At 43.4% G+C, this 72,089-nt stretch overlaps 3 protein-coding genes and 1 pseudogene across 5 annotated transcripts; 1 reads left to right on the forward strand and 3 right to left on the reverse strand.

Annotated features, from left to right (window-relative positions):
• Nucleotides 1–15,826: 15,826 nt before the first annotated feature.
• On the reverse strand, nt 15,827–20,017 carry LOC133928886 (probable mediator of RNA polymerase II transcription subunit 26a). Of its 3 annotated transcripts, none has more exons than XR_009911538.1 (10): nt 18,654–20,017; nt 18,502–18,570; nt 18,329–18,411; nt 18,051–18,106; nt 17,825–17,949; nt 17,696–17,723; nt 17,225–17,613; nt 17,003–17,147; nt 16,448–16,893; nt 15,827–16,315 (listed from the first exon to the last, which is right to left on the reverse strand). XR_009911538.1 is itself a non-coding variant. In XM_062375396.1 (9 exons), the coding sequence occupies exons 1-9, from the start codon at nt 19,233–19,235 to the stop codon at nt 16,769–16,771; spliced, it is 1,602 nt and encodes a 533-aa protein (XP_062231380.1). In that variant the 5' UTR covers nt 19,236–20,017; the 3' UTR covers nt 16,421–16,768. The 3 variants fall into 3 exon arrangements, 1 of the variants encoding a protein (XP_062231380.1); XR_009911537.1 differs by having other exon boundaries at nt 15,827–16,375; XM_062375396.1 differs by lacking the exon at nt 15,827–16,315 and having other exon boundaries at nt 16,421–16,893.
• Nucleotides 20,018–41,525: 21,508 nt separating this feature from the next.
• Nucleotides 41,526–48,019, reverse strand: LOC133928091 (F-box/FBD/LRR-repeat protein At1g13570-like). Its single transcript, XM_062374367.1, is given in 3 exon segments — nt 41,526–41,783; nt 41,860–42,015; nt 47,201–48,019. Coding segments are annotated over 3 exon segments (1,233 nt in total).
• Nucleotides 48,020–59,864: 11,845 nt separating this feature from the next.
• Nucleotides 59,865–63,521, forward strand: LOC133928092 (putative disease resistance RPP13-like protein 1; annotated as a pseudogene).
• A 2,060-nt stretch (nt 63,522–65,581) lies between these two features.
• LOC133928093 (putative disease resistance protein RGA3) lies at nt 65,582–66,145 on the reverse strand. The gene is made up of 2 exons (XM_062374368.1): nt 66,071–66,145; nt 65,582–65,953 (listed from the first exon to the last, which is right to left on the reverse strand). The coding sequence occupies exons 1-2, from the start codon at nt 66,143–66,145 to the stop codon at nt 65,582–65,584; spliced, it is 447 nt and encodes a 148-aa protein (XP_062230352.1).
• Between the last annotated feature and the right edge of the window lie 5,944 nt (nt 66,146–72,089).

Raw genomic sequence — 72,089 nt, forward strand, 5'->3', positions numbered from 1 at the left:
GACCAGCAATCCGCCACGTGGCGCCCTCCCGCAGAGGTCATCTCCGCGAGGTAAAAAAGACTAAGTCCCGGGAGAGGGTGCTCGGGGCCACAGTCAGTAGTCCCCGAGTGCCCGAGTTCTCCGATGATCTGCGAAGACTAAGTGATCGGGAAGAAAGTGCTCGGGGAGGTGAACAGTGACCCCCGAGCACCCAAGTCCCCTGACGACCAGGAGAACCAAGTTCCGGGAGAGGCGTGTCCGGGGCTGCTAGCAGTGGCCCCTCGGGCACCCGAGTATCCCGAGGACCCAATGAAGGAAGTTCCGGGAGAGAGTGCTCGGGGCTACGAGCAGTGGCCCCCGAGCACTCGGTTCCCCAAGGATCCGTACAGTCAAGACCGGGAGAGAGTGCTCGGGCCGTGAACAGTGGCCCCCAAGCACTCGGTTCCTCGAGGACCGAGAAAAGGGCATTTTTGGGAGAGAGTGCTCGGGGAGGTGAACAGTGACCCCCGAGCACTCGGTTCCCCGACGACCCAGGAAGCCCCTCCGTCAGTGGCCCCCACAGGGGTCCAGCGATGAGGTGTCAGTCGGTGAAAGGCCCGAGGCCGCATTTAAGAGCGCGCGTGGCTTGTCACCTCCAACTGCTCCCGCCACGCTCGGTGTCAGTTCCTGCCATATTCTGGCAGAAGGGCATGGGGACATTAAATGCATGGGTCCCATCCCGCACTATCCGGCGCGCCTCGGGATAGCATCGCGAGGCCCGAGATGTTCCGTCTGCCGCGCTGCTGTGGCAGGCAAACAAGACGGGGCGGGCATACCGGGCCGCTCTGCGGCTGCCCGGTGGGCCCTCTCCACAGTGCCCGTTGCCAGTGCCATCATGACGACGGAAGACCGGGCGCGGGACGCGTTTTCAACCCCAGTCACTTCACGCAGAGGCTATGATGATGCCCTTTCCATTTATGGTGCCTTGGAACTCGTGCCCTCCCATTCGGGGCACGCTACCGCCGACGAGTATTTAAAGCGGCCGGCAGCACGGACAAAGACAAAGGTGAAAAAAGCTCGGCAAGCTCTGCAAGGTTGAAGAAGTTAAGGAAGTAGAGAAGATCGAGAAGTCCAAGCGCACCCAGAGCCAACAGGCACACACAGATCGAAGAACACCTTCGTACGAGCATAGAAACCGAAGAACAAGGAGCCCCAGGCTCTAGGATAGACAGACATTCTTGTAACTAGCACATTCCTGAGAAACATTCTCAGGCATTTATAGTATCCACATAGGAGTAGGGTGTTACGCCTCCGTACGGCCCGAACCTGTCTAAACCCCCAGTACATTTACTTCGTTCCGCACTAGATCATCCACCCCACCAGCCATCGCATTTACATCCATTTATTTCTCCAGCAAACTAATTCAGAATCATCCCCCCGGCCGAATCTCTAAGAAAGGGTCCCTCAGGATCCCTGCGACAGGAGCTAACCCTCCGACACGCATAAATAGACTTAATCATGCGATTATGAATTTAGGACGTGACAAACCTCCCCCCATTAAAAGAATCTCGTCCTGAGATTTGGTACGAGTTGAGGAGAGTACGGTGAATCTAGGAACCATGCTATGAGAAAAACCACGCTGTGAGCATGCTGATAGAAATTGAAATGACTACAACACTCACAGGTCAGCGAAGAACTTAGGATAATCGACACGAAGCCGATCTTCATGTTCCCACATTGCTTCATCTTCGGAGTGATTACTCCATTGAACCTTGAGGAACTTAATAGACTTGCACTGTGTCTTCCGTTCAGCTTCATCAAGAATGTGAATTGGATGCTCACAATAAGAAAGATTTGGCTGCAATTCTTGGGTTGCGACCTCAATGACTTTGGTTGGGACTCGAAGGTATTTCTTCAATTGCGAGACGTGGAACACATCATGTATGATGGAGAGGGATGGAGGTAACTCCAGCTGATAAGCCACCTCACCACGCCGGCCAATAATCCGGAAAGGGCCAACGTAATGGGGGGCTAACTATCCCTTCATTTGAAAATGTTGCGTTCCTCTGAGGGGAGAGACCTTAAGATAGACAAAATCTCCAATTTTGAACTCTAGCTCACGTCGACGACAATCGGCATAGATTTTCTGACAAGACTGAGCTGTGAGGAGATGCCAGCGAATGGTTGGGACATGCTCTTTTGCCTCTGTTTACCAAATCTGGGCCTAGAAAAGCTCTTTTGCTGGACTCGGACCAATTCAATGGCGTTCGACATTTTCTGTTGTATAGAGCTTCAAATGGTGACATCTTAATGCTTGACTGATAACTGTTGTTGTAGGAGAATTCTGTAAATGGCAAGTATATCCCCCACTTTTTTCCATACGTGAGAACACAAGCATGTAGCATGTCTTCGAGGATTTGATAACTCTCTCAATTTCACCGTCAGTTTGGGGGTGATATGCGGTGCTATGGAAGAGCTCTTTCCCATGGTTTCATGAAGACTCCTCCAAAAAAAAAGTGAACTGAGTGCCTCGATCGGAGATGATCTTCTTCGGAATTCCATGAAGGCAAACAATCCGAGTGAGATACAACTCCGCATATTGCTTGATTGAGTATGTGGTCTTGATGGGTAAGAAATGAGCTGACTTGGTCAACCGGTCCACAATGACCCAAATCGAGTCGTTCCCGTAGGATGTTTTAGGCAATCCAGTAATGAATTCCATACCGATCTCCTCCCACTTCCAGGAGGGAATGGGTAAAGGCTAGAGTATACCGGCCAGCTTAAGTTGCTCGGCCTTCACCCTTTGGCAGACATCACACTCGACAACATATCGAGCGATTTCTCGTTTCATGCGGGTCCACCAGAATCTGGACTTGAGGTAATGGAACATTTTAGCACTCCCAAAATGAATGGACAACAGCGGATCATGAGCTTCATCCAGAATCTTCTTCCTTAACTCCAGAATTTTAGGGACCACTAGCCTTTTCTCGAACCACAAGACAAGTTCATCGTCCAGGGCAAAAAATTTGGCTTGCCCCTCCTTGATCTTGTCACGGATCTTCTTCATGTCCGTGTCTATCTTCTGAGCGTTCTTAATTTGGTTGAAGCGGGAGAATTTGATCTCCAAGTTATCAAGAAATCCCTCCGAAACCATTTTGAGTCCAAACCTCCTGAAATCATCACAAAATTGTGTGACTCTAGGCTGGAGCGAGAGAAAATTGCATTGATCCCTTCGACTCAGTGCATCGGTGACAAAGTTCACCCTGTTGGGATGATAATGGGCTTCCAATTCATAATCTTTGATCAGCTTGAGCCATCTTCGCTGTTTCATGTTCATCATCCTGAGTGAAAATGTATTTGAGACTCTTGCGATCCATGTAAATACGGCAAGGGTTACCCAATAGGTAATGATGCCAAATTTTTAGAGCATGCCAACTGCTGCAAGCTCTAGATCATGAGTGGGATAATTTTCCTCATGTGACTTCAGTTGGCTTGAAGTGTAGGCGACCACACGTCCTTCTTGCATGAGAACACAACATAGTCCAAAGCGAGAGGCATCGCAATAGACATCGAAGATCTAGTGAATGTCCAGTTGTGCTAGAACTGGCGTTGTGGTGAGACAAGACTTCAAAGTCTAGAAAGCCACTTCACACTCCTCGAACCATTCGAACTTGACATTCTTCTTCAAAAATTCGTTCATAGGCTTAGCTATCTTGGAGAAATTCTCGGTGAACCGGCGGTAATAACCCATGAGTCCGAGAAAATTCTGGATGTCAGTGACACTTCTGGGCTGCACCCAATTGAGCACATCCTACACCTTGCTCGAGTCAACTGCAACCCCATTTTCTGACAAGACATGACCTAGAAAGGCAACCTCTTTAAGCCAGAGCTCATATTTACTGAACTTGGCATAGATTTGGTGATCTCGAAGGTAGCTAAAAACAATACGGGGATACTCACAATGTTCTTCTTTAATCTTGGAGTAGATGAGAATATCATCAATGAACACTATGATAAACTTATCGAGTTCCTCCATGAAGACCATGTTCATCAGATACATAAAGAAGGTCAGTGTATTTGTCAAGCCAAAAGACATGACGGTGAACTCATACAGCCCATAACGGATAGAGAAAGCCATCTTTAGAATATCCTTTGGTCGGATCTTGATTTGGTGGTAACCTAGCCTCAAGTCAATCTTAGAGAAAATCCGGGCACCGGTCAATTGATCGAACAAGATATCAATCCGAGGAAGTGGATACTTGTTCTTGATTGTGACAACATTCAACGGACGGTAATCAACACACATCCGCAGAGTACAATCCTTCTTGTTGACAAAGAGTGCCAAGCATCTCCAAGGTGAGGAGCTCGGACAAATGAAACCGTTCACAAGCAGTTCCTGAATTTGCTTCTTCAATTTCGCTAACTCGTTCAGTGCCATCCGATAGGACCTCTTTGAAATTGGGTCATACTGGTCACAATATATGCTACAATATGCCTAAGAACAAGCTAAAGGTGTAAGACATAGGGAGTAATAATGAAACTTGCGATCTAAATAACATCAAAAAAGTAACAGGAGGCCACATACTCTGGGTTGAACTCAGAGTATCCGGGTTCCAGAACCTTCGGGCGAACCTCCGGGTGAGGGCTCTCGGTTAGCCATTTTTGAAATAACCTGGAACCTCCGGGTGAGTTTGGATACTTTGGGTTGGGCCAGACATTTCGGGTGAGGCTCCGAGTGGGGCTCTCGGCTATTTACCTGGACCCTCCGGGTCGAGTCCGGATACTCCAAATTGGGCAAGACACTCTGGGTTGGTCCGGACTATCCGGGTTCTGGTTGAGTTGAGTTCTAAAGTGTTTTCCATTGCCTATTCAACTTGCATGCTAAATCTATTCTACCAAAACATGGATATACACTATATAAAGGGTTCTAGATTGGATTGCACCCTAAATCACCATAGTTCCCAAGGACAATTCAATGGGGTTTCTCCAGGTTTACCCGGAGTATCTAGATCAATCCAGATTATCCGGGTTGTCCAGAGAGGTTGCACCAAGGGGGAAATCTCAGCCGATTTGATTTGCGAGCTTCTCCAAACCAAATGAAAACATGTTTGAGAGAGTTTATAGAGTCTAGAACTTACTCACGAACCTAGAAACTCACCCAAATCCATATTTTACCTCCAAAGCTCAATAACTCAAGAACTTTGTAACCGAAGCTTCAAACTCGGGATTCATCCAGTCAAAACATGCATCTATGTCATAGGAGCCTAGGAGACTCACCCAAAATGCTTTGCAGAGCTTGGGGGCTATCGGTTGAAGGAGGAAAAGCTTGGAAAGAGGAAGAACACTGGTGCTACTTGTGCTTCAACCAAGAACATCAAAAGACATCAAAACCGGCTTAAATCCTTCGGGAAAACGAAAATGATTTGGATGGATGGATAGCTCATAAGTTCATGATCGTGTGAGTAACACATGCATACCTCGGTTCCTTCTCTTGAGGTGGAATTTTGGGGGAGAAGGAGAGAGGGAGCTTGAGAGGGGAGTGAGAGCCCTTGCTTGGCCGGTTGAGGAGAGAGGGAGCACGGGAGTGGATTGAGGGGGAGAGAGGAGTGGTTGGGTTGCTGCCATAGAGAGGGAGGGATGGGTGGTGGGGCCACATGTGGGGCCCATATGTTAGAGAAAAGGGTCTATTTTAACTGTGAATTCTATTCTTTTCTCTCTCGAAATTCTTTCTCTTGCCCGATTGACTTTAAATGAATTACACTATCGTTCCAAAATAAATTGCCTTAAAATAAATCATGATGCTAATGACACATAAATAGACTTGATAATGCAATTATGAATTTTGGACGTGACACATAGATAGTACGTTTGAACTACCTATTGATCTAGATGGCTTTTGCGTTTGAACTAGCAGTCACATACTATTTTCCTGGAGGGTTTGTGGCCACAATTTCTTCCAAATAGCTCGGTCATTGTCTAGACATTGTTCGAGATGAGAAGAAACAACACATAGGCTTTGTACTCACACAAGGAATTAGAATAGAGCTTTGAAATGAGGGTGTACGTAAATACAGTGTCATGACTGGTGCAAAGTGATGAAGTAACTGAGGGAGGGAGAGCATATCACGGAGGGCAGTTTCGGTATAGCGGGAGCCGGAGTGGACCGTTCTGAGGTAAATATAAGATGCATGTATGATGAAACCAGTGGTAGCGGGGATGAATAAGCTGCTGACAACGATGATCTGGTGCCGGCAATCTAGTACTTTCGTGGTGCTAGGCTGCTGGATTGTGCCATCGTTGATTAGAACACCTTATCTAGCTGGGAATACCAGAATAACGACATCTAGGTCGGACAATGGCTTCATAACAGGGTTGAGGTCATTCACTTTATTAGCAACTTTGTTGTAATGATAAGAAGGGACCACAAGTGCGTCCGGTGTAACCCTACGGAGCATGAGGTCAGGTGCATCGAACACCCAAATTGTTCCTTCTTCATACGAGCACATAACCCGAAATAGGAGAACTATTTTGTGATAAATAGACACACCCCCACATACATGCAGGGAAGAGTCTGTTAGAACTGTGAGCCACGCCGTTGATGCGAGGTTCATAGCCCAACTCCTCATCACCCTTATTGGCATAGACATATGTTTGTTGCCAAAATTGATTATGCAGAAAGTACAGACTAAGACAGGTATGCTGATCAATTACCATACCGTGTGGCGAGCGAAGCAGAAAGCATTGAAGATGTTGTTTGAAAGCTTCAAAGAGTATTACAACAATGCTCTGAGGCTACTATAGAAGATTATCACAACGAATCCCAGGGCATAGTGGGGCATGTCGGATGAGTCGATAAAGCTATAGGATGGGTCTTACATCACCACTGACCGATACCTCATTAGGCTATTCTGGTTCTTCAGACAATGCATCATAGCTTTCAGACATTACATGCTAGTTGTATGCGTGGATGACACTTTTAAGAGCAGCAAGTACCATGGTACCCTTATGATAGCGATGGCAGCAGATGCAAATAATCAGATCATTCTTCTTGCCTTTGAAATGGTTAAGAGTGTGAACAATGATACTGGTTGTGGTTCCTCACCTTGGTGAGGACACATATCGTTAGCAATAGGGAACGAGTTTGTATAATCTCAGACCACAACAAGGGCCTTCTGGATATGTTGGACATGCTGCATAATAGCACAAATAACTCCATTACATGGCCTGATGTGGAGAGAAGGTGGTGCATGCGACACTTGGGCGCGAACCTATACACAAGGTACTGCAACATGTCTCTTGTAAAGAGACTAAAGGGTTATATCTTCAGAACCAACAGACAAAGTTCAACGAGATATAGAGAGAGTTAAATGAGACTACTCGCAAGATGATGGCAGAGCAGCAAGCACAGGAGGATCATCTGCAGACGCAAATAGTGGGGGGGGCAAACTATCGTTAGCCGTTCACGTAAAAGTCGGCAGAACGTTGGGCCCTAATCCATGACACTGATGGAGCCATGTTAGCACATAGCAGTTGAATGATCATATATTACCATATCAAATGCGAATAACCCATCTAAAATTTTTTTATGGCATGTTAGGTATATCATCATGACAACGAACATAGCAAATGCATTCAACAATGTCCTAAAGGGTGTACGAGGCATCCCGTTGTGTGCCATAATAAGCTCACATTCTATAGAATGACGGATTACTTTCGAGATCGTGGTAAGGTTGCTATGGAGTGCAGCATGCGCTTTGCACCTAATGTGGTGGAGATCATATCCAGGAGGAGCAACAAGACACGTTTTCATCACATCAGGATCTATGACCTAGCCAACAATCATTTCGAGGTCATGTGCTACCGTAGGTATGCTTCAGTGTATATCGCAGGGGACACCATGCGGCAATGTGAACTTGGGCCTCACGAGATGAAGTGCACATATAACAAGCCTAAATTGCACCATATCACGTGCTCCCATGTCTTGGCCACTTGCAGAGACATGGACGGTAATGACGGATCACAATACATATCACCATACTTCACGATCGATGCATTGAGGATCATATGGCTTTAAAAGATGCATTCATTCAACATCGGAAGAAGCTACAAATTGATCGAGAGGCTTAAGTAGTACCTTATCCACAAGCACGATGCACAGATCCTGGAAGGCCAAGAACCACTAGGCTGCAAGGTGATATGGATGCAGCAGATGCTGTTGATTGACTACGCAAGTGCAAACTATGCAAACAACCTAGCCATGATAGGAGGACTTGCCCGACCTGGAAGTGAACTATCAGGGCACTTCGTACTATATTGTATTAGAGTTGTTGCAATGGAGTTTGTTTTATGAAGTTATTCATATGCATGGTATGTACTTTAAATTGTTATTCACCTATTAGTTGTACTACCTATTTTATAATATATTGCATGTACTGGCATCACAGATGATACTTTTTTATGAACTATGATGCTTGAAATCATTGTCATGGCTCATGATACTCTTCCCGAGCTTCTTCATCAGCGGTACAATGAGAACGGTATGGGAAGGATGATTTTCATAGGGCAGCAGGTACCATGATTATATGTACTTTTTAATTACCACAATAATTTGTTACTTACTTACTCGGTACATGTTTTGGATACCTTTTGTAGTTGGTTCCGTTACGGGCCTGGAGTGTGCACACGCTTAAGGAGTTAGACCCTCAATTCCACAAGCCACTCACGTATGCATGACTACTACCTTTCGCTCTTGTGATGGCCAGAGCTCCCATGGAGGGCAGTGGCTAGACACCTCTCCTGCTGATTAAGGTGGCACTGCTCACAGGTCTCGTGAATCGATGGCATCCTGAGACGCACACGTTCCACTTTACTTTCGACGAGATGGCCATAACATTGAGGGGTGTGGCTCTGCTGACCAGGCTGTCGATCAGGGGTGCCCCATTAGCAGTTTCGTGACCAAAAAGGAGTGGAAGGGTTACGTTGAGGCAGGTAATTATTTGTAATGTAATGCACTTCAAATGTTCTAGTGCTATTTAAGCTTCATTGAGCCTCTACATGTTATAGGTTTAGTGTGCAATATACCATGAAGGATGTTGGACTCTACATGTCATGAATTCATGGGTTGCCACAGTTTGGTCCATTCCCACATAATGCGGATGATGCTACAATTATACAATATTATGAGGTGTACTTATATATCCTGCTTGGAGGCATCATGTTCTGCAACCCGATAGACGATTATGTCCTCTCCCATCTTATATGATTAGCGGGTCGGCTCACGTCACATCTTTATGAGCTGACATCATATATTTGGGGATTTGTTGTGCTTGTTGCAACCTACAAAGGCTTATATTCTGCATCCCAGAGGTTAAAGAAGGGATCTATTACAGGGTGTCTACATCTCTTACAGTTATAGAGCTGAGAGTACCTCTCGATATGTCGGCCTTGGGTGAGCAAGATGTACTATCTAGTCCCCACCTCCGATGGCGTTGCAGATGACATGAGGCCTATAATGGGGTATTGATGGATTCATGCTAGGTTGAGATGGATTCGGCAGCAAGACCATGGTAATTACTTCCAGGTGATCAGTGATCTGGACCTCCTTAGCGCCGATCTCGTGGAGTGGGATCCATGGGGTATGTCACGAGTGGTCAAAATTGCGACCGGAGGTCGGATTATATCCTCTTGTTTGTGTGACTCAAACTTGTGGATGACCAGATGCTACTTGGTGTATATGAACAACGTAGAAGTATATTCTCTTGAGCTTGTGCTGAGGTAGTTCGATTATCGATAAGTGGTGCTAGTACCTCCACCACGAGATGCCAGACGGGCGCACGGGTAAGTGTGTTATTATACATAGCATTAGTATCCTGGTTGTTCCATGTTACAAGGTTCTAACTATTTATGTCACATACAGGAGGAGTGCATAGGGGGGCGAAGCCTTGCAGGATTGGGCATCCATGAATGCCGAGCACATACACAAGTGGACGGAGTTAGGCATGGTGGATGTCGCCATTCTTGATGGACAATATGATGACACCATGTGCTCGAACTACCTTACATGGTAACATCCATGCACACGTGCCACCTCACTTAGTGAACTTATAGAGGTAGCCTTCAGACCCTTCCCCAAGGAACGTGTCCGTCTTCTTCATATTGTGATAAGTGATGCAGTGCTTCTAAAGATTTTCATTGGTTTAACCTCTGTATTACTCACATCATCCTCTATTATATAGACCGAAGAGGCATACAAGGTGCATGCGCGCGTGGAGCAAGCTTGTGGGGAAGCAAGCGGTTCGTCAACGTAGAGGATCAGAACTCTCTCCTGGACTATATGAGGACGAGAGGGTCCCTCTTGTTGTCCACTTTATGTGGTCTAGGTGGTTTTGCCCCGCGTTGGAGGGGGTACGACCTACCAGCCATGGACCCATCATGTGATAGCAGGCGCTCGTCCAGTGCCCGTGAGGAACCCATTCGGTCACAGCTATGAGAGACACCTTTAGCTCTAATGCATCATGTGTCACATTCCAATGCTGAGGCCGATCAGCACACGTAGGCTCCTAAGCCTGAGGAGTGTACATTGGGTTCACAACACGCGTAGTGGACACAACCTCCACAGCCTACCATGACACCTCCACCTGTAGCATCGACACATTAGGAGGACATCATTGACTTCACGCAGCAGACACCTGACTAGAGCGGCACACATGAATTTGATTGGGATCCTGCAATGCAGGCCTTCAGCTTCGCCGAGCTTAGTTCCCGCAATATCCCAATGCACCTGGGGGTTCATAGAGTTGATCTTTCATCTTGGTACATGCAGGGCCAAGTTAGCGGGTCTAAATACACGTTTGGTGGGCATCCCACAGGGCAGGACGACGACGACGATATGCAAGGGCACACATTGTAGGGCCAGCGTAGGCCAGTAAGATGAGGGTCAGACATCTACCAGACACTTATATTCCCAGGGATTGCGTATGGCGTCATCATTGTTGAGTAGCTAGTGCTACAGTGCAATGCAATTATTTTTCATTTATTCCATTTTGTCAAATAATTGTGACACATAACTTTATTTATTAGTTATTTATTAAGCATTGTTTAATGTTTCTTAAGTAATCAGGGATTCGTGCTTTGGTCCATAGCCAAAACGTTGTAGTGAAGGAACAAATGATGATAAACATTACATAGGACATATGAACGGCCTCTACTATAAATAGATAATGACAACTAACCTAACTTAGGGAACAAAAATATGACGGGTTACAATACATGCACTCTACTAAGTGCACATAGGATATTTGTTCTTCCTCAGGGCATTGGGGCCTCTGCCTTTGAGTGACGAGCCCTCTCGCACTTCTGTTCCCTCTCTGCTTCGCATGCTTCAGCTATGGCACACTCCTCCTCTTGCTGCTTCATCGTAAGTTCCTCCTGATGTTGCTCTTACTCGCGGCATTCGTAAGCTTGCCTCCTCCACTGCATGTGCATACCAATGCACTGCTTCTGGTGCTCATTTTCCTCCATATCCACTCATTCCATGAAGTCACAGATAGGTGGAGGAAACTGGACAAATGAAACAAGATGGGAGATTAGTAAGAAGTGGATGAAATCGTATCAAAAGTGTCACATGAGTTATCTATGTCGCTATACCGGTGGATACTCATACGGTCCATGTTTAGACGTGTCATGCTGGTAGTTGGCGCACATGAAGAAACATCTACCATAAGTGTAGGAGATGTCCTGTGACTCACGAAGCCTACAAGGGTCATCACAGAAGCACATTGACGGTTCAACCCCCTGGGGGATGGAAGTCGCCCAATGTTTGTTGGGTAGGCTTGGTGGAGCTGAGGAAGATATTACAATTAAGAGATGTGAGGAATGAGTGGTCTTACCATGGTTCAGGCTAGGGTTATTACAATTAAGCGAGAAAAAGGGATAAGGTCATGAGGGAGTGCCCAACCTAGATGTGTAGGCCGGCTGTAGCTGCAAGTGCTATGGATGTGATGCATTACGCGCTCGAGCATCTTCTATGACAACATGGAGTGGTTCCTTCTACAAATAGAGTGGTGAATTAACTTCGCAGGAAGGATAAGGTCTCTGGCCCTTGTTTCATTGCTAAATTTTTTAGGTAAAAAATATTTGTAGAATAGTGGCCAATGATAATTCATTCGAGTATAGTTACATAACACAGTTGCAGTGTCATACAGCACACACATAGAAAAGTTACAATTTTGTGGCGTTAGGTATCATGGTGCATATAAAACGTAATCATAATATGTAGCTACACCTTAGGGAAAGTCAATAGCCGGCCTACGGTGGAGTCACCATAATCAATCATCATCACTTGATGCTTCTTTTTTAAGCGATTGTGCATGGGCATCTTTCTCACGCCTCCAATTAAGCTCGTCCTTGTCCCACTTCTTCCTGATACCCACACCTTCATGGTCGTTGGGGGATATAAAGTCATTGATCCACTGGTGAAATGCACATACCCCGGTTGGTGGCTCGATGCGATTTGTTGCCTGTGGATAAAAAGTGTTAATACATGAAGGGAATGGAGAAATGTGTTTTCTCAAAATGATTATCTGAGAAGATTGACTCTCTTTGGAAAGCGTGTCTATGTTCGAGCAACAAAAGTATCTCCTACTGAAGGTATCCAACTCATGGGAGCACCGAACACTACATATATCTCCACAATGGCATTCGAGCATCGACATACCTTTTGGCACACATGTCCCTGCTTGGACCATTTGATGGAGGACCTTCAAATTGTTGCATGTCCCTTCTCCATCTACCTTTGTCTACCATGCTTGGTGTTAGTTATGTTCAGATCGTTGAGATGGATGTGCCTTATATTGACAAAGGGCATGGGAAACTTTGGTAACCTTATAATCTGCCCATTCAGCGGCAAGTGAAGACCTGTGCATGAGTCAATGCTACAGGGCATAAGACCAGTCATGTGTTAGAATCGAGTCACATGTGCGTAGTCTACCGAATAGACTTTTCAGAGACACTTTTTAGTGCTACCCTAATAGTCCATTGCATTCTAGCAAGTAGATTTTTCGGTGCTACCCCTAATAAGCCAGTGCAATCTAGCGAGTAGACTTTTCAGTGCTACCCCTAATAGGTCAGTGCAGTCTAGCAAGTAGACTTTTCAGTGCTACCTCTAAAAGGCCGGTGCAGTCTAGCGAATATACTTTATTTATTAGTTATGTAGTAAGCATTGTTACATATAATTTTGATGTTCAATACTTTCTTAATGTTTCTTAATTAATCAGAGATTCGTGCTTTGTTGCACAGCAAGAATGTTGCAGTCAAAGATCAATAAATCTATGGCAGGATCTTCTACTAAAGTCTTTACATGGATACCTACAACGATTGATATAACACTTAATGCATCCTTGCAGGTTGTGCATGGGGGAAGGATGATCCCTTCAAGAAGAACAACCTAATCCAAGCGGTGTACAAATTGCATGCACGACTCTTATGTTCTGGTTAACCGCTACGCTCCAATATGTAACCACCAACGACCTTAAGGCCATCTTGCATGAGCGGCGTCCTTAGGGTGTGCGAACTAGCTGACCATCCTTCTGTACTAGGTTTCTTTAGGAGGCAAAGAATGATAGTGATATTGTCCAACCAATATGCATCCCACATTAAGATTTGGCATTTTCTATTTGGTCATCGTAATTATCTTTTTTTTCATTTATTCAAATGCTCCTCTTTTACGTTAGGTGTTCCCGGAAGACGAAGAATTGATCAGCAAAGACATCCTAAACTTCTTGGTGATGTATATGCTCTTTGGTCGGGGGGGGGGGGGGAGGGGTGATGTCTGGTTCGTGTAGAAGACGACAAAGATCAATGAACCTAAGGGGTGCCCTCTACTATTCAACCAGAAAGTAACGGGGATGATGATTTCATACCATCAATGCCTCGATGTTCCAGTAGCAATACAAGAGAATATTCAAGGAACACTGCAAGGGGACGTTTACACACCATATCGAGATGTCGTACAACGAACAATGATATAGGACGTGCTTCTACCGTGATAGCTTAAGATGACGACGACAACAATTTCATGCCACAACGGTCCCTCCCTCCGAGGCCTCCATCTTGGGATGACACTAACGACCTTAGAGATGAAAGTGGATTTTCTTGTACCCATTCTTACAAATTTTCATCACCATCTCAGAGACAACAAACATCTTACCTTAATAGCGTTGACTGGTATAACTATCATCCTACCGTTAAATATATGTCATTTTAGAAAGAAAAAAAGGTTGGATCAAACTTTTAAAATTTTAACTAACAATAGTTTTCAAAATATTAAGTTTGGAATCATTAAAATTATATGTGTAGATTTGTCTTCAAAAAATCTTTCATAATATCACAAATTCAGTGAATTTTATAAATATATTCTAATAAAAAATAATTGTAAAGCTATGTATTAGAAACCGTATCTTCTTTAAGATAATATGTATTTATGATCAAAGTGAGTACTAAAATTTCAGTATGAAACACAACCAAAATACTTCAATTAAAGAGAATTTTGATTTGACTTCAAAGATGCTGTGGATATTTGTTTTGAGAAGACCTTCTTTTTTTTTTTTTCTCCCAAACTATTAGAATATGCGTATGTTTCTCTTTTCAGATCCGCGAAATGCCCCTCCGAAGACTCACGGCGGCGTTGGATGGCGTGACTATTTTTGTTTTGAAGGAACGAATGTTTAAGATTTTGGTTGGCAGATGTTCAGCTTCAAGATCTATATAAAATTTATAGTTTATGAATAAAATAAAGTAGCTTAAATATCTATTTTTAGTTTAAAATAAGAATAAGATATTTAAATTAAAACACTTAAATTTTTTAGTGTTTAAGATCCTGCTTAAGGAACTAAGTGTTTAAAATCATGTTTGACAGAGTTTCAGTTTCAAAATTTATGTAGAATTTGTTGTTTGTAGGATAAAATAAAGTGATTTAAATATCAGTTTCAATTCAAAATAAGAACCAAACATCCACATCAAAGACTCAAAATCTGCTCCTAGTTTTAGCTCTGAAAATTTTTAGAGCTAAAGATAATCAGTTTAAAAACTCTTAAAGATAAAGCTCTGACCCTAACTATTACCACTAATAAACAACTAGAGTAACAATTAAAGCATCATCACAAGATCTTTGGGCAAATCTGAGGAGGTGGAATGTGGGTACGAAAGGACTCCTGTGTGACATGTTTTCTTTTGTGTTTCTTGGAGAACGAGCGAACGGGTCAAAGAAAAGAAAGGGGCTCCCAAGTCCCAACTAAGGCGCTTGCACATGCCACTGCGGAATCCAAAACCAAGACAAGGATTGCCGGGCCATGCCTCTGATGTGTCTGTCACAGATAACTGCAATGCAAATCCTGTGACGACGTTACATGCGGCATGCAAGGACATAATCGACACGTCGATCTCGTCCACGTGGTACGCATCCATGACGCAAAGAAACTGAGGACAGTATGTTTTGAGTTTCCTATTCATAATCACAAATGGAATCCATTTCTCTTACTCTGGTCCAACGCAAGAATTCCGCAGAAATTTCGTCCCGTGAAATTCTCACTGTTCCAAACCGAGCCGAAAACTAGTGAAAATCTCGCAGGAATAATCTAAAGCTGGAGCAGACTGGATCATGAGTCATGACCACCTTGGAAGAATGGATGTGGATAAGGAGGGATGATTGGGTGGGGCCTTCGCCGGTGCTGCTGCGAATTCAATGGTGCTACCATCTTCAACAATTTTCCTGGACAAATCATGTTTTCTTTACAGGAATTCTCGTTCTCTTTTAACACTCTAATTGTTTTCTTTCATGTTCCCTTCTTAAATAATTCTTTCCCACAATCTCTTCACCCTAAGATTCACTCTATTTTTCCTTCATAAATCTTTTTAAAGAGAAACTGCTAAAAACAAGGAAAAATAAAGAGTATAAAAATGAAAAGAAAAATCATAAAAAGAATAAAATAAAGAGAATATAACTGAAGATGGTCTAATGGCTCTGCAACTACTCCGCTGGTGGAATCCACGCTTCTCCCAATCCACTAGACGGATTCATATCTTGGATCACTTTGCTTCGTTCCATTCTCCTTATTTTATGCTTTTGATCGAACAAAAATCTGACAGGGGAATTACAAAATTTCCATGTAGTGACAGTCAGAGTTTACAGCTGACCAAACTGTAAAGATTGCTGATATCGACATTCAACAGCAGGGCAGCCTAAACATTCAACAGCAGCAGCTGAAGTGCCTGCTAGATTCCGGGGTCTGACCATGACTATCATCATACACCAATTGCATCACCGAATTTGGCAGTTGCAAAGGATGACCTGAACCTGACCCTATGCATGCATTCCAAGAGCAAGTAGGTCAAACGCAAGGAACATGGCATGACCACATAGCTGCAAGAGAAACCAGGAATGTTGGTTCCACTAGAAAAATTCCTGTGAAAGTTTAAGGGAGACGGGATGTACCAAATATTGATGATTATTCTATCTGGTATCTACAGCTTCTTTTGAAGAAGAAGAAAAGAAGAAAATAACCAGCCAGCCGGTACAGATCGAGCTACATGTCCACTCTACAATTATCCAGACATGACTAAACTCTCGAAATGCAAGAACTTAACTTATTGCATCTTGCAACTTCAGGGCAAACCCTCTTGATCATCAGAGGTGTTTCGTTCAATAAGTTTGTTCAAGTCCTGGCAGCTCATTTCAGTTGCCTTCGGATGAGCATATGCATTCGGACTGAGCACATGGCAACAATTCATCAGGTGAGACAAAATTGCACCAGAGTTAGCGCCGCCCGTTTGCCCAATTCCTAATGTTATTCCTTGACTTCACCATAGGTTGTCGGTTTTGATGCTTAGGCTTTGGTATGTCACCCAGCTCCATTACTTGTATCGTGCGCTGCCTTTTGGCTGCACAGATGGAAGTATGGAACAATAAGGAAATTAAGCAAAACCCAAGAGGAGATAGAGATCTACAAGTGACAAACGAGAATAATGTTGAGTGTTAAAATACACGAACCATTCTCGGCTTCCTGGTAACGCTCCTGGAGCCTTCTCTTTGCTGCTTCCAGCTTCCTGTTATTATCCAAACCATCATCACAGATCTTTGGCTTTGCCAACTCTAGTTTGACTCCCGCTGAATGTTGTGCAGCGAGCCTTGATTTCTAGAGCCAAAAAACAGAGATGAGTCACAAAGTATTAATAAATAGTCAAAGATTAGGCCTGGGTAGCATGTACTTACATCCATCTGGCTCGCCGTAGGCTTTCTTTCAACAGCAATGCGCTCTCGAGTCTGTTTAAGTTTCATGTCACCAAAGGGTTTCTGCTGAGGAGCTGCCTTTAATGGTCTCCCCGGCCCAGATTCAAAACTTGAGGGCTTAGATTGCTTGTTGAGCATGCCATGTGGTTTGACTGGCAAACTTGAACATTGAGGTTTCTGAGGGTTTGCCTGCCTCATTGATGGCTCTTGCTCTTGCCTTGCCAATTCCGGCCTCCTGGATCGAACTTTTTCGATGGCTCCAGGAGAAGGGCGAGGAGGCTCTTGCTTTGCAACTGCTGAATGGTTTGCAGGCCTCCCGCCAGTACTTCCCCTCTTGTTTCCAAGGTTGGCATCATTATTATGTCTCAAGTCTGTCATAACAAGTATAATGTTAATTATCATGGTGTTGAATAAGCACGGAAAATTAAGTAGTTGCTGAGTTGTTGTACTCACTTCCATCTTCATCCATTTCATCAAAGAACTTCAGGTTGGGAAGGCAGAGGCAGAAACATAACAATGCAAAGTTAGATTGTTGTTCAACACCAAATCCGATCAGATAGCAGGAACTAACTATATCGGTACCTCAGAAAGTTGAATAGAAGTAGTCTGGGTTGCAAAGAAGGCTCCTTCATCTAAAGGTGGAGAAGGAAGCCCTTCTTCTTCTTCTTCATCCACAACAGAAGGATTTGAAGAGCCAGGGGAGTTATCTAAAGATCAAAAGAATCCATGTCCATATTAAGCTAAGAGGTATTTCCTCATTTAGAAACAGTTGGATAAACTAAGACAATCAACAGATTCACTTAGTTACCTGCCAGAGCAGCATTAGTAGTATTGACCCACTCATCAACCAAAACTTTCCAACCCCTGAAATACAAAGAGTAATATCAGATGGGAACAATATTTCCAAGCACACTAACAAAAAGGCACTTCAAGACTCAAAGAGCACATAAGCTAATGCATTTTATAACCATGTAGCTGGAGTAGTCATTGGTATATTTGATCAGTAAGTTGCTTTATTAAGCTCTTTCAAAGTGCATATGAATCAGCCCTAGAGAGCAAAATTCAGTACAAGAACATGGAACTTACTCGATGAGAGTGCGCACGAGGTGACGAATCTGCTGTGAGTTGTGCTTCCGCAGCAGATTAACTGCCCTCCCAATCTCAGTAGCCTGTGATGAGCAGCCTCAAAGATTAAGAAACAAAACAGCAAGCAGCAAGCAGCTAAACAAACAACCTCAGATGCAATATCCATTTTGTACCTTTAGCGTGGAGACGGACAATTGCATCAACTGCAGCCTCCTCAGTGATTCGAACAAAGTAGCATCCGACTGCAAGACCATCATGTTTTAGTTCAGATCAATTTGAAGTTGGAAACTTTAGCAAATGAAGAAGTGAAGAAATGAGCCCATACATGGTCTTCCTTGTGCAAGAGGAGCTCCTTGATGCGGAGGACCTCGCCGACGACCTGTGACTCTTCGTCGATCTCATTGGTGAGCGCCTCGAGCTCCTGAGCTTCGTGGTCCTCTTCCTCTTCCTGCTCCTCCTCCACCGCCTGTTGCTCATCCTCCTCTTCGTCGTTATCATCATCATCATCGTAGTTGTGGCCGTAGTTGCTCGCCGCAGCGCGGCGGAGCCGCTCGTCGTCGGAATCCGAGTCGTCATCCTCGTCGTGGCCGTGGACCCTGACGTGGGCGCCGTTGCTGCTGCTGTCGACCTTGCTCTCCTTCTCGGCGACGCGGCGCACGCTGCCCTTGTCCTCCTCGACGGGCGTGGCCGGGGTGGCGGAGGCCGCGACGCTGCCCAGGGACGGCGGCGGAGCCGCGGCGTCGAGGCGGTGCGCGGTGAAGAGCCTCTCGGCGATGCGGTCCCGGCGGTGCAGGAGCTCCCGCGGCGCGTCGGCGGCTGCCACGAGGATGGAGTTCTCGATCACGTCGCAGATGCCGGCGCCGGTGCCCCGGAAGAATTCGCGCCACCGATCCAGCCCGTCGGCCATCGCCGCCGGTCCCTGCCGGGCCGCCGTGACAAGGCCTCCCTTCCACAAGATCGGCCTCCTCCAACCGCGATTCCCACCACTACCAACAAGAACCGATGCTTCCTTGATAATTCCCTCCCTGCTTCAATGTACCCGAAAATTACGCCGCGCGCACCAAGACCAAGAATCCAATTCCCGCCGGATCGCGAATCAGATACCCCGAATCAGCGGCCGGGAAAGCGAGACCCCGCCGGAGAAGAATCAATCAATCAAGAAACAGTTGAGGAGCAAGACCAGAACGAATCGAGCCGAAAGGAATCGATCGACCAAGAAACCAGCGTCACCTTCCCTTCCTCTGCTCCCTTTGCTCCCACGTCCCCGTTCCTTGATGGTTTCAGCAGCCCCACCCCAGGGCCGCGCTAGCCTAAGCAAATCTTATCTGGCCCTTGCGGAAGGAAACGGGGAGGAAGGTGAATGCGAGGCGAGGCGAGGCGAGAAGAGACTAGCGGATGGGAACGCAGATGGCAGGGTACGCAAACCCACGAGACCTACGCGGTTACCAAACAACAGCAACTATTCCTTCCTCCCATGGCCCATGCCTCGCAACCACTAGCGGCAGTCGCAGTAACAAACTGCTCGTGGCGTCGTAGTCTCCCGTTCACCGCCGCCCGCCCTCGTTTCTTGCAGATTCTAGTGGGAAGGGGAGGGAAGTGGGAAGAAGGAAGGACACGGCCGTGCGCGGCGCAAGGAATGGCGAAAATTCTGGGGGGAGATGGGTGGGACGCGGCGGCCTCGTTGCAGTTTTGGGTGGGGGCGGGTTCGAAAAGTTCAGGATTTGTCACTTTTATCGGTGGGTGGGTGATAAATTTTTTGTCACTTTAGTCTTATATGTGTGACTAAAATAATCTTATATGTCAGTGACTAAAGAGAAAGAGTGTTTTTTATGATAAAATATTAAATAGCTCAGCTGAAAAAAAAGACAGAAATTGATTTTTTTGCCCACTAGAAGCGGCTTACTTAGACCATTTTTAATTATGTATTTCTTTCATTTTATTCTTTTTAATTTATTTCTTTATTCTCATATTTTTTATTTTTTCTCATCTTAAATTTTTTAAAAGGATTCGTGGAGAAAATATTTTCGTAAAAGAGTTTCTGAAAGAGTTGGAGTGCTAAAAGAAACCAGAATGAAAAGAACGAGGCTTGTGAAAAATCCGTTAGAGATAGTCTTATTTACCATTGATTTCACTTATTTATCCCTCGGAACCAGGACTTTTGATTATGTTGCTATTATCTCATTTTAATTCATTTCTGTTATCTTTTCCTCTCCCTGCTAACTAAAAAGGTCAAACTGCTCCTGGCTCATCCGGTCGAACCACAGCGAGTGAGCGCGCGCTCTATGTCCATAGACGCCTACTACCTCATCCGCCGTCTCTTGTCACCACCGCTCAAGCTTCCGCTCATCTCGCCCCTAACCTTCGACCGCCGCCGCCCCGTCGACGTCGACAGCGTCGTGGTCTGATGCTGCTGCTCCATCGCCGCGGACTAGCACCAGGAGCGGACGTGGAAGTTATACGACCGTGGCATCCAGTCCCACATCGGCTCCGACCTTGCCTGCTCCCTCAACCTCCCACGTGCGGCTTTACCAGGACAATGGCATGTGGAATAAGGCCACCGACCTCATCATGGAGATGCAGGAGCTCGGGGTGAAACTTGATGTTAAGATTTACAACGGTTTGATCCATACGTTCTGCGAGTATGGCCAGTTTTGTTTTTTCGCTCAAACTCAAAGGGGAAACTTTGCTTCTTATCTTTTTTTTAAGGATAGACAAATCAAATGATATCTTTTTTTCTAATTTTTGCAGCTTCTTCTCCCTCTGAATCAAACTTTTTTTTGCCATAATGTGCTGTTCCTATTATTACCAAGTATATGGTTCTAATCCTAAATGGAAACAAAAGTTAGGTTAACCAAACTTGCCTGATGTTGAGGCAATCAAGAAAGCTGCATAAGTGAATATATAACCCACGAAAAAGTACGTTAATTCAACCAATCTTGCTTTCACAATGAAAAGAGCCCCGGGCTTATCTCTCCAATGAATTAAATTAGCCGGATATTGTGGCTTGGAATGCGTTGATTCGATGGCATTGCCGAGTTGGGAACATGAAACGTGCTCTCCGATCCTTCTGCGCAATGCAGGAGGAAGGGATGTACCCGGACCCGAAGATCTTTGTTACAATCATTGGCCAGTTAGGGGAGCAGGGGAAGTGGGATGAAATCAAGAAGCTGTTTGACGGCATGAGGAATCGAGGGCTCAAGGAGAGTAGGCGCAGTATACGCTGTACCGGTTGACATTTACGGGCAGTATGGCCATTTTCGTGTAGCTGCTCTTAAAGCTGAAAATATGCAGCTTGCACCTAGCATCTTTTGCGTGTGTTTCGCCGGTTCGGGGTTTGTCCCCATCCCCAGGATCAAAAAACCAGCTGCCGCACCACGTCGTGCGGCCGCGGGACTGAGATACTCTGATATGAGAGATTGAAGTCGCGTGTAAACAGTATCCGTAATTTTATCCCTCTATATGTACAATATATTTACTACAGTAAATTGCTACGGTAAAGGCACACCACCGTCTCACCGTATCACAGAAAAATACTGTTCATCAGTGACTTTCCTTCTTCAACTCAGAGGATCCGGTTTCACGACCGCGAGCCGAGCAAAGTTCCACGTGCGGGCGGCGCGTCCGTTTGGTTGGTCGGTTCTGGCAGCTCATGTCGCATGGCCTTTGTTGCTCACCCTAGTCCCCGCTCTGCTTCTGCCGTGCTTGCGTCCATGCTCATTTTGGACAGGCACGCGCTATTGATTTGGCTGACTATTAAATTATTTAAATTTTAAATAATATTATTAAATGAAAGAAGAGTAAGGAAAAATATAGTGTGAAAAATAGACTAAAAATTCACAACGCTTAAAAGTTGTACATCGAACATGCACTCAGCAGTCAGCACACCCTCCACTATTCAACACAGCCACCTGTGTTACCAAACAAATATGTCTATTACTACAGAAGCACTATCCGATTGATCTTTATTCTATTACATGTTGTTCTCATAAAAAATTCCAACCAGGGTGATCCACATGGTGTCCATAGCGTGTAACCATTTAAATTTTTATTTTTAATGATTTACCATAGGTAACGGTTCATATGACATCATATAATTGAATAGCTAAGATAGCTAGACTCTTAACAGGTCAACCTAAGACATCTGACCATTTTTTTTATAAATCTATCACTGATTCCAACCATTATTCTAACGCCAAACCCTCTAGATTATGCTTCCATTGCACAACTCTTCATCACCCACTGACCTCCCCAATCAAATATAGTTGACACTCTATCCATATGATTACCTCTCACTTCTTGACACTAGCAATCGTGCATATATTTTACACACGTAAAATCAATCTATGATATAGCAATCCGAATAAGTAAAAGAATATAACATAATAAAATAAAAATTTGCATACACGAAATTCATAACATCACAGAAGAAAGAAGAAATGGTGAGTACACCTAAAGATGGCCAACTGGGCCGGGCCTAACGGGCCAGCCCGCGGCACGGAAAAATTGGCCCGGCCCAGGCACGGCACGGCACGAAAGTAAATGGGCCGTGCCGGCACGGCACGGTTAGGCGGGCCGTGCCTGGGCCGGAGCCGCGGCACGCCGGGCCGGCACGGCACGGCCCATTTAAGTTTTTCTATTTTTTAAGGTTTTATATAATTTATTTATCCCTAATACATAAAGAGATCCTTAACAGGGTGGTAGAGTCATTGCTTCCCATGTACGAGGTCTTGAGTTCGATCCCTGCATTCGACGGTTTTTTGATGTTTTTCGGGATTTTCACGTGTTAACGGGCCGCCAGGCCAGAAAAATACTAATGGGCCTATCGTGCCACGGGCCAGAAAATCCCGTTAACATTTTCTGGCCCATTAGTAAAATGTGAAATCATCTGAGTCAACTACACAAACAGCAAATAAGTGAAGTCACTTCTTTTCCAGAGAGAATTGATTTTTTGCCACTGCCAACAAGTGATTTCGCTTATTTACCACTTCTATCGGTTCATTCACTTATTTGCCACTTAGAAGGACTCTTCGATTATGTTACCATTATCCTATTTCAATTCGTTTTCTTTTTCTTTACCTCTCTGAAGCCAACTAAAAAGATTAATTTGCCCCTGGCTTCCATAGCGTCCATGTTATTACTGGTTTCACTGTCTTGGTCACAACCTTTCAAAATGATTATCTTACTATATACAAGAGTTAGTAGATGGCAAAAATACTTCATTGAAGTCAGCTCACTGTGTTTCTACGTAAACGTTAAAGTTTTTGTCATGGTACTCTATTTTATTTCTCAAAGCAACAGCTTTCGGCTTTGTCAAGATAAATGAACATCAGGTATAATATTTACAACTATCAGCCAAGGCCCTCACGGTGCTAATAGTTAAACTAACCTGTTCAGCATAAGCGTTGGCCAAGACGCAAAAGATGCTAGGTGCAAGCTGCATATTTTCAGCTTTAAGAGCAGCTACACGAAAATTGCCATACTTCCCGTAAATGTCAACCGGTACAGCGTATACTGCGCCTACTCTCCTTGAGCCCTCGATTCCTCATGCCGTCAAACAGCTTCTTGATTTCATCCCACTTCCCCTGCTCCCCTAACTGGCCAATGATTGTAACAAAGATCTTCGGGTCCGGGTACATCCCTTCCTCCTGCATTGCGGTGAAGGATCGCAGAGCACGTTTCATGTTCCCAACTCGGCAATGCCATCGAATCAACGCATTCCAAGCCACAATATCCGGCTTGATCCCTTCTGCGCGCATTTTGTCGAACACCCTGCGCGCGTCCGCTGACTGGCCATACTCGCCGAACGTATCGATCAAGCCGTTGTAAATCTTAACATCAAGCTCCACCCTGAGCTCCTGCATCTCCATGATGAGGTCGGTGGCCTTATTCCACATGCCATTGTCCCAGTAAAGACGCACGTGGGAGGTCGAGGGAGCGGGCAAGGTCGGAGCCGGCGTGGGACTGGATGCCGCCGTCGTATGACTCCCACGGCCGCTCCTGGTGCTAGTCCGCGGCGACGGAGCAGCAGCATCAGACCACGACGCTGTCGACGTCGACGGGGCGGCGGCGGTCGAAGGTTAGGGGCGAGATGAGCGGAAGCTTGAGCGGTGGTGGTTGGATCTTACAAGAATATGAAGGCACTAGTAGTCGAGACAGTCTACAAGTCTGCGTGTCAAAGGAATAACACGGCACTGGGTTTTAAATCATTGGGAAGTTAATTTAGAATATCGGCTGTTTGGACTTCGGTTGAATAGTATGAAAATGAAGAAAAGTTAATCTGTAAAGAAAAAGAAATTGCAAGACTTGATCCAGTCCATCGTGTAACTAAGAATTCCCAAGCTTAACCTTCGCAACAAAAGAAGAAGAAAGCAATTCCGGAGCTCAAATGCACAAGCCAGGTGGTACTAAAGGTCATCTCTAGCCGTGTCCGTTTCCAGTGTTTCAGTGACATCTATCATCATTACTATAAAAATAGACTTATATACCAGCCTATCACTATCGATTCCTTATAAACCGACAGTGATAGAGTATTACTGTCGGATTGTATCAAGGACCGACACTAAAAAGCCATTCGAAAAGAACTGATAGTAAAACTTGATTATCACTGCCGACTCTAGCTACGAACCGGCAGTGATACTATCACTGTCGGCTCGTGACTAGAGCTGGCAGTAAAACCTTGACTATCACTGTTGGTTGGTGGCTAGAGCCGACAGTGATAGTGGATGATAGTTTATTTTAAAAAATTCATAACTTTTTTGTACGAAATCGGATGGAAACAAACTTTATATCAAAACTGTAGCCCTCGACGAGATCTACAGCTTTGTAGTTGAAAACTTTTTTATTTTATGTTATTTAGATATCCAAATAATCATTTGAAGTTTCAGACAGAAAATATTAAAAGGATTGCATATGCTAATGGTATCACTAGTACTTCTATAGTTGGATGGTAAGGACATATCACGCGAGCTGAAAGGTTCCAGGTTCGAGTGCCATGAACCGCACGCGCGCGTATTTCGTGCAAAAAATCGCGTAACTTGTAACTTGCGCGGGCGTAGGGGTTCCTCAGGTGCAATTTTTTTTTCAATTTTTCCGGCGCAGGCATAGGGGTTCCTCGAGTGCAATTTTTTTTCAATTTTTTCGGCCCAAAAAATATCGATTTGGCGCCCGACTATCACTACTGGTTGAAGGCTTTAGCCAGCAGTGATAGTCGGTGACTATCACTGCCTGTTACCTACTGTCGACTCTAAAACCGGCAGTGAAACCCTTTTATGGGTCGGCAGTGAAGCGGTTTTCTGTAGTAGTGCGTGCAAGTGCTGGGTGGTCCCGTCCTATATGGCTTCAGCAACATTGGTTTTGGCCTCTACAGTAATGGGGACATTTTTGCAGAAAAGAGGATTGGCATTTTCAGTGGAATGGAGATCCTCTAACACTATTTATAGAAGATGACTGTGGGTTTAAAGAGAGATAGAAAATAATCTAATATAGGAAATAAAGTAGTTGTTGGAGATAGAAAAATAGATAGTATTATAATAGTATTAGGGGATACTATAATAGTATTATAAATATGAGGATCGGTGACGTTCTAAGACTGTGGTGAATTAAGATATTTAAAAACTAATAACTCTAAAAACTTCACAAGATAAAACCTATATTAATTTCTATCTAAATATGCTTTAGACTTATCTAGTGTATCTAATCTACCGTTCATAAGGTTTGCAACCTACTCTAGGAAGGTAAATTGTAAGTATGTAAATTGGCGGAAACATAAATAAGGTAGAGAGAGTAAATTCAGTATAAGGATTTTTATCCTGTTGTATCGATGGCATGAATATCACTCATAGTCCAAGTTGAAGCTCCACCAAGGATATTCTCTCGGTCGTCAAGAATCTTCCGGTCACGACTCTTGAGCCACTAAGTCACAAAGATAACACCTCAAACAAGATGAGCTACCAAGCCACAAAGGTTATGTCTCACCACTAGTCTCTCTCCCGACCACTTGTCGTCATTTACAATTCGGAGCTTGAGCCATCGAGATAAGGATCTCCGTGTCCCAGTACACACTTCTTACTACCGCTCTCCACCAAGTCAGAGTGTCAACAACCTTGAGCCACCAAGGCCTAAGTTACCGACAAGTCACCAATACTCCAAGGCACTGACGTACCTTTCAGTACAATATTGGATTACTCATATATCCACTCTCTAGGCTACAACACCTAGCAACACTTTTCTCTAGGTATATAAACACTAATTACCCTCTAATCTTATATTTAATCGCCTTAGATAATCACTTTTAATATTTTGATGGCTCAGATGTCTTCTTAAGTGTATATGGGCTTCTCTTGACTCTAGTGCCTTCAAATGAATGAGTAGATGGGTATTTATATCCTTAACCCTGTGGACTAGCCGCAGCCCTAACGGCTCAAATTCATTGTATACGCCGGATGATCTGATGTAGACAACATGGTACTCATCGGACCATTCGGCTTGTACATCTTCCAAAACAAGCTATTGGAACTCCACTCAAAGCTTCTGTGAACACCAGATGTTCTGCGCGTGTTCACCAGCTGCATCGTCGGACCTTCCGTCGTGTTCACCTGAGTCATCCCGAGCCTTCCTGTGCAAAATACTCCGGCGTTGCTTTCCTTCATCGTCGGACCATCCGGTGTGTTAAACTACACCAAACCAAACTTTGATACCTTCTCTGCCCAGCGTATTTCCGGTATATTCAATCCATAGCATCGGACTATCTAGTGTGTTGTTTGATCTTCTCTTCTAAGAAAAACACTCCAGTGTGCACTCTTTTCATTTGGCAGACTATCTAGCGAGTTGAACTTCAATTTTCTAGCCTTTGCAACCTTCTCTGCAAGACATCCTCTGGCGCATCATCCAGCGTGTACAGCTTAGATCGCCAGACTATCCAACATGTACACATTCTTCTCCTTCTTCTATCAAAACACTCCGTCGTTCATCACTTTCATACGCCAAACCATCCGAAGCGTACTATTTCCATTGGCTAAAATATTCCAGCGTGTATAAATTCCTCTGTGTTGGACCTTTTGGTGTAGTCAACTTTTGTGGGATTTCACCAATCCAACTAAACTTATACCGGTTGCGATGGCTTCCAAATGTATTGCATTTATAATATATACTGGTATATATTCTTGATAAACATGTTAGTCTCATTGACTATATTATTATTAATCACCAAAATCACAATCATGACCTAATAGGACCATTTTCACTAAAATCTCTCCTTTTTAGTGATTGATGACAACACGATCAAAGCAAGTGGTAAGTAATAAATGATATCAATTGTAAAGAGCACAAAATCTTACCATATTGTTTGGATACATGTTCTTACCACTTTGTACCTCTTTGTTGTTGCTTCCCCTTTATCTGACACCACTATCTTCCTTGATCTACCTATGCAAAAGTTTATCCCCTTTGTCAACTTTCATGTATCTTACATTTGCTTTGGTCATAAAGAAGTGATGATAGGTGTCATTGGAATACTGGAAACGGATACGGCTAGAGATGACCTTAGTCCCACCTGGCTTGTGCATTTGAGCTAGGGAATTGCTTTTTTCTTCTTTCGTTGCGAAGGTTAAGCTTGGGAATTCTTAGTTACACGATGGACTGGATCAAGTCTTGCAATTTCTTTTTCTTTACAGATTAACTTTTCTTCATTTTCATGCTATCAACCGAAGTCCAAACAGCCGATATTCTAAATTAACTTCCCAATGATTTAAAACCCAGTGCCGTGTTATTCCTTTGACACGCAGACGTGTAGACTGTCTCGACTACTAGTGCCTACCGATAAATCCCCCAGTTGAATACAAGAAGCTGGCCTTCATATTCTTGTAAGATCCAACCAATGACGCTTAGCAGCTGTGATATTCAGTTCAGGTATCTGTACTTCTGCTCGCACGGCAGCACGGTAAAGGACTGATCGGCGCACGAAAAATGTATGGGCGACGTACTCGAGCTTTCAGCGTCGACTCGGAAAACCGGCCATGTCCACACGACACGACGAGCGTCGAATGTTCATGCACCTGTGACAGGATTTCTGCCTCCAGATTAGGTCATCGCGACTTGTCTAACTTATTCTCATAAAAGCTTGCCATCATTCAGCTAACCATAGCTAATCTCCCTTTCTTTGCGACCTAGAATCAAAGATACAGGTTCCAATCATATCTTGGCCGACTTAAAGATACAAGTTCGCAACCGTTTTCTTTTCTCAGACTTGTGACGACAAGCAAACAAATTTGTGAGAGAGGTAATGCTGTTTCTGCAGGAAGACTTTGCTATCGGGAAAGAGGCGAAATGGAAACATATACCGTCCAGGTGTTCTGCACTCCTGTAGCAGTACTTGACAAGTTACAGCTGTGTCAAGAAATCATGACAGGTGAGTTTTTTTTTAAAACAAAATATAGAAGTAGGGTTGTTCCTACAAATGGTTAAATGGGCCACTCGCGTCGGCCCGGTACGGCTCGAATGGCTTGGCTACTGTAATAGGTCGTGCTGTGCTGGCTCGCGTGCCTCTCCTCGGTCCACAGCACGGCCCGTCGGTCATCGTGCCGTGCCGGGTCGGTTCAGGCACGATTGCGACCCGGCGGCACGGCCGACCCGATGGGCACGACGGGCACGACAGGCACGAGCGGCTCAATGGCGCAAGAGCGGCTCGTCGGTATAGCCGACCCGATGAAATAAAAAATAGCTATAAAATTAAAAAAAATTATAGAAAATAGATAAAAATATGGTAAAAAATATAGAAAATAGATTAAAAATAGGTACAAAATAAAAAAATAAAAAAATAGAAAATAACCGAGCCCATGCGTACCGAACCAGATTGTGCATGGCTGGGCCGTGCCCATGCCGGCCCAACTCAGCTGAGCTGTGCTGTGCCGGCACGTCGTGCTGCGCGCTCAGCCTAGGCACGGCATGTGGCCTCGTGCCGTACCAGCCCGACCCGTCTCGGCTCGGCTGTACCGTGCCATGCGCTCGGTCCAAGCACGGTCCGTGGTTTCGTACCGTGCCGGTCCAGCCCGTCTCGACTCAGGTTGTGCTGTACCTAGATCATGCCTACAATATCATTTAAGCTGTGCTGTATCTAGATCATACCTATAATGTCGTTCCTCGAATCGATCTAATAGATACACTTCATTTGGATATCTTTATTGTTCCGACCTCTGAGTTATTCTAATCAAGACGAGTTTGTTGATTGTTTTCAAGTCCCATCATGCTCCGTCAGAAATTGGACCTGACCTTATCCTCGAGAAAACAGTTGGGGGGCAGTTTTTTATGACAGCAAAGTTGACCTGACCTAAGCGACAAGCTGACTTCACAATTTTTAAACAACTAAAACTAGACACTGTAAACAAAGAGCCAACACATTCATCTTGTGCAAGAACACGCTACAATGTACGCCCGAAGAAAATAGCAGCACGCGTGACACGTATGCTGCACATAATTTACTACTAAGGTGTGCAGAAATGTACAGGCATGTAAGGTCGATATAAGGTCAGGTAAATAAATTTTGAAGTTAAAAGGGATGGTCTCAGAACCCTGCTTTTGCTATTATTCAAAGTTTTTTTTTTAAAATGACGGCATAAGCCTTGCTGATTTTTTTATAAAAAGGAGTTGAGCAAAAAATTTATAGAGGCCCAAAAGAAAAAAGAGATGGTAATAAAAGCACAGGAAAAAGACATGAAGGATGCTTGACTACCAAAAAACACTATCAACGCGACATATGTGGAGACAAACCGAAGAAGGATCTAATCTGGATGGATGTCAATCTACTGGGCAATTTTCTCTTCACCAAAAGCTATCCCGTCTTTGTTCAATGCCCTCCTTGATCATGTAGGCAACCTCTTCCACCGACTTCACCTCGTTTTGGAAAGTTCTTCGGTTTCTTTCTTCCAAATGTCCCACCAAAAATATATAATGATTCCACTGCCATCTCTTCTGATGTCTTTGTCCATTTTCTTGTTTGCTTCATGCCACCATCTTCTCACTGTTTGATGTTCAGTAAGGGTTGGTAATCCTCCGAGCCGTATCCAGTTTGTGATGCAATTCCATACTACCAATGTGAATGGGCATTCTTTACATAGGTGAACTAGAGTTTCATCTACCTGTCTGCATAGTTTACATAAATGGTCGTGTGGTCATCCTCATCGAGCAAGGTTGTTCGCCATTAGAATTTTGTTTTGTAAGAGAATCCATGTGAAGAATTTGCACTTCGGCTCAGTCTTCGCCAGCTAGATATTTTTCATGTTGTATCTTTTAGTCATGCTAGTGAATTGGATGCTATATGCACTCTTTGACGTGTAGGCACCATCCCACATCCATCACCACATAATTGAGTCTGGCTGTGTCTCAGCAATGGATACCTGTTATAGAGCCTCCTACAAACTTAATAGATGTTCCAATTCCTCCTGTCTATCAGTGTGGTTGAGGTCTCTTATCCATCTATGATCCGGTAGCACCATACAAACTAGTTTGTTTTTTCTTCAGGATTTGGCGAAGAGCGGGGGGCTATATTCTTTGGGACTTGGCTCTGCACCCACCTGGATTGCCAGAATGAGGCCTTCTTACCATCTCCTAGTGAGATCACTGTGGAGGTATTGAAGAGTTCTAGGTCTGTCTGAACGCAAGGGACTTACATTCTAATCCATGGCCTTGGTTCGTCCTTCCACTTATACCATAGCCTTAAGCATAGCGCTCTTGCAAATCATTGTAGGTCAGGGATTTCTAAACCGTTCAGCTGCCTTGGTTTACAAAATGTGTCCCAGTTAATCAAGCAATGACCCCCACTGACCTTCTCTAGTTCTTCTCCTTTCCATAGGATGCTTTAGCGTATGCGGTCTATTTTCTTTATGAGCCACTTCTGAAGGGGGAACACAGTGAGGTGATAAAATAAGTTGTGTTGATAGGACTGTTTTTACCAATGTTTCTCTGTCTAATAGGGCCAACATTTTCCCCTTCCATCCTGGAGTTTAGCACTCAATTTGTCAATAAGCGACTGGACATCAATTCTACAGAGTTTTCTTGTATGCAGAGGGAGGCCCAAATATTTGCACGGGGATTGCCCTATTTTCCTGGGAAGTGCTGTAGGATTGGATCCATTGGTAGCTCTGAGCATGTAATCGGAAAAATCTTAGTTTTGTTGAGGTTTGTCTCGAGACCTGAACATTTGGTGAAGGCCTTGAGTAGCTCGTTGAAGGCTATGAGCTCATCTTGATCAGGGTTTGCAAAAATGGATGCATCACCCGTGTAGAGAGAGCAGTGTAGCAAGGCTGACCTTGGAAGAATAGGCTTGATTATCTCCCGTTGTGCCACGAGTGAGATGATTTTTTGTAAAGGGTCAATAGCTAAGATGAAGAGCATCAGGGAGAGGGGATCACCTTGCCATAAACCCCTTTTATGCCTTATGTATTTGCCAGGGGCTCCATGGAGCAACACTCGAGATGAAGAGGTCACCAGAAGGAAGGATATCCAGTCTCTCTATCATTGTCCAAAACCAAGTGCCATCATGACCTCAAGAAGATAGGCTCAATTTATAGAATCAAAAGCTTTTGAGATGTCGAGCTTTATGAATAGGGATGGTTGTTTGCTCTTGTGCAACTCTTTGATCACATTCTGGACATATAAAAAATTGTCATGGATGCATCATTTCTTTATAAAAGCTCTTTGGCTAGGAGAGACTATGTCATCGAGTCTAGGAGTTAAATGATTTGCCAGCAGCTTGGTTAGGATTTTTGAGAAGCTGTTAATCAAACTAAGTGGCCTGTAATCACCCACTGCCATGGCATCAGCTCATTTTGGAAGGAGTATTATGTTTGGGTTGTTGGTTAGGCCAAGATTTGTGGTTCTGAGATTTTAGAAGGCTTTGACGACATTGATCAGATCGCTTCTAATAATGGACCAACATTTTTTTTGTAAAAATGGCATATGCATCCATTTGGTCCCAAAGATTTCTCCATTGGTTGTTTTGTATTTTTCTTGCTCATTGAACGTTTCTTCAAGGTCTAACATGTCCATGGCCTGATATCCAAGGTTCTCCCAATGCACTCTGAGCTCTCTTCTTTTATGTGTACCAAGTTAGGTGGAGAAATATTTGAACAACTCGGCTGTAGCGAACATGACCCTTTTAGGGTATATATGTAATTTTGGTGATTAATGAGAACATAGTTAATGTGACTAACATGTTTATCAAGTATATGCCTTAGTAGGTCTCATGGATGCAACACATGTCGTGAATGAGACATTTGAAACAATCTAGCTCTCTATTTAATTTCAATAATAAGGTAGATGATTCCACTTCTTATGATAATTTGATTGATCTATCTAGCTCACACATTCGTAATGAGACATGTGCTGAGAATGTTGTTGTAGAATCATGTAATGATCTTATTGCATAAGAGAATGATGAGCTCAAGCAAGAAGTAGAGAAGCTGAAGAAGAACTTAGCAAGATTGAAGGGCAAGAATCATATCTAATCTTCTCAAGATAACTGTGACAATATGGTGAACAAGCTTGCGGAGGGGTCTACCGTAATATGCTTCAAGTGTCATCAAGATGCTCACAAGTTCTTCCAATGCAAACAAGTCAAGAAATAGACCAAGGAGAAGAAGAAAACAACGAACCTCTCAAACAAGAGCTCCAACATCTACACCAAGCCTAACTACAAGATCAAGACTAAGAGCAACCATTACAAGCTCAAGAATAAGGCAATATCAATGTGGTTGCATATATAGTTGGGCGAAAGGACTGAAGGTGGAACCAATCCATTTAGGTGTCCAAAGTCATCACCAACATGAAGGGACCCTAATTGGTTTGGTCTCCAAAGAAGACTTGAAGTCCATGGGTTTGCTCGGGAATTTAGAGACTTGACGTATAAGATGAAGTGAAGATTCAAACAAAGAAGTCAAGTGTACATAATTGAGCGCATTGACGAAGACCTTGTTCATCATATATCCAAATCCCTCATTCAAAGGTAAAAGAGGTAATTGTTAATGCATTTTGTTTTGCATCTAGTACCTTTGCATTATCTAGTATTGCATGTGCATAGTTTATTTTTTTTAATGCTTAGTGTAGGTTTTTCATATGGTAGGTGTGATGCCGTTCCTTGCTACTGGCCTGGCCCATCTCCCTGTGCTCGAAGCCCAGCCCACTCCCTAGCTCTCTTTCACTGGCAAGTCGGGCCCACCTGTCAGCCCTAACCTCCCGCTCCCTTCGGGCCCACGCCCGCGCTCACGCTCGCTCTCGCTCCCTCGCATCGTGTTAGTAACCACCGCCCGAAACCGTTGTGCCCACGATCTACCTCCGCGCCCCATGACTCCGCAACGGCCCCGCTCCCTCTCCGCGCTATAAAATGGACTCCGCAGCACCCCACCGCCCTCCCGTTCTCCCTCCACCCCGCCACCCCATATCGCACCATCACCATTATCAGCCACAGAGCTCCACCGAGCATCGACCGTTGCAGCCGAGCCCTCGCCGATGATTCTGAGGCTGTCATCGGCTTCGCATGAGCGTGAAGAGTCTTCTCTGCCACCCCTCAATGCTATTATGTCACCGCACAACCTCTCCTGCCTAACTCTGGTGAGTTTCACCACTGCGCACCGTCACTCATCTTCTCCGTTGCACCCCGAGGCCAACTGACCGGTTCTTCGACACCGTAGGACTCCTAGGAAGCTTCTCCGACCCCTGTTTTCACTTCTCCGTCACCGCAGCCAAGCCCCCGCCGAGCTCGGACCTCACCGCCGCCATCTCACCTTCGCCGGCCACCATCGAGCCACCTCTGATCGCTTCGAAGCTCTCGATGAGACCCTCTTTCCCTCTTATCTATTTTGTGCCAGTTTTTGTTGTGTTTTGTAGCTCGTAGAGCTGGATCGAGCTTCTCCGGCGATGCTCCGACCATGCCCACGGTGGCACCACCATTTTCCTATCTCCGCTGATCACAAACACTCCCCAATCACCCTGAGCTGTTCGATCCCTCGCGTGCGGTCAAGATTAGAGGTTTAGATACCCCTTCGCCCCTTTGAATCGTAGCCGTCGGTTTTAATATCGACGGATTAGATTTAAATAGAGGTAGCCCAGCCAGCCTTGCCACATCAGCGTGCCACATGTCGCAACCACATCAGTAGCCTTGTACGATGTGGCAAGCCACGTCAACACACCCAAGCCCGGTGAGCAGGCCAAGTCAACGATGAAATCATGCTTACACAAGAAATAGGTTTTTCAATACAAAAATAAATCCTTTTATTCTCTGAAATTAGGTAATCTTACATTTAGGTCCCTAAACTTTTATGTTTTCACAAAAATGCCCATGTTAGTACTATTATTTTACTTTTAGCCCCTTGAACTTTTCTGTTTTCACAAATAGGTCCCTACATTTTACAAATAAGTCCCTAGAACTTTTTGTTTTTACAATTTAGCCCTTGTTGTTTTACATAAAGGCCCCTAAAGCTTTAAACCCTCGTAACTTTTCTGTTATAGCTTCATTTTAGGTGATTCTTGCGCTCATGTGATCGTAGCAACAAGTACTTTCTGTTAGTAGGCTTTTTTTTATAGTGCCTTGCTACTATTTGGTGTCATGTTCTTAGATGTTTGTGCTTGCTTATTTCTGGTGTGCGCGATTGCAATAGGAGACGAGCAGTTCATGAACCTGTAAGACCAGACTTTTGAAGAGTTTGAGCAATCTATTATTGAAGGAAAGTGTCCTTGATAACATTGATCCTATTGTAGGAAAGTGTATCTTTTACTTTCTATATGCACGCTTGACAATATAAATCCCATATTTAGGGTCTATTAGTACTTTCCATGATTATCCTTGTCGCTTGTGTTGTAGTCTATGTGTCAAGGGTAGCAATGCTTAGTCATGCCGTCGAGTCGGGTGGGTTAAGTGTTAACCTAATTAATGGTCTATGCAACATGAACCGGGTTATGTAATATTTTGTAGCAACATGGATCATAGGGATCTAGACAGGTTTGGTTAGTATGGCTATTGTGTGTGCATTGGAAATGTGCGAGTGCCTGCTTTAGATCCTAAGGACCGATTCTTGAAGCTTGTAACCTGGTTGAACAGCACAACCACGAGGCTTATATAGGTATGGCCTGACTAATTAGTTAGATGCTCTCCTTATTCTGTACGCACCAGTGGACGGTTGAGTGGCACAAGAGGGGGCCTCTGCAGTGGATGGAATCTCTGTTAGCGGTGAAACCTTAGTTGGTGTATATGGACCTGGAGGCGCTTTGTAAAGGCCTTGTAGTGAGACCCCGGCTCTACACCCCGGAAGTGTGAAGTAAAACTTGAATCACGATTCATGGGTAAAGTGTGCAACATCTGCAGAGTATAAAACTGATCGATCAGCTATGCTCACAGTTAAGAATGGGGTTGACTTCTTCATGATTAGTAGGGATATTGGATGGTTGGTTTTGGGTAGTCGGGTGGTGATACCCCGATTGAATTGGTAGCCGGATATGAAATATCTAGTGAGTCTGGTAGTCGGATGGAATCCGATAAGATGTTCTTTAATATTGGTATCATCACGCGTAGTAAATAGGATTGCTAAGTCATTTTTGAGTCCTAGAATAGGATAACATAGATGCAGTGAATTTGAGTTAAGCCTTTCTTGCATTAAGCCTTTATGTCATGTTTTCCCACACTTGCTAATCCATGTACTCACGCTTGCCTTCTCCTAACCTCCTGATGCTGCTCAGAAGGTGAGGACTTTGAGGACATCTTGGCCGATGGAGCTGAATTTTAGGCGAAGGAAGATTTTGACCTGAAGACCATGTTCTAGGCTGGTGCTCCCCCAGACAATGAGGACCCGCTATCACTGGAAGTTATCTTAGTGTTTTCTTTAAGACATACAGGTCCTCTTGTAATTAATCTTATCGTTATGTAATTACACTGTTATGTTATCACTTATGAAGTCACCGTATGTATGAAACTTGATCCTAGTATACATGTGGAATGCATCTGATTTATTCTTTTGAAACCGGGTGTGGCAGTAGGTAGTTTGTGTTTCTCTATAACCCATGAGCAACTTACATGGTTTATTAGTTGTAGGTTCTTTTCATGGCACTTGTTTTTAAGTAGTTTTCTTTATGTGCTATGAGTTCAATTAATAGGATAAATTCTCCATTGTTATCAATGATAGGTGCATGTCTCTCACAAGTATTCGATACTTGTATTCACACATTTAGGGGAGCATATCCTATGAGTTGTGATTTTGGGACTAACATGTTTTGTAAGTGGGTATCCTTTGTAGTCTTATGGAGTAATCTACAAGTCATCGGAGATATGCAATGCTTATTCGCCAATTGGTATTATTGTCAATTTATTCGTTTATTTAAGCTATCTCCATACATGATATAGCTTAAACTTTCTATCTCTACATATTGTCTAGTTGTGCATATATGTTAAACACATATAAGTGATAGTCACAAGTGGGTTTCATCATATGTATGCACACATATAAAGGGAGTTTAGATCATATTATGTAAGTTTCATGAATTGTGATCTATATTTTTTTATTTCAAATGATATCCACATAACTCTTTCAATTGGATTCCTACAAGTTGTATCATTTTATTAGGTCATGGTTCATGAAGACATCTCTCGTGTGTTCTAACGTTTTTCCTTGAGTTCAACATATGTTTGTAGCCTTTTTAAGATTGTTGACAAAGAGGGAGAATTTTGACAACCAAAGCAAAATGCAAGATTATTGACAAAAGGAGAAGCATGATGCAAGAAGCGCGCATGGAAGTATTACAAGTGCTATCAAGGCAAGAAGCGCGCAAAGCAAGGAGCTCCTACATGGGTCAATCAAGGGAGATAGTGGCGATGGAGAAAGAGAATCATCTCAATAGTAGTCACAACAAAAGGAGGACAAAGTAAGCTAAGAATAAGGTATGATAAAGTTAGGACCTTTCACTTACAAGCAGTATCATTAGTTTTCTTCTAATTGGTATCACTGGTTGTTCTTACCATGCATCCAAGCAAAGTGGTAAGGCTTTGTGCACTTTACAATTCGTATCATTTATTATTTGCCATTTGTTTTCTTTGTGTTGTTATCAATTACCAAAAAGGGAGAGATTGTAGCGAACATGGCTCATTTAGGATATATATGTGATTTTGGTGATTGATGATAATATAGTCAATAGGACTAACATGTTTATCAAGTATATCTTAGTAGGTCTCATGAATGCAACACATGAAGAAGCCACCAAAGCGGAACAAAGATTGTATTTAATTGGACAAGTCCCAGAAAAATTGTACACGCCGGATGGTCCGACGCAAAGGCGTTGGTACATGCCGGAGCATTCTTCCCGGCTACTTTGTATATGCCGGATGGTCCAGCGATGAAGAGTTGATTACACCGAAGCATTTTTCAGAAGTTGGTTTCAAGTGATGAAGAGTTGGTTGTGCATGTCAGATAGTTTGGCGATAAGAGGCTTTTACACGCCGGACAAATGCACAAGAGAAGTGGCTCGGTTGGGTTAAGTCTACACATCAGATTGTTCGGTGATTAAGTTAAAGGTAACACCGAAACATCTGATGTTCTCAATGAGTTTGAATGGAGTTCCAATGACTGGTTTCTGCTGTTGTACATGTCGGATGTTCTGGTGTTTGTACTACTGCTAACGCTGGAACATCCGGTGTTTATAGTCTTTTTGACTGTTCGAGCAACGGCTAGTTCGCAGTTTTGAGACTATATATATAATACCCACTTGGTCATTTGTGTGTCCTAGAGTCCAGAGAATGTCATATATATTTGAGAAGACATCCAAGCCACCAAAATGTTAAAAGTGACCATCCAAGAAAATTAACACAAGATTAGAGAGTGATTTGTACCATTAGGCATAGAGAAAGTTGTTGCTACGTGTTGCTGCCTAGAGAGAGGATCAACGAGTGATTCTACTTTGTACCAAGTGGTACGCCGGCAACAACACGTGAGCCTTGATGGCTCAAACTTGTTAACCCTCCGACTTGGTGTGGAGTGATAGCAATATGCTTGTACGGGGACATGGAGACATTTGCCTTAGTGGCTCAATCTCCGAAGTGAAGACAACGACAAGTGATTGAAAGAGAGGCTTGTGGTGAGCTTTGACTTAGTGGCTTGGTATCTCAACCTACTTGAGGTCTAGGTGGCTGCTCCAACGTAGATTAAGGGTAACATTTATGACATCGATACCACGAGATAAAAATCATTTATGCCGAGTTTGCTCTTTCTATCTTCTTTACGTTTTTGTATTTACATACTTGTAATTTACCTTTGCATGTTTATCTTATTAGAGTAGTTTGCTAGGATTAGCTATAGGCTGTAGACCTTTTTTAACGGTAGAGTAGACACACTAGATAAATATAGAGTATATTTAGATAGAAATTGATATAGATTTATCTTATGAAATTTTTGGAACTAATAAATTTTAAGTATTCTAATTCACCTTCCTCTTAGGACATCACCGATCCTTTCATCAGACTCCTTTTGGTGTGCAGTGATCGCATACCTGGTAGATGTTTGTAAGGATTAGATGAAGTGTTTCCTTCTTCTCACATTCACTTTGATATGCAATTATTTTGTGTTCGTGTCTGCGTTTCGGATCCACGTTAATCTTGAGTGCTGCAGCATCCTTGCCCTATCTATGACCGGTAGTCCAATTACCTTTTGCTTTAGGAATTTCCTGAATTCTCTTTCTTCTTGAGTTAGAAGTCTGTTTTCCTGCGCTAGAACAAGTCCATAACTGACCTCACGTGCTATTTCAAGTATGAGCCTGACGTTTCCAATCGAATGGCGTGCCCAAATCCTAAGAGCCTTGGCTGTTCTGTTAAGCTTGATGTTCATGCACAAGATTAGGTCTACAATGTTTAGAGGTTGATCACATGCCTTTTGGACAGTTTCCATGTAGTCCAGCATTGAGATCCAATAAGATTCAAAACAGAATTCTCTGTATGCCGATTGAATGGCTATAACTTGTAATAATAAAGGACACTGATCGGAGTCCATACTTGATAAAGCCTGGAAATTTGCACAAGGGAAGAGGAGGTCCCAGTCACTTGAGCTGAAAAATCGATCAATTCTACTTAGGGTCAGATTTTCTTGTTCATTGTTCCATGTGAAACGACGGCCCCTCAGTTCTATCTCCTTTATATGTAAATCATCAATTGTCTTCCTGAATTTGCCCATCATTCGCCGGTTCAGTCTGCTGTTACTTTTGTCCTCTACTCTATAGATGAGATTAAAGTCTCTGATAATGAGCCATTCCTGTTTCATCTGTTGCTTGAGGGCTACGAGCTCTTGCAGGAAAATTAATTTCATCGTCAGACTGTGGCCCATAAACCCCTGTCATTGACCATGTCATATTAACATTGAGCATGGTTATTTGAGCTGATAATGTGCATTACGTGGAGTGGCTGTTTGACAGGGAGAAGAAGTTTTCAGAGCAGGCTAAAAGGATCCGTCCACTTGCTTCAACTGACAGCAAGAAGGCGTAGTTTTGGTTGAAGGCTTGGCCCAAAGTCTTAGCCACCAGCTGTTATGTCCATTGTTGGATTTTAGTTTCCTGCAAACACACTATTATTGCACCTGTGAAGTTGATCATGTTCCTAACACTTGCCCTGCTCGCCACTAAGTTCAGTCCACAAACATTCTAACACAAGATAATGCAATTTTGTTGAGACATTACGAGACATAAGACACAACCGTAGAAGCTTTTTGCCTGAATGACATACAGCTAGCATAGGTCTCAGCCTGGAGGTCCTGCATTCCATGCCTTGACAGAGCCTAATTATGGAGCTGAAACTCCATCAGGTAGGGGCAAACTCTATGGCGTTGCGTAGCAGACACATTGACTGCAGAGATTACATTGATTTTTCTAAGCCGGAGGATGGCAACTCTACTCCGGGTTTGTCAGACATAGGGTAGAAGCAGTCTAAGAAACAAAGACAGACATGAGCCGGATGACCATTTCCAGCCTCACACCACGACGGACTGCAGACAGTATTTTGACGAGAGCATAACATTTTTAATACGATGTGGAAGACCACTTCTATCCCACCTGCTTTGATGTTGGAGCGTCTAGGCTTCCCCTGCCATCACCTCCGTCATCGGCTTCGGTGCAATCTTCTTGGACTTCTTCTTCATCCTCTCTGTTGGCTCTCCTTTTCCACCAGTGCAGTGATGCCCTCCATGACGTTCTTCGTTAGCGGCCTCTCAAAACGCTGCAGGTAAGGGACATGAGATTTTTGTCAGGAGAACAGACGGGCGATAACTCGCTCAATTTCTTAGAAAGCCCTTCTTGGGCCATCTGTTCGGTAGTTCTCCTTGGTGTTTGTTTTTTTGTTAGACGATTGCTTCTATGCGGTGTCTTAGGTGAGTGTGGTTGTTGCTCAGCAGCAACTGTGGGAGGTTGCAGCCCCATAGCGCAAGAGTTTGTGTTTGGAGTGATTGCCAGCCGTGGGGGTTCCATTTGCTTTGTAATGGAGGAGATAAAACTTTCGATGTCTTGTACCTCCTCAGTGATGCTAGTCATCAGTCTTGGCGCGGTGTTCTCGGCGTCGGCGATGTCTCTGGTGGTGGTGCCGTTGTTCTCCATGTCCCTTGCTGGAGCAGATTGGTGCTCCACGGCTACGGGCTCGGCAGTTTCTTCATTCTGCAGCACCGGGGTCGACGACTTCTGCGTGCCCATGCTCTCGGCGTGGGCTCCCGACCTTTTCTCTTCTTCCAGCCACTGCTGAGTCAATACAAGCGGGATGTAATCCGGCGAGATTATAGTCTCCATGGTGTTTTCAGGTGGGGGCGGTTTGTGTGCATTTGTCCCTGCAAGGTAATGGTTAGTAACAGCTTCATACATCATGGGATCAACATGCTGTGATAGCACAGTGATGACATCAGTGATTGACGCTTGAGGTAGGATCACTGCATCACTTGGGTCTTGCAGGATTCCAAGTACGGCCGACGCGGTGAGACTAAATTTCATGTACGACCTAAAATGGTAAAAGAAACAGAGCTGATGTTTCAGGTGCAACGTTTAGCTTTCCTGAACGAGACATTGGTATCTGCAAAAAGATTACAACTTTTGTTTACATAAAGTTGCATCGATTCAGCTAGTTGAATCAACCTACCGCATGTACAGATTACATTGCTTCACTAGAAAAGAAAAGAGTACACGTCTAGGAGGCGGAGGACCATCATTTCTGCATCCTGGATGCTCTTCTCGTCTTGAGGAGATGCTTGAGGGATTCTTCGTCCAGTTTGCCATTTCCTTTTATGTTCGATTCTCTAAGTATGGGTGCATCTTCAAGTAAAAGTTTCAAGAATCCTAGCTTCGCGGAGGAGCCAACAAAGTTGATCGTACTAATTACATCAAGGTTCTTGAAGAGACAGACTTGGCGATCAATCGAGTCCTAGAAATGCGACGTGGGTCCAGTGTAACCCCTGAAAATAAGCTGAAAAATACAATATGCTAACAAGAGAAATGAAGATTATGAGATTCTGCAAGGCGAGGATTTCCATCAAGTGTGCCTGTAGCTCAATGCGTCGCAAGTTGGGGGATTTCTGAAATAAACAGTGAGCAGCTTGTGCCTCCTTGAGATTATCAAGGTCAATCTCCAGGGTTATCTCCGTCAGCCGATTGAATTGTTTTGGCAGTTTGCTAGGCAAGATTTCATGTGTTGCACAATGCGGAATAGCAAGAGGTTGTAAGAAATCAAGCATGACATGATTGAATATGAGATACGATTTTTACGTAGAAAATCTTTACGAGAAAAAACTACAGGTGTCAATCGACGATTTTCACTATATCAGGGATATGTACAATACAGTAGATTATAATGTGTGTCTTTGCTCTCCTTACAGCTTACAAAATATATTTATAGAGGTGGACACATACAACTCAAGTCTAATACGGACTGTTTCGGAACATGGGCCGAATACGTCCCTTGTATGGCCCAACAAGAATTCAGATCACAATCTAACAAACTCCACCTTAAGACAAATTCCATCTTGTAGCAAATAAAGAATCATCAATGAACTCTCTTCAATAATAAATATCACCGACACTAAAAGTCTCTAGAACTCAAACTATAACACCAACTAAACTTGAGTATAGCTCAAATTTAATAGCAGAAACTGGCTTTATCATCATATCAGCAGAATTATCTTGAGTGCTTATCTTGCATATTTTAATATCACCTTGAGAAATGATATCTCGAATATAATGATATCTCACATCAATGTGCTTTGTTTTTTCATGAAACATCTGATCCTTTGTAAGACAAATAGCATTCTGACTGTCACAAAAAATATTAATACAAGAATTATCTCTACAAAGCTCAGTGTACAAACATCTCAGCCAAACAGCTTCTTTGCATGCTTCAGAAATAGCCATATATTCAGCTTCAGTAGTTGATAAAGCAACAGTAGCCTGCAAACATGCTTTCCAACTAACAGCACAACTATCAATGGTGAAAACATAACCTGTGAGAGATCTCCTCTTGTCCAAATCACCAGCATAATCTGAGTCAACATAACCAACAAGTCCATCTCCAGATTTCTCAAACTGCAAACAAGCATTAGAAGTACCACGCAGATATCTAAAAATCCACTGAATAGCTTTCCAATGCTCTTTGCCAGGATTAGCCATGAATCTACTAACAACACTTAGTGCATGAGATAAATCAGGACGAGAACAGACCATGGCATACATAAGTGAACCAACTGCACTTGAATATGGAACTCTAGACATGTACTCAACATCATAATCTGACTCAGGACATAACGTTGAAGATAATTTGAAATGTGCAGCTAACAGAGTACTTACTGGTTTTACATCATGCATATTAAAACGATGAAGGACCTTCTCAATATAGTCTTGTTGACTAAGATATAACTTGCCAACTTTCCTATATCTAATGATCTCCATGCCAAGAATTTTTTTTGCTGCACCTAAATCCTTCATCTCAAATTCACTACTCAATTGTGATTTTAATTTGGCTATTTTTGATTTATCCTTTGCAGCAATCAACATATCATCGATATAGAGAAGCAAATAAATAGCTGAACCATTAACAGTCTTCAAATAGATACAGTTATCATAATCAGAACGCTTAAAACCATTAGAGAGCATAAAGGAGTCAAACCTCTTGTATCACTGTCTAGAGGATTGTTTTAAATCATAAATAGATTTCTTTAATTTACAGACAAGGTCTTCTTTTCCAGGAATAATAAAACCTTCGGGTTGATCCATATAAATATCTTCATCTAACTCCACATGTAAAAATGCAGTTTTAACATCTAATTGCTCAAGTTCATAATCACGCATAGCAACAATACTGAAGAAAATGCGAATAGAACTATGCTTCACAATAGGGGAGAAGACATTATTATAATCAATACCTGGAATCTGGCTATAGCCTTTAGCAACCAACCTTACTTTATACATTGCTACTTCATTAGGAGAAATACCCTCCTTTCTTTTAAAAATCCACTTGCAACGAACAAGCTTTTTCTCTTTTGGTAATTTGACTAAATCCCAAGTACTATTCTTTTCAAGTGACTCCATTTCATCTTGCATTGCAGTCATCCAATTATTGCAATCAGAAGAAGTAATAGCCTCATTATAATTATAAGGTTCTGCATTACATTCAACTTCTTCTGTACAACTCAAAGCATAGACAACAATATTACACTCCTCAATTAACCTCTTGGGTGAATTAATTTGTCTTCTAGGCCTGTCAACTTCAATAAAATATTGTGTAGGCTGCACAACGAGAGAAGAAGGTGGAACACTAGGCGAATCATAGTCGATAAATAAATTTTTAGCAATAGGTGCATCTTGAACAGCAGCATCTGGTGTACTTTCTGCATTAATAAAATGCTCCACATGCACGCTAGAACTCTACTGACTCTGAACATAAGCATTAGGCAACATAGCAGATTCATTAAAGACAACATTCCTGCTAATCACCACCTTTTGTGTTGCAAGATTCCACAATTTATAACCTTTAACATCAGATTTATAACCAAGAAAGATGCACTTAATAGCTCTAGGCTCCCATTTACCATTATCAACATGAGCATAAGCAGGACAATCGAAAACTCTCAATTCTGAATAATCAGCTGGAGAACTAGACCATACCTCAATTGGAGTTTTCTTATCAATGACAATGTTTGGTGATCAATTAATAAGATAACAAGTAGTGGGAATGGCTTCAGCCCAAAAACGCCTATGCATACCTGCATTAGACAACATGCAACAGGCTCTCAAGATGATAGTTCTGTTCATACACTCAGCTACACCGTTTTGTTGTGGAGTATCAGGAACAGTGTAGTGCCTCACAATGCTTTCAGACTTACAATATGAATCAAATTCATCAGAACAAAATTCCATCCTATTATCAGTGCGAAGTTTCTTTACGTTCTTTTCAGTTTGCCTTTCAACCATAACCTTCCACTCTTTAAATGCTTCTGATTTATGCTTTAAGAAATAAGGCTAAACTCTCCTAGAGTAATCATCAATAATAGTTAACATATAACGAGAACTACCTATCGAAGGCCTACGAGATGGTCCCTATAAATCAGAATGCACATAATCAAGAATACATTCTGTTGTATGAACCGAAGTATTGAATTTCACCTTCTTATGCTTGCCAAAAATACAATGCTCATAAAATTTCAGCTTGCTGATGTTATGTCCATCAAGAAGATATCTCTTGCTCAATTCTGCCAAACCAAGTTCACTCATATGCCCAAGACGCATATGCCATAGATTAGTAGCATCAGAATCTGATAATGAATGTGAACTTACAGCGACATCACCTGTGATTGTAGTGCCTCGAAGATGATATAAATTGGCAGACTTTAAATCACCTTTCATTACAATAAGGGAGCCTTATTTCACTTTCAAAATATCATCTCCACCTGACCAGTCATACCCTTTATTATCAAAAGTACTCAAAGATATAAGATTCCTTTTCATACCTGGAACGTGCCTCACATTTGTCAAGGTTCTAACAATGTCATCATGCATCTTTATCATAATTGATCCAATTCCAACAATTGGACGTGGGTTGTCATCACTCATCCTAACAGAACCAGCATCTTGAACGGAATTATAAGTGGTGAACCAATCTCTATGTATGCATATATAGAAAGATGCAGCAGAGTCAATAATCCATTCATTACCACTACTAGCACATCCAGCAAAAGCAACGAGAGTCTCTCCATCAGAACTATTATCGGAAGTAGCAACAGAAGCTTTACCTTCTTTATTAGATTTACCTGTCCTCTTTTCTTTATTCTTCAACTTGTAACATTCAGATATATCATGATTCTCTTTCTTGCAATAACTGCAGAATTTTTTCTTGCCTCTGGACTTCGAATGACCCTTGTAACCGTTCGAACTTCTGCCTCTTTGGCTATTATGCGAACTCTTTTTCTTTGTCCTACCACGCACAATCAAACCTTCACCATTAGAAGTCGAGCCATCAGTAGACACCATCTATTTTATCTTTTCCTTGGAATGCAAGAACTCATAGACTTTTTCAAAGTCAGTGTATCAGGACTGTATAATATGGTATCTCTGAAGTTTGCAAAAGGACTTAGCAATGAGCACAAAAGAATAAGACTTAAGTTCTCATCATCATGTTTTACCTCCATAGACTGTAGGTCAGCAATAATCTCTTTAAAGACCGAAAGATGATTCAACACAGAACCACCCTCTTGTAATTTGTGCGTGAACAGCTTCATCTTTAAATATATTTTGCTGGTCAGATCCTTTGACATGCAGATTGATTCTAGCTTTAACCATAGAGCAGCAGCGGTTTTCTCCTGCAAAATCTCCCGCAAAATATTATTTGATAAATGAAGATGAACTTGTGATAAAGCCTTACGATCCATTCTCTTATCTTCATCCAACTAAGACTTTTGATCTTTGTTTCCAAAATTATCAAGCGCATCATCCAAATCAGTATGCGTAAGAACAGCTCGCATCTTGACTTGTCATAGAGAAAATCTTGTATCTCGATCTAGCAGTAGAATATCATACTTCAAAGAAGTCATGACGAAGAATAATCAGTAATAAAATATGCTGCAACCCTCTGGTACAGCCCTGTGTGCAAGAAGCAATAAACTGCAGAAATTCTGGTACACTTCGTGTACGTGCAGCAATCAAATCAGAAATCAATCTCTTAGTATCTTTCCTCGGGTGCACGTAGCAAAATTTGATTTTTCTTTTTTTCACGTTGACTGTTGGCTGAGATGTCACCTCGTTGGATTGGCTTCTTTTTTCAGATTAGGTCGGGTGCTTCGGGACGGAGCGCCTGAACATGCTTCGGGTTTGCCCACCGAGACCCGCAGATGCGTGCGCCGCGACGATTAAAAAAAAAATCGACGGACGGACGACGGGCAGATGCGTGCGCCGTGAAAAAGAGGTGGAGTGCGGCAGATTAAACAAACCGATCTATTTTTTTCTTAAGTGTTTCTCGTGTAGATCTAATTCGGTTCTGATACCACTTATAAAAAAATAAACACGACAGGATTGAATATGAGATATGATTTATACGTGAAAAACCCTTGAGAAATAAACTACAAGCGCTAATCGACGATGTTCACTATATCAGAGATGTGTACAATGCAGGGAATTACAATGAGCATCTTAGCTCTCCTTGCAGCTTATAAAATATATTTATAGAAGTGGACATATACGACTCGAGTCTAATACGGACTTTCGAAATATGGACCAAAGACATTCTTTATATGGCGCAACAAAAATTCGAATCGCAATTCAACAGAGATCACTGAACATACCACCCAGTTGTGAAATAATAAACATCATGGGAAAAATTGGGCTACCACAGCTTCTTAACTCAAAAACATGCCTGAGCAATGAAATATTTTCAATATCTAAAAGACAACAAATGAACTGAGAAAGGTTAATGTTGCATCCAGCCCTCGGAACATAGCCGGTGTCAACTCGCAGCTTGATGAGTGCCGAAGCGACATGCGGAGCATGCAGGTTGAGGTGGTTAAACATACCATCAACTGTTAGTGTCTTGAGCTTTGTTGAGTGGATACTGATACCGGCAAAGCTGAACAACCTGGAGAGAGTCAGATTCTCTAAATTCGGGCAACTTGCTATTAATGTCCCTATACTGCTTCCTGATGCACATAATTCATCTAAATGAAGGGTATGCAATCGCTTAAAGCCTTTAAAACGTGGTGGCAATTGAAAAACACAACCTTGCAGGTAAGCATATTCCAATTCATCACAGAAAAAACTAGAAGGGATTTTCCATGTCCTTGTCTTACCTTGAACTTCCTTAACTGCATTTCTTAACAGCATAAGCATCCGCCGTTGGATGTGTCCTCCAGGGGATAGCACATGAACCCGTCGTGCATTCAGTTCGAACTTCAGAATCGGGCCATTGTGGAGGGAGAGAAACATATTGATGAAACCGAACATCTTCATTCCATTACCTAAAGCAAAATCATCTTCTCTGAACATCAATTCAGTCATAGAAGCCCATGTGGACCTCCACTTCCTTGACAAGAGGCATGTTCCCACAGCTTCTTTTATTGGCAAACCGCAAAGAATTTTGTCTTTGATAACATCTGGTAGATTGCTGATGATATCTACATTTGCAATAGATTTATGCCTTCTCTTTTGGGAACCTCCATGACCCATTGAGCACACTTCTACTGTGAGTTCCTGCATGCAATGTGATAAAAACAACTCATAAAATATCTAACACAAAGCATAATAGTGGGGATTGCTGACTTGAGTAAAAGCACAGCAACCATAATAGGATATATTATATTTTATGGTAATAAAATGATTGTTAAGGGCTTGCTTTTTTCAGTTGTGTATTCTGAAAATCAGCTTTTAGATTTTAGATTGTGGAAAGCTGAGGGTCCAAAAGCTAAGGGTTGTTTAGTAAACTAGATTCTAGTGGGTTGGATTGCTGTTTGTGCATGTCAAAAGTTTGAAATACCCTCCTACCTTGGATGCACTACTGCGGAAACCTCTTTCACTGTCGGCTCTAAAACTCTCTTCACTACCGGTTTTGGAGCCAGCGGTGGACAACGGGCAGTGATAGTCGAAGACTATCACCACTAGCTCGGTGGACCTGCAGTGAAGGAAGTTATCATTGTCGGCTGAATGTTTCAACCGACAGTGTTTTTTCTCTCCTCCCTCATGGTCCTCCCTCTCTCTATCCTCTATGTACTCCCTCTCTCTCCTCGATCTCTCCGTCTCTCTCAATACATGCATACAATGATATATATTTACTATAAATCAATAATAAAATCAATTTTATAAATACATAATAATAAACACATATTACAAGTCATGCATTGACAAACAAATATATCTACATAATAGTTTTCACAGGTCACCCCTTGAAAAGTCGATCGAGTTGAGCCAGTCCAGTATCCCTCTACCCCTCCCGCAATAAGGACCGCATATCCACACTAACGACTGATGGCGTGTGTACGTTTGGGGATGCCGGGGGGCTAATGGTGTTGGAGCAAAGGACCCGGCCACACCTAATCGACCACAGCGTCGCCTATGCTCTAGGCTCACCGGCGTGTCAAAGATATCGAAGTCTGATGCCTGAACACCTCTATGGTTTGAGCCTTAGGCCTCCTCCGCAGCACATTGACGGGTCACCCTCTCATCCTCCTCCTTTCGAGCACACTTACAGGACGCTGTTTCTTGCTCCTCCATAATGCATAGCTGACAGGCCAGCCTCTCATCCTCCTCCTCTTGGACACGCTTACGGGATGCTGCTTCTTGCTCCTCTACAGTGCACAGTTGATGGGCCAACCTCACATCCTCCTTCTAGGCACGCTTACTGGCTGCTGCTTCTTGCTCCTCCTTCGCATCATCGTTGGAAGACTATTCTGTCGAAGAGTCATCTAACAATACCAACTTCACATCATACATAGTAATTCATATCATTCATTAATAAATATTAATTAATTAGAAGTCATTAATATTATGTCAATTGGCGAAATATAATACATTGTCAAGCCCCTTGGTAGTCTTCATCCTTGTCGCATATTCTCTACTAGAAGGTACAGTGTAATCTGAAGGTCTCTCACGTGTGGACGGCATGATCGGTTCATAAAACTGGATGTTTGGGTTGATAACATGTTCCAAGAAGAACTCGGCCATCTGTTCTTGAAGTGCATGTATTTATGCAGGTTGTAACACACTTGTGCATAGTTTAGAGCGTTGCATTTGAAGAATCGAAAGAATTAGTCCTTGAACATGTGTAGAAATTGAAAAGAAGGTATCAATATATTATTTCATACCTCAAGATCATTGAACCTAATAGCGTATCCGTCCGGGCTGAATGCATGCATGAAAGTAAGAACATAAAACACACAGAGATTGTTGCCGGGTGGCTGCCTCATACACCTCAAGAGGAAATGATTCGTCAGTAGAATGAATTGAACCTTTTTATTCAGTAGGAAATGCAAGACATAAATATGGATTGTATACTGAAAAGTCAGTTTTTACATCGTATTACTTCCTAAATGGAAAGTGGATAACACTCTTTTTGCGGTATCTTGTGTATGTCCTGTACGTGAATATGAATACCAATTAAACTTAGATGTAATCATTGAGAAGATTAAATGATCGAGTTAACCTGTTTAGCATGTCGATGAGGTGTTGGTAAGTCGTCTTATCTCTCTTTTGTGAGTCCAAGACAATGATCTTGCTCAAGTCTAGGTGGATGACAAAGATGATCCAATGAAAACTGCAGAATATGTCACCATAGCAAATTAGTATTAGAATCAAGTTGCCCATAAAATGAGGATGCCCTGGCGCGCAAATATGTACTCATAGTTATAGGATAAGAGTATGAATTTTTGTATTGGTGGTGAAGTAGACACTTCAATAAGTAGTCCTTAGTGAAGTCTGGATTACTCGTTACAAGTTTCTGGTTCACAAGCCTAGGATCGATGAATCCTACTTTCTTATCTAAGTCTTATTCGTATGCTTGGATCTCCAATCTATAAAAGAAAGAAGTTAGCTATATAATTTCAAGGTACAAGATCATATAACATGAATTATATGCATAAGTCACTTATAGAGTCCATGTTTGACTATAACCATATCGAGGGCATCTTCTTTGTACAGTTCATACAAGTGCAAAAATTCCAACTAGAAGAACCAATCCTCATTGAGGAAATATTCATCTCTCTATCTTACTGGGAACGCCTGAAAAACCCTGACTGGACTGCTCTAAGTATCACTAGTGTAATCGACGTATTTGAGTTGTAAGGTTTCTTTCTATATCTGGTTTGACCAAAGGTTTGCTCAACTCAAACGGCCATGTAACATCCAACTTTGATATATCCACTCCCACAGTAAACCATGCTAGTTCCTCTGCTATTATTCTTGAATTTGTCAGGAAGTTCACAATGCTTGGAGCATCCTTAATGATTGGGCTTAGTTTGCTCTTGGCCTACTTCTTGCTGATGCATTCATAGTTTTTCAAGGGCTTACTTGAAGCCACCCCCGTCTGTTTAGCTTTGGCCATTTTTATGAAAAATTTCAAGTCATCTTTAGGCACAACAGGCTTCAGTGGAGGTGGTGAAGGATGGAAATGAGACGTGGCATTGCCGTCCACAATCCTTTTGGTTTCCTCAGCAGTGAGTGAATGGACATCCTTGGGTTCTGCCAACTTCTTAGATGCCCCCGACTTCTTAGATGATGTCGCCTACTTGGATATTGCAGAACCTGATCTTATTTTCTGAGCTGATGGTTGACTTCTTGATGGTGCTGCCTTCTTGAGCAATGGACTTCTTTGAGGCAATGGCTGAGGAGGTGGACTTCTTCGAGGCGATGGTAGCCCAGGGTGTAGTGGAGAGTAGAGATTCTCGGAAGCTGTCCCTGGTGGAAACACCATGTTGAGGTGGTACTGTTCAATTGCCCATCTACTTCGACCACCACATAGCCCTCCAGTATCGGATGTTCGTGAAAATGTTCATGGGAGCCGTGGAAATAAGCCACACCAGAAGCCACCTTGATGGTAATGTTTCTAGCACCAATGTGTAGTTCACATGGTGTCCATGCTGTGATGAGGTCCACAACATAAGTGATGGAGTCAGCTCCCGGAACTCTCGTGGATGCACAACTACTTCGACGACCACCAGGGCTGGAGCGCACAACATTAGGAGATGTTGCTAGCCATTCCTATTCGCTCACAATGGCACCCCATTCACGCATAAGGGCTTGTCGTACTGCTTGTGCTTTTTTTATGTTCCCTCTCCTTTTTTAGCACCTGTTCAAGCATTTTCATCATCCTAACTTGTTCTGCCTCTTATTTTGCATCTCGCTCTGCTTGGAATCTCTTTCAACTCTTGTAAATATCGACGTTGCCTGGGAATCCATATTTCCAACCCGTCACCCCAACGCCTCGTGTGCGACCACCGTGCTCCTTGTTTCTCAGGGCCAAGGTGAGCTCCTCCCTATCCCTGTCTGGCTTGAAAGAGCCTTATGCAGACTGCTCGTGGGCTTCCACAAGCTTTTTTTGCAAGATCTTGCGTCACTTCCGGATCTTTGAAGGTCGTAAAGGATAAGCTTCCATCAAACGAGTAAGAAGCACCCCTCCCAAGATGGAAGTGTGTCAATCATTCGCTCCAGCCCTCCGTCTCAGGTGTGACACCTCTCTCTCGCAGTTCATCTTGCTGTTATTGCCACTACCTTTCTTTCCTCACGTACCCACAACTGCTGACTTTGTGGGGGTACATGTTCTTCTTTGAGTTTGCTTTGTTCACCTCACTCAGCCTCTGTGCTTCTTTTGACAACTTGTACTCCGCAAAGATTTGCTAATGATCTTTCAGTTGCAGCCATTTGCAGAAATCTGGCATTGTACCTTTCTGCACATACATTCTATTCAGTGTTCTCTTTCAGTTCTTAAATGAAAGGCTAATGATCATTAGCGTCTTATGCTTAACTACTTCCATATCAGATTGTTCCCCCCCCCTCCCTTGGTCAATGGCGGTGACATTATGGGCCCTATCGACCCGCCATCCGAACAAGGACACCGCTTTATACTAGTGGCAAGGGTTCTCTTCAGGAAAGTCGAACTTCTCTAATATCTTAGGCCATAAGATATCGTTCTTGATTGAATCAGGAACCATGTGTGGGTCACTTGTTTGCCAGCCCACAATATGTAGTTAATGGGCACGTGATCCTTAATAGCAATCCCATAGACTGACTTGTATGACCCTAGAACTCTTTCTGGTGCAGTTGGCTCCCCTGCTGGTGAGACCTCCATGATCACAAATCATCCTGTAGGAATCTTCAAGGGACCTCAGATATGATGCCGCTCCTGGGATTGCTCATTATCGTGACCATCCGGAGCATCAAGCATCTGTGCATAAGTGAAAAAACTATTGGGAACATATACAATAATATGTAGAATAGATGCATTCATCTACTTATGAATTACCTCATCGCCTCTACAGGTGTCTGTTTGGTCTATGTTGAGGTAGTGGCTTAGGCTACCTTCTTCAATTCTTGACGGCGACCCTACATCTCCTTCTACCACCTGGGCTGGATCGGCGATTGGTGATGCCATCCCTTCTTGGGAGTTCTGCATATGATGACGACGAGCGGTTGAGCATTCTACATATAAAGAGCAGAGGAAGGAGGGAGATAGAGATAAAGCCGACGAGGGAGGGAGGGAGGTTGTCGAAAGAGTGAGATAACCATGAAGGAGTGAACAGATATAATACATACATATATATATTGTAAATGAGTACATTACGACCACATTTAACAAAAAATGTTACATCTTACATAGCAAAATAGGCATAATGGTACTGATAGTTGACACATTGATCTTACATAGCAAAATAATGATGATTACAACCAGAACTAGGATTATGACATCTTTACATGTGAAATCACACTTCTTCTTATTTTCTAAGTTAGTCAATTTTAGCTCGGATTGGATGACTTGACTGTTGTATGCCGCAACAGCTTCATGTTTGGACTTGTATCCTTTGTATCATGCTCCTTTGGATCCATTAACTTGTGCGTGATATTCCTCCCAACTGGAGAACATTTCACTTTGCCGACCACGATGAACAACATACCATGTCATAGCAGTCCTAAATTTCAGAGAATATGTAAACAATGATATACTACAAACCAAACTAACACCAAAGAATATTCTTGCAGAAAACTATTAGGCACAGTGGCTATAGCAAATGGCCTTATTATGACTTCAGTACTAATTATCTGTTCAGAGAGAAAGCATTCTTCTCAAGTCAATATATGTGTGTCAGTCCTGCTAGTTCAGATAGCATCTTCTCTTAATATGAGCTGTACGCCCTATTTGAGGTTGACCTCAAGAGTTTTCTTTTAGCCAGATAGGGCGTCCAGCTCATCTTGAGAGAATCTGCTCTCTGAACTAGCATGATTGGCACATAAATGTTGGCTTAAGAAGAATGTTTCCTCTTCGAACAGGTAATCAGTACTAAAGTCCTAGAAGTAATAAAGAAATATGGTCTCGAGCCATACCATCATCGCCACTATTTTATTGTGTTTCAAAAGAAATGTTTGCTTCTCCGTACAGAGCATTTACCTAAAAATGGTGTATAACAACTCAATATTAATGTAAAATCTGGAAACCTAGCAACATTTGCATCAGATTATGGAGATAATTATCTCCTTTCATCATTTGTTCATCTAACAATGAATAGCAGAAGCTAAAAAAAATCTATAGAATAGGCTCCAGCAGTAGGATCATAATCACCCTTATACATGGCGCAACGTTCTCAGCTCGAATTGGCATCAAAGTGCTATTACATTAAAAAACTACAGAAAAGATCAATCTACTAGAAAATAAATCATCAAAATCTACGTACTGTGGCAGCATACAGTATTACCATTGTGAAACAAAAACCATGCATACAGAATTCATGAGCCAGAAATTCTTATTCTAAAACAACCTTGAAACAATGCAGATAACCAGGAGTCTATATTAAAAACATATTCTTTTAAGTTGGCTATATCCATACATGCTAAACTCTCTTTTGGACTAAATCAACCAATATATTGCATTGGTGATATGCATGTGTAATTACATTGTAGTATAGATTTACATTGCCATTTGATTGATTTTATTAAACACATGAACTCTCTTTACAACTAAATAAATTAATCTCTTTGTCCAGTTGGCAATATCCATTTCATAGCACATCAACAAATATGAAAAATAAGAAAGATGATTCAGTTACCCTAACAATCACTACTGGAACCCCCTCTCTTCTCCTCCCCTAATCCAACATTCCAAGCTAATGTGGTCTTCATGATCGACTAGTTACCCCAAAAATCACTCCTGGAACCCCCTCGGAGCTCAAATCAGTCAAACGCAGCACACAATTAAAGCTTAGAACGGCCGGTACCTGCAAGACGAGAAGGGTCTCGGCGGTGGGGTGCGTGGGCTCGGCATCAAGGAGGACGGGAATGGCGTCAGGGAGGAGGACAACAATGATGCCGGGGAGGAGGACGACGACGTCAAGGAGGACAGGGACAACAGTCACGGGCTCGTGGTCCTCTGGCGGCGTGGGTTCCTCGGCATCGGGAGGTGTTTCGGCGGAGGGCATAGGGAAGGGGAATTTTATAGGGGAAGACTTTCACTGCTGACTCAATATGACCACCGGTAGCGAAATGATACCTTCACTGCCAGCTCAAGAGGACTACCGGCAGTGAAACTACTTTCACTGTTGGCCCAATAAGTCCACGCGACAATAAAACTAGTTTCACTATCGACCCAATATGTACACAGGCAGTGAAACCCCTTTCACTGCTGGTGTCGTGGGGTGCAAAAAATTTATTTTAGCTTCTTACACCTGCAGAGACTCGAACCCACAACCTGCACCAAGTAAGAGTGAACAAACCGCTGCGCTACTCAAGTGATTTTGATTGAGTTTGCGCTATCTATATTTATTAACATTATGTTGACCTAAAATCCTAATACATATTTATTTAAATTTGAACTTGCTATATACCAAAATTAAGTTTTGTATATACCAAAATTTCATAGTTCAATTTTCTAATTCAATAAAAAATTAAAATAAATATGTTCATACCTAAGTTTCTATATTGGGGCTTGCTAATTAATTAAAAAAACAATTGGAGCTTCATCAATAATTATTTTAAATCATTAAAAATTAAAAATAAATATGCTCATAACTATAGCTAATTCATTAAAAATAAAAAATAGTAATACATAGCAATAATGCTAGCTTGTGCTATTGCTAATTCATTATTAAAAATAAAAAATCAATATGCTCAATAATAAAGACATCTTCCACCATAAACTACAAATTGAATCTTCCATAAAAAGTGAGGTATAATTGCATCTAAAATAATTTCATACATAGTAATTAATACAATTTAGCTACTTTATCTTAACGATTAGCCCTTCATTATGATCACGGCGTATATAGGGAGATTCGTCGGTGTCTTCCATGGAACCTAGGTCGACGTCCTCTCCGAAAGGAGGTAGCACGTCGAATTGATTGCAGTCTTTCTCGTCAACAACATTCTCCAATTTGACAATCCTTCTTTTTTCTTGAAGAACCATGTGGCCCTTCTCCTTATTAGCTGTGTCTGGGTCATTTACATAGAAGACTTATATAATATCATTCGTAAGTATGAATGGTTCTTCTTTGTACCCAACGAGTTTTTGGTCCACTGTAGTCATACCGTACTTGTCGATCTTCACACCTCCTGGGAGTCTGACCCATTGGCACTAGAAAAGAAGAACCTTTAACACTCTATAGTCAAGCTCCCAGATCTACTCTACAAATCCGTAGTAGGTCTCCCTATTTCCATTGCAGTTGTAGGCATTTATACAGACACAACTATTTTGGTTAGCGCTCTTATTATCCTGAGCTCTCGTATAAAATATATATCCATTTATGTCATATCCTTGGAATGTGAGGATTGTAGTTGACGACCTGTGAGCCAACACAGTCAACTGAGCACACTTTATCTGCTTATACATCACCTGTTTATGTAACCAGGCGCCAAAATGATCTCGGTGCTCTCACGTGATCCAAACATCAGACTTCCCTGGGTTTCTGGTGCGTAGCATCTTCTGGTGATCCAAACATCGGACTTCCCTGGGTTTCTGGTGCGTAGCATCTTCTGGTGTTCTTCGATATATGGGTCCACTACAACTGAGTGTTGCAGAACTGGAAAATGTGATTGCATGAATGAAATGGGGTCGTATTCTTGCTAACATCCCAATGCATCATCCTTGGAGTCGGGCTATTTATAAGCGACCATTATGGATTAAGTCTTGCAAGTACCTTCGTACTCAGCTGCTCTACAACTTTTGTGGTGAGGGGGAGTTAATTTTTTGCTACTTCACGCTCACCGATACGAGTGGTGAGAATGAGTAGTGCATCCTACTCTTAGAGGTCGCGCATTTAGGGTGAAGCCTAAGGGCATATGTCTTTACCCATCTTTTGTTGTCTTTAACTTTTATTTCCAATGCGTAGTTTCTTTTGTTGGTTAGGAGTTGAGCAGGTTTAGTCTCCTCCTAGCTCTTTTTTGCTGTAAATTGTACTAATTTGGTGCATGCTTAAGAACTTGTAATATAATGTTAATTACTTGCTCTTTCTTAAGTTTTGTTATGATGTTCCATCTTGAAAAGGTATGTGTTTCGATCTTGGGCACAAAACACGTGTCGGGACTATCGGAGTGGTATTCTGATTAATCGTTACAGTCGTGATTAAGAAAATGATCGACTTAATGATTAATTAGAATACTATTTGGACGGTTCCTCACAGCCAACACGCTAGCAGAAGAGTCGCCGCTATAGCTGAGGAAGGTGGATGGCGCCATACCCCGAAGCGACACCGCTAGTCTGCCAAGGGTCACCGCTGCGCCACCGAATCGCACAGCCCCGCGAGAGGATCCGGGAGAGGGAGACACGCCCTGCACCTCAACCTCATCGTAGCCGGGGAAGGAGGTAGGCGAGGGAGATGCGTTGGCAAGGGCATCCCTGTAGTCGAGCGCATCGTCTAGTGAGGGAATCTTGCCGACACTATCATCCATTGCGAAAACGCCAGGGTTTCCTACGGGTAGCGGAGAACAGCACTCAAGTCGTGAGAGGTGGAGGCGAGGTTCAGGTGCGGGGGTGGGTCGGTTAGGGTTTGGGGGTAATTTAATGGTAATGGTGAGTAATATCACCCGAACCCATATGAGTTGGGGGTTGAGGGATTGTGGGATTTTAACAATCTAGAGGGCTAGATTTTGGAAGCTGGGGTCAAAAGCTAGTTGTTTATTTTCACTTTAGATTGAAGCTGCTTTCCACGATCTAAAGTGGAAATAAACAGGCCCTAAGACCCATATAAAATTATTATGGATTCTTTAATCAATTTGACTCATGCCCAAGGTTCTAATGTGCAATTTTTGGGCCGTCACGGTGAGGTCCACAAATGCTAGCAGGCGCAGAGGTATTCATGGGCAGCCTAGTCAGCCCAGCGCGACAAATTTTTTCTAGGCTCCGGCTGGGCCTGATGTTGAAACGAGATTGGTGCTTGATGGCCGAGTCTAAATTGTGGCTCGACAAGAGGGTATAAAATATCTTTTGTATATCTTTGTGCAAACACTCCATTAGAAAAATAATAAAAAAATATTTTATTTTAGAAAGAAATAAATTATTGATAGTTTTGAGCTTCAGGCCCAGACTTGTGGGTTGGGCCGGGCTCCGTAGGCATTACATAGTTGGAATTTTTCAGTCCAGCCTGAGATTAGAACACCTCTACTGTCGCCGAAGTTATGCTACATAGTTTTTTTCGTTTTAAAGGATTAAATTAATATACAGGGTTGTCTAAAATTCATAGACTAGTACATAACACCACGTATGTAGCACCCATAAGTAACAGTTCAACCGTAATCGACACTAAAGATATATCAGTGCCGATTCTTAAACTCCCGCGCACGAACAACAGCTGAGCAAATAAGAACAGTGTTGGTTTTTGGCTGGAACCAGCACTGATAGTGACTGTATCAGTACCGGTTCTAGACACGAACTGACACTGATACATCAGTGCTGGTTCTAGCCACGAACCGATACTGATAATCACTATCAGTGCCGATTCTAGTCACGAACCACCACTGATGATTGCTACTGTCATATCTCATCTTAAAAAATTTATAACTTTTTTACACAAAGTCGGATGGGAAAACTTTATATAAAAATTATAGCTCTCGATGAGATCTACAACTTTGTAGTTGATTTTTTTTAATTTAAAGCCATTTAAATACCCAAATAATTATAATAATTTGCAGTAGTGGTCCCTGACAGCTCATATTAAAAAATTCATAACTTTTTCACACGAAGTCAGATGAGGAAAAACTTTATATGAAAATTATAGCTCTCGATGAGATCTACAACTTTTTAGTTGATCACTTTTTTTATTTAAGATCATTTAGATATCCAAATAGCTATTCAAACATTCGGTCAGAAGATGTCAAAATGATTTATTTTGCTACTATACTCATGAACGGACGAGAGCTGAGATGGTTAGAGGGGTCATGCGTGCGCACAGGCTGTGAGGTCTTGAGTTCGAGTCTTGGTTGCCGCATGCGAACGAATATCACGTGACTTTGCGAATATTGGACGCGGTTGGGTGCCTCTGATCGCGAATTTTTTTTTTTGAAACTTCTTTTGCCCGAAAAATATTGAATCGAGACCGACTATCAGTGCTAGTCACTGATAGTGATTTTCAATGCCGGTTCCATACCTGGCACTGATAGTCAGTGACTATCAGTGCCGAGTAATCAGTGTCGGTTCAAAACCCGTCATTGATGGCGATTTTGAACGGGCACTGATGAGGTGTTTTGGTGTAGTGATAAAAGCTACCCAAAGATAATATGATAATCTTAATCTTAGAAATTGAATACATTAATATCATAATCTAAAATTTTCAATAAAACATTATTTACTAAGTATGAACAAATGATCGTCGAACATTACCCAATACAACTTTGATAGATATGCATATCCATGGAAATCATAGGCTTTGTACTCACATATATTCAGTAGCCAACTACATCTCGTATAGCATCATTGTTTTAATTAACTAGAGCTAATTTTTAGAACTATGTGTAAATAACATCATATTCAAACATGAATTCACATCAATAAGGTGACAAAGAAAAAAAAAACAACTACTTAATACGTGGCATGGAATCGGTTCTTATAGCTAGAAGCTATTAGCTATAGCATCGACAACGGCCTATCTCATGGCCATAGATATGCTCACAGCCTTTTATGTGTTGCGATCATTTTAAGATCTCAAAATTGTAGAACGCTATTTGGAACACTGCACTTCATGCAACTTGATTATTAAACATGATTCTTTTAAGACAACTAAAATTTGGTAGGATACACCTCTTCTCACACTGACAACGAATGCGTTTTCTGAAGTACTTCAAAATGATATCTTGTACATTCCATTTCTAAAGAAAAGTAGCACTCCACATGCAGTCAGATGAAAGAGTTGATAGCAATCCAGATGAACTATCAGTTGACATGCAACGAAAGTTGAAGGCGTCTATCTATCTATCTACTTCAGTTGGAATACTTTTGGGCTGGCCGCTTATGCTGTGCCAATGTGCCATCAGCCATCACATACATTTTGAACTCTGGTAAAGAGTCTGATTTTTAGCCGCTTGGCCATCTTAATATAAGCTAAGTTTATTCACAGGATTGTGTGGCATTGGGAAACAAGCTGGTCCAGCTCCAAACCGTGGCGCGCAAGGTCGAGCGGCAGAGCTCCCCTGGCAGCAGCGGGGACCTCCGCGCGTGGCTGCAGCAGCTCAAGGACGCCGTCTTCGAGGCCGACGACGTACTCGACGACTTGGACGACTCTGTCCCCCAGCCTGACTTCGTCGTCGTCAGGGTCGGCAAGCAGATCTTCGGCGCCGACGAGCGCGTCAACAAGCTCAAGGACGTCGTCAAGAAGTTGGAAGAAGTCCACGCTGGCTCTAAAACGCTGATGGCGGCGGCCGAGACCAACGCGTCGGGGTCGGGCGAGCTGAGCGGCCACCACCGCCCACACGGCCGAGCCACGGGCTCGGTGCGCCACCACGACCAGGTGGTATTCGGGCGCGACAAGGAGCTGCGGGAGATGTTGTCCTGGCTAGTCAGCCCGTCCGACAGCGAAGCTCAATCCGTGTCCATCCCCGTCGCCGGCATCGTCGTGCCGCCGGGCACTACGAGCTTCGACCGTCTACAGAGGACACTCGAGGAGAATGTCTCCTCGCGCAATTTCCTCCTGGTGATCGACGACGTCTGGAACAGGGAGGATACGCAAGACAATGTCTACGGAGAGATGTGGACCAAGGTCCTGGCACCCCTCAGCTATGGGAAGACGACGGGAAGGAAAATTGTTGTGACAAGCCGGCAAAGGATTGTCGCGAGATTGCTGCGTGCAAGCAAGCTGGTCTGGTTGGATGACTTGCCGGCCGATGACATCCGGTCGCTGTTCAGTAGGTGCGCTTTCGGCGGAGGAAGACATTGATAAGCAGCCTCCCACACTGCGGGACATCGGGAGGAAAATTGTCGAAAAGCTCAAGGGGTCACCAATGGCGGCGAAGGCCGTTGGACAGATGCTGGAAAGCAGCCGCAGCGTCACCCAATGGAGGAAGATGCTTGAGATGGATAGCTTTGATAATGTTTCCTCGACGCTAGAGCTGTGTTACCAGAATTTACCAGAGCACCTGCAGCCATGCTTTGCGATCTGTAGCTTGTTTCATAAGAACTGGAGGTTCAAGCGCGATAAGCTGGTGAAGATTTGGATGGCCCTCGATTTCATCCAGGCAGCTAGTGGGGAGACCCAATTGGAGGATGTGGGAAGCGAGTACTTTGATCAGCTTGTGGACAGGTCATTCTTCCACAAGCAAAAGGTGGGGCGTCGGAGGTACTATTACATTCACGACCTGATGCATGATTTGGAGAAGGTTTCTCGGTTTGATTGCATGAGAGTTCAAGACATCAAGAAGGAGATCCCGAAGACAATTCGGCACTTATCTGTGTCAAGAGATGCCATGGTGCAGCTCAAGAGCTGATGTGAGCTCAAAAGGTCGCGCACATTGCTGATTCTCAACAACTCTTCATCCTCCTTGAATGAATTTCCAAGTGAGCTTTTCAGAGAGATGAAAGGCCTTCGTGTCCTTGGTATGGAAGGCTGCAATATCGCTCATCTATCAGAGAAAATTGGGCATCTTAAACATCTCAGATACCTGGCCCTTTGCAAATCAATCATCAGGCTTCCACAAACAGCGACAAAGCTCTATCATCTTCAAACCTTAAGTAGTCCTAAGGGGTCTGGCCTTGAGGTTCCGGAAGATATCATAAACTTGAAATGTCTGCGGCATTTGGATACGGATACAACGAAAATCGCCGGTATTGGCAAACTAGTTTACCTTCAGGGATCAATTAAGTTCCATGTTAAAAATGAGAAGGGACATACTTTAGGAGACTTGAATGGTATGAATGGTCTTCGCAAATAGCTCCATATTGACAACCTTGATGTTGTAACAAGTCGACAAGAAGCATGTCAAGCCGGACTAAACAAGAAGGGGAATGTTAAGGTGCTGGAATTGGAATGGAATTCAACTGGTAAGAATGTGCTGTCTGTTGACGCCAAAGTCTTGGATGGTCTTGAACCACACCACCATGTTAAGAAGCTTCAAATTAGAAGATATCATGGTAACAGATCACCAAACTGGTTGAACGTATGCTTGAAAGAGAGTAACTTCTACTTTAAATACCTGTATTTGATCAACTGTAGAAAGTGGGATGTTCTGCCTCCACTCGGGCAGCTTCCTTGCCTCAAGGTTTTGCATCTGAAAGAGATGTGTTCAGTGAAACAAATTAGCCGTGAGTTTTATGGAACCAATCCAAGTGCATTTCCATGTTTGGAGGAACTTGAATTCGATCATATGCCAGAATGGGATGAGTGGACCCAAGAAGCAAAGAACATTGGCTTGTTACCTAAACTCTGTAAGTTGAAGATTTTGTACTTCCCTAAGTTGATTGAAGTGCCTCCTCTCCCTCGATCTGTGCGGAAGGTCGTGGTAAAAAATGCAGGGTTTGTTTCACATCTTAAGCTACCATCCTCATCATCAAAAGCCTACAAGTTTGCGTTAGATACATATTCTGCCAAGATCCTTACAGATGGCTTCCTGCACCAGCAACAAGTGGAAGCAATCGCTACTTTGACACTAAGGAACTGCCAAGATGTAAAGTTTGAAGAGCTTCAGACACTTCCTTCCTTGAAGAGCCTGCAAATATTTCATTCCAACATTAATGATGAGGAGCTGGGCACTTGTTTGCAGGGTTTACAAGCACTTACCTCGCTGGTGATATCAAACTGCAGCAACATCACATCTCTTCCACATATTGAGAGTCCAAGTTGCTTAACAAAATTTCATGAGCTACGCATTCAGCAATGCTCTGAATTTTCTTCTCTGCATTCGCTGCCAAGTTTTGTGGCACTGGAAAGCATGTTTATTGATAATTGCCCCAAGATTACTGTAGAATCTTTCCCTACCAGCTTCAACAGCATTGGGTCTCTGACAAAACTGAGCATAATGTACTGCGCTGACTTAGAGTCACTGCCTAGTGGCTTCCCATCTTCACTGAAGGGTCTTCGGCTGATTGGTTGCAAACCAACTTTGATGAGCCAACTGCAACTCAAGGATGGACCAGAATGGGATAAAGTAGCTTGTATCCCGATAAAACAGATCCCTTGATCAAAGGCTTTTTCTGCAGATCAGCAGGTATGTGGTGATATAATTAGGAAGTTTTATTTTTCTGTTTCATCATCCATTGAGAATGGCATCTTTCTTATAAAATGGTACTTGTAATCAATGAGATGCAGAACAACACCTTCTGGAGTTATGCTGAAAATATGCATCAGTAATTCCATTGCAATTTTTTCAGATCAAAAGGTACACTTCCATCTGACAATTTGCATCTGAAATTATATTATGCAGGAAGGGAAACCGGACGAAGCATGGTCACTGATAGCTTGTTCTCCGCTGGGTAGACCAAGCAAGTTGGGTAAGACAGAGATGAAACCCAACAGGAGCTTAAAAAAATGGATAAAATATATATAAATAAATAAAATAGTATTATTGGTAGTAATACTAGTTGGGGAAGGATGGAACTGTTGTTTAGTGTTTAAAATTTGTGCTATAATGTATTCATTGTGCCTGTAATGCCCACATTGGCTTAAGTACGTTTTCATTAACCTTTCTGTCACAGCCGGTATCTTCACCGTCAGACAAGAAAACAGGCATTTGATGAAATTTACTGAGTTGTGAACAGTGTTATCCTTAACTGAATCAAATCCGTTCTTTTCATTGCAACAAATTCTATCTTGTTACCTGATTTGCAAAATGGAAATACTTGTACCGACTAACTACAAAACTGAAACACATAATTGCAGCCCTTAATTCCTTACACCCCGGGCAAATTCATACAAGGACCAACCCATTGCTTGGGGCCTCTCTTTCCAAGCCCCAGATGAGGTTCGTTGCAGACGACAAATCGAAATGCAATTCCTTTAAAACTAAGTTGTGTTTCTCCCGTTCATACTAGCATTTTTTTTACTAACTATAGGGCAGTGGGTGTGCCGTTAACAGGAAACAGTGCAAATGCTCCATGTCCCCTTTGTAGTTCACTTTTTCCAAACGAGGCATTAAGCTTGCTGTTAGTTTTTGCCTAACATTTAACAAGCTGCTTGCTATCCACTATGGCCTATAGGAGACTGAAACCCGATGCACAGAATCACGAAATGGAATCCACACTCCAACAAAGGAAAATTGCATACTAAATGTAGTGCCAAAATACCATAGCTTTACTTATTTTCTTGAAATCAAAAGAACAACAGTGAACAAGACCAATGAAAAACAGAAAATGCAATAGCTTACAAGATGAGAAGTCGAAGAGGACAAGAAAAAGAGGAAAGGGAATACATAGCTTGACAGGATACAAAATTAGGCAAAACTAGCAGCTAGTCCCGCAATAGAGTCAAAGACTGCCAAGTGCCAACCTGGAGAAGGTCATACCAACAAGGACCAGTTTAAAGCCCCGAAGGATGTGAACAAATTAGAGTTATACTGACATCAAATCACTGAAACAGATTGAGTCCAAATCAATTCGTGAGCTCATAGGGATTGAATTGCTCTTTCATCAGAAAAAAGTTTGCATTCCATTTCTGCTCCTTGGATCGTTTGTGAAGTTCGATTCTGAAAGCACATCAGGAAGCTGGAAGAGTTATTAACCAATCAGCCTCGCACGTTCATCATTTGCCCATAACAGTCTCCAAGATGAATGGAATTCAAATCCTATGCATTGCCTTAGACACCAATCATGGTCCTCATTGACCTTATGTATACAGCATGTTTCAAGATGTTTAAGTGTATCAAATTTTGCCAATACCTCCAGGATGATTATCATGAAATAACAGTACAGGTATATCCTTCACCTCAAGATATCGAAGCTTGTATATACACTTGGGCAGTTGTTAGTTATTCAACACAAAGCTAGGTAATGGAGATGAACCAACTGACTAATGGTTTCTGGTAAGTCTACAATATCAGACTCAGTAAGATCCAGGACACGCAAGTTCTTAAATTCAGCCAGAAGTTTACTAGGGAAATGACTCGAGGATAATGACGAGCTTCTGAAAACTAACAATGTTCGCAACCATTCCAACCCGTACTTGCTCTTGAGCTGCGGTAAATAATCAGTTGAGACATACAAGTGACTAACCATGTGTGGCATCACAACAGGGATGCCCTCATTGATTTTCATGCAATCATGAGCAGAAAAATGCTGTGCCAAAGTGTACATTACATCATCCAGGAAATAATATGTTTGTTGGTCTTTATTTGCAGTCCCAAAGAAGGACCGTAATCGGAGATCATCAAAGTATTCTTGCCCTAAATCATCCACCCTTTTCCCTTCTTCCGTTGGTGGTTGAATGAAGCCCAGAGCAATCCACATTTTGACCAACTTACAGCGATTAAACCTCCAAGTCGTTGGAAATATGCTGCAGTACGCAAAGCAGCGCTGGAGGTGCACAGGCAAATGTTGATAACTGAGTTGGAGGGAGGAGATAATAATATTATCACAAACTTCTGTCTCCAGAAGTGCTCTCCATTTCTGTGTGCTCCTGGTGTTCCTTAGCATTGCACAAGAGCATTAGCGGCTAAAGGTGAGCCCTTCAGCTTTGCAGCAATGGCACTTCCAATCTCTCGCAACTCAGGGGGGAAATCCATGGTTTCTCCATCTAAGGCGACCTCCTTCAACAACAACCTACAATCACTGCTTCTTAACCCATCAAGGGCAACCACATGTGCTGCATTCAGAACCTCAGCTACTAGCTTCATCCGAGTGGTGACCAAGATCTTGCTCCCGCTCGCAGCAGATCTTAGAGGCGCCAACACTCTGTTCCACACACCCATATTCTCCTGCTCAGTCTTCCCCTCATCAATCCAAACATCATCAAGAACCATGAGGAACCTCTTCGATGCAATGGATTCTTCAAGCTTCTCCTGTAACATTTCCAAACTGACCGGGCAATCATCACAGGATGTATCATCTGAACCACCAATGGACTGCAATATCTCCCTGGTGGGCTCAGCCTCGTCCGACCTATCTCAGACACAGACCCAGGCTCTCAGATCAAATTGCGCTTCTATCCTTGCATCATTGTACACAAACTGAGCAACGGTGGTCTTCCCCATGCCTCCATGCCAACTACTGCAACAACCTTGGCAGATGAAGAACATTTTTCCTCGCAATCACCAAGTAACCTGCCGGCTATCTCATCGCACTCATTGTCACGCCCGAACACCTTCCGCTCCACGAGCACGGAGCCGGTCACGCGGTTCGGCGACCGCACGCCGCATCCCGTGGCCACACGGCCAGGCAGCAGCCGCTCTGAATCGTCGTGGACGCGATCGAGCATCTCGGCCAGCCGCCGCAGCTTCCGGGCGGGGTTACGAAAGGAGGCACCGACGCAGAAAGAGAGCGCGGGGCTTACCAAGCAACGGCGGTGGAGCTCGTCGAGGAGGTCCTCGGCTTCGGCCACGGCGTCCCTAAGCAGGTTGTGGGCCTCCGCGTCACCAGGCGGCAGTACCCGCCGCTCGAGCTCGCGGGCCACGGGGTGGATCCGGAGGAGCGAGGCCACGAGGGCCCCCAAGTCGACGCCGGCGCGGTCAGCGAGCGCGGCGAGGTCCCGCGACACGGGCCACGCCGCAGCCGCGGGCGTGGGCAATGGGCATCGGCGCGATGGCTCAGCTACGCGGAATCGCAGGATGGCTGGGGCGCGTGGAGCGTTCGGCACGGCGGCTGTCTGGTTTTTGTGACGTCCGTTTTGCGCCGGCCCAGCCCAACTCTCAGCGCAGCCCACCCATCTCCCCCTCTCTCTCGTTGACAGCTGGATCCCGCTTGTCAGCATTATCTTCGGCTTGCGCTCGCGTCCGCAACCACCGCGCAGCTCGCCCAAATCAGCCGGCGCATGTCCAGCCCTTGCGCCCACGTTCCCTGCAACGGCACGCACGCCTCGACACTTTAAGTTGCGCTCGCAGCCCCGCACTCCGTTTTGCCAAGAGACCGAACCGCCATTACTGCTGCTGCAGAGCTCCACCGTCCATTGTGCTCGTGCCCTCCCCGTCACGTCTGAGCGCACCACCGGATTCGCAGGAGCACGAGGATCATTCCTCGCTGCTTCTCGTCATCCTTCAACTGTCGTAGCCGTCCTCCCATCAAGCTCCGAGGAGTCTCGCTGCCATTCACCGTCGCCGGCCTTCACCGTTGTTTTCCGAGGTTGGCTAACCGTCTCTCTGGCACTACAGAACCCCGTGGGAGCTTCCCTGCCCGTCAATTTCGCAGCTCTGTCCTGGTAAACGTGGTTCCGCCGAGCACTGACTGCCGCCGCCGCTTCTCTCCGTCGTCGACCGCCGTCAAGACCTCGCCGACCGCCATGAAGCCCTCGGTGAGACTTCCCGTCACTTCCTCTTTCGATTGCGCCGTCTCCCGTAGACTTCGGTAGGCCATAGCTCGGTATTGTGCTTCGCCGGCAATGCTCCGACAAGACCCAAGGCGGCGCCGCTGTCCTTCTGTCGCCGCCGACCGTTAAATCTCCCCAACCATCGTGAGCCGTTAGATCTACCACCGATGGCCCAGATTAGATCGGCCAAACCCCATACCCCTTTGGTCAACCATGGACCAGTGGACTCAGTCCATGGCGCCGGTCCACCGTCCCAGTCAGCAGCCGCGTAGGCGCCACGTCAGCTCCTGAGCCAAGTTAGCAGCCACGTAAGCCGCCACATCAGCCCACCCGAGCCCAGTCAGCCTACTGACGCAATAAATAGGTTTTTCAGTAAAAAATAATTCTCTTCTTCTCTGAAATTAGATAATTTTACATTTAGGCCCCAAACTTTTCTATTTTCACAAATATGCCCCTGGTTAGTATGTATTTTACTTTTAGCCACATGAACTTTTGTATAATTACAAATAGGTCCCTAAATTTTACATATAGGTCCCTGGAACTTTCTATTTTTGCAATTTAGCCCCTGTAATTTTTTAGAAAAGCCCCTGTAGGTTAAAACCATCACGACTTTTTTCATACAAGCTCCGATTTTGGTGATTCTTGCGCTCCCGCGATCGTAGCAGCGTGTACTATCCATTAGTAACCTTTTTATAGTGCATTACTGCTTTTTTATGTACTATTCTTAGATGTTGTGTTGTTTGTTTTCGGTGTGCGCGATTGCTTTAGGAGACGAGCAGTGTGTGAGCTTGCAGGACCAGACATTCGAGGAATTTGATCAACCCGCATTCGAAGGCAAGTGTCCTTGATCACTTTGACACCATTGTAGGACAATGTAGCTTTTATTTTTCTAGATGCATGCTTGTTTAATATGAAATCCCATGGTTAGTGTTTTACTAGATTTTGTTTGACATTCCTTATCGTCGTTGATGAGTTATGGGAAATAAAGGGTAGATGTGCTAGTGCTATTATGGTAGGGGTAAAGATTAATCTTCACTAATGTTTATACAACAAGAATTTGGGTATGGAAATCTTGTAGTAACATGGTATAGGGATCCCAACTGGATGGTTAGTTTGAGGTGGTGCTGCATAGCAGGTCTGTGGTTGTTCCTGTGGAGGATCATAAGGACCGGTTTGTGAAGCCTGTTACCCAGCATAACAGTGCAACCACGAGGCTTATATGGGTACGCCTTGGCCAAATAATTAGATGTCCTTCATATTCAGTACGCACCAGTGGATGGTTAAGTGACACAAGAGGGGGCCTCTGCAGTGGATGAAATCTCTGTTAGTGGTGAAACCTTAGTGGGTGCATACAGATTTGGAGGCGCTTTGTAAAGGCCTTGTAGTGAGACCCCGACTCTACACCCCGGAAGTGTAAAGCATACAAGGGTGTGCAAACTCTGCAGAGTGTAAAACTGATCGATCATTCGTGCTCACGGTTAAGAGCGGGCTTGGACTTCTTCATAATTAGTGGGGATCTTGAATAGTTGGTTTTGGGTAGTCGGGTGGTGGGACTCCGATGAGTCGGTAGCCGGATATGGGATATCTGGTGAGCCTGGTAGTCGGATGGAATCAGATGAGTTGTCTCCTTTAATGCTTGAATGTACTTAAAGTTGCCCAGAGGGGGGGGGGGTGAATAGGTTTTTCTGAAAATTAAAACTAAACAGCGGATTAAACAGATGCCGGATACTCCGGTGAAGGTCGGATACTCCGGTTTGTCCGGAGTATTCGGTCTAGTCCGGATTATCCGGTCTATACAGGATCTCTAGAACAACTGAAGCTAAGTAAGTATAACTAAGGATTAAAAGATAACACCAGTGCTATTATCAGTACAAAGCTTAAACAACAAGAGTTAATAGCAAGATGATCACAAAAACTAATATATGGGAAAAATCCCAAAACTACACAACTAGTAAAACTTGCACAAGTGATGAGACAAGAAATTATCCTGGAGTTCAGCCACCTCACAAAGAAGTGCCTACGTCTCCGTTGAGGAGCTTACAAAGAGCCGGGTCTTTTCCAACCCTATCCTCTTCTAGCGACCACAAAGATCAAGCTAGATTTTCTTACTCAAGTCGATGTCGATTACAAACTTCCCGTGGCACTCCACAATGATTGGGTGCTCTACGGGTGACGCCTTACAGTCTAGGAGCATAAGGCTCCAAGAGAAATGATCACAAATGTATGCTCGATGATGAACTCAATGCTCAATGACTCAATTTCACTTCCAAACACAATCTCTCAAATTTGGTGCAAAACTAAGTACTAGAGATGTTTGGAGGGCTTTTAAATGCTCTTGGGAAGCTTTGTGAAAGTGGAGCTCAACAGCAACAGTAAGCAATAAATGCTAGGGGGTGTGGGGGTATATATAGCTCACTCTAAAAAACTAGCCGTTACTGTTCTGACATACCTACCCTGGAGTATCTAGTGAACACCGGAGTCTCCGGCCTGAAATCCAAAAGGGGCTCATAATGGTGTCAGAACTAGCCGTTACGGTTCTGTTGAACTGCCCGGAGTCTCCGGTGAACACCGGAGTCTCCGCGCCAGACTTAGTCACCACGAAGAAACAATCCAAAGACTTGTCAGACTCTCCAGGTACCGGAGTATCCGTTGAACACCGGAGACTCCGGTCATTTAAATTAGATGCTAACCGAGGCTCTCTTGGCGGAGCTTCTCTCGGAGACTCCGGCCAAAAACTTTTTCTTCCCGGAGTATCCGGTGAACACCGGAGACTCTGGTCTTTTTCTATTAAAAATAAAAGCTTAACCGAGGCTCTCTGCTAGAGACTTTCTCGGAGACTCCGACCAAAAATTCACCAACTATCGGAGTATCCGGTGAACACCGGGGACTCCGGAAAATTAAAAATATTCGGAACCGAGGCTCTTCTGGCGAAGTCTTTCTCAGAGATTCCGGCCTAAAACACTGAGTACCGGAGTATCCGGTGAATACCGGAGACTCCGGACTTAGTACACACTGCCTATTTTTCCCGGTGTCTGTGGGTGAATGTGTCTCTCAACTATTGATTCTAATAGTTTATTTTGAGCATTGAGACACCACAAAAGCTAACAATTGTAACCCTCTTAATAGTACAGCTAACCTAGACTCAATTTCAAAGATAGAACAATTTAAATCCTATTGAGTACTACACACCGCTTCTCTTTTTCTTTTCGAGGGGCGTCAATCACCGTGAGTCTTCACAATTGAGACTAAAACCTGTTCATAGCTTCGATAAACATATTAGTTCCTTAATCGTTTTGTCATCAATAAGCTAAAACCCACTTATGGGGCCTAGATGCACTTTCAATCTCCCCCTTTTTGGTGATCAATGACAACACAATTATAGCTTACAAAAGATAGCTGAATGAAAAGGATTTTGAATTCTAGAAGATATGGCAAGCTCCCCCTAAATGTGTGCATTGATTGAGAATCAAGTTGAGCTCAAATGCACATATTTAAGAGAAAATTTTGCAAGAGCTCCCCTATATCCTAGGATCCGTGGGATGCAAGATTGAGTATACAAAAGTATTCAAGATGCATATGACAAGATATATATCACTCAATCTAATAAATAAAGTACGACAAACTCGACAAGCATCACACTAACATAAAATGTCTGACAAATTTTTAAACAAACCACATAGTTCATCACAAACAATAGATATGTATCAATGTCCAACTGCGATGAAAAGATAAGAGTTCAAAGCTGAAAAATAAAGAAACTGACATCTCTCCCCCTTTGGCATCAAGCACCAAAAAGAGGAGAGGGACTAATCACTGCTTTCTTCGTAGATATCATCTCCGTCGTCATCATCCCCACTTCCATCGTTGTTGCCATTGTGAGAAGAGCTTGCTGCAGGGACGTCTTCGGCATCGGAGGAATCATCATCATGCTGCACTTGAGAGCTCTCAGCAGCCGCTTGGTCTTCATCATACCAAGCCCACGTATTCTCAAATTCAACGGGTGCATTCTCTGCTTCGTCTGAAGCAATAGGAGAGCAGGGCGGCTGAAGGTTCATTGAAGCATACATTGCCTTTTGGCGCTTTTCCATCTTCTTCAGTCTGGCATTCTGCTCTTTAATCTGAGTGGCATTATGAGTACACACATTGAAGATGGCATTGAGAGCGCTCTTTATAAAAGATGATCCTCGTGGTGGAGCACGTCTTGAAGCAATCTTCCTAGTGCTCGGTGGGACATGAGGAGGAGATGGCGAAGGAGATGGAGCTTTAATATTTAGAGGCCTCATACAATATGGCTCGTGTTTGATCTCTTTCACAAAAGTCTTCTTGGATACACGCTCGATGATGGACATAATGTAAGGAGCGTATCCACGGCTCTTAACAGGTGATTTTGAAGTAAAGACTATTTCTTCCCACAAAAAGTATGCAACACTAAAAGGTGCATGATCATTGGACATGGCCGCGAAAAGATTCCTTGAGATACTCTGCACTGTGGTTGCATCTCCGCTTTTGGGTGCCAACGTGAGCCGAAACAGAGAGTTCAAACATCTATACAAAGGCCTCATACTGGTGAGTTTTCCAAACTCAACCCTTCCATGATTGAGATACATAAAGCCTAACTCTTCCAAAGTGAGTTGATGCTTGTTGTGAATCTGATCTTTATGAGTGTCATGAGTATC

Source organism: Phragmites australis, chromosome 9 (assembly GCF_958298935.1).
Source record: "Phragmites australis chromosome 9, lpPhrAust1.1, whole genome shotgun sequence".
Classification (NCBI taxonomy): domain Eukaryota; kingdom Viridiplantae; phylum Streptophyta; class Magnoliopsida; order Poales; family Poaceae; genus Phragmites; species Phragmites australis.

What these genes read in the sequence shown, in the direction of transcription:
- LOC133928093 (XM_062374368.1), bottom strand. Translation starts at nt 66,145, where the DNA reads ATGGGGAAGACCACCGTTGCTCAGTTTGTGTACAATGATGCAAGGATA. An exon ending in AATTTGATCTGAGAGCCTGG is followed by an intron (nt 65,954 to 66,070) that starts GTCTGTGTCTGA and finishes GAAATGTTACAG; the next exon opens with GAGAAGCTTGAAGAATCCAT.
- LOC133928886 (XM_062375396.1), bottom strand. Translation starts at nt 19,235, where the DNA reads ATGGCCGACGGGCTGGATCGGTGGCGCGAATTCTTCCGGGGCACCGGC. An exon ending in TGAAATGGATGAAGATGGAA is followed by an intron (nt 17,614 to 17,695) that starts GTGAGTACAACA and finishes TTGTTATGACAG; the next exon opens with ACTTGAGACATAATAATGAT. An exon ending in CTACGGCGAGCCAGATGGAT is followed by an intron (nt 17,148 to 17,224) that starts GTAAGTACATGC and finishes TTTTGGCTCTAG; the next exon opens with AAATCAAGGCTCGCTGCACA.